Source organism: Jaculus jaculus, chromosome 6, assembly GCF_020740685.1.
Source record: "Jaculus jaculus isolate mJacJac1 chromosome 6, mJacJac1.mat.Y.cur, whole genome shotgun sequence".
Taxonomy (NCBI): Eukaryota; Metazoa; Chordata; class Mammalia; order Rodentia; family Dipodidae; genus Jaculus; species Jaculus jaculus.
In genome coordinates this window covers 42381726-42453814 of record NC_059107.1, presented here as the reverse complement: position 1 = coordinate 42453814, position 72089 = coordinate 42381726, and the positions used below count along the sequence as shown (strand labels likewise).

Genomic DNA, 72089 nt, shown 5'->3' with positions numbered 1-72089 from the left:
TATCCTGCTCCACAGTTGCCTGGATGCCTTTGGTGATCTGGTGCTCGATGGCCTTTTGAAAAACTAGGGACCCACAACATATAAACATTTTAAAACATTCAAAGAAACATATGAACTTTATTAAGTGATACACATAAATTATAGTAATTTTCCATACTTTAGATGAATTAGTTCTATTTTTCAGCTCTCAGCAAATGTACTATCCATAGAGAGTGTAATGGAGGCAGACATGAGTAATGTTTCATTCAGTGAATGTCTATCCCCTTCATCCAAGGGCTTATGAGCCACAGAGGCCTGGAAATTTCTAGATACTACAAGGCCCCCTGGTGTTCTATGTGGGCATAGCTTCTCAGTAATTGATTAATGGTATTCTTTTTTATGACTGTCTAAAGTACTATATGGAAAGAGACCAGGTCTGTATGAAAATCCTTTGCAAAGTAACACTATATAAGCCCACCTAAGCCCATACAAGCTGACACTAGAGCAGTGAAGTGATTTCTCATAATTAACACCAGTAGAGAGGGAAGAAGAGAGAGAGGGAGAAGAGGAGGAAAGCCATAACCAGAGAGGGTGAACAAGAGAGGAGAAGGAGATGGAAGAAGACAGTGATATAACAGTGTGTTTTATGTAAAATGTTGCTACTTTAATGGCTTAAAACACAAAAGTAAACATAACATCAGCTGCTATTTGACAGCCATGAATATGGGGCAAGGGCCTTTGTAACCATTAATGAAGATAATGCAGATGGCAAGGTGTATTAGGCATGTGGACCCTTATATAATATAATCACAAATTTCCTCATGATAGATATACAGGGATGTTGAACACATACAAAAGTGAGGAAGATGAATTGAACACTTAGTGGAAAGATTGATTGATATGACCACAGCTAAGGAAAGCTGCAACTCTGAGCTGAAATTTGGAAGAGACAAAATGTAGTGTCTTCTCCAGGAATATTTTGTTGTTGTTGTTGTTTGTTTTTTGAGGTAGGGTCTCACTTTGGCCCAGGCTGACATGAATTAACTATGTAGTCTCAGGGAAGCCTCGAGCTCATGGTTGTCCTTGTACTTCTGCCTCCAGAGTGCTGGGATTAAAAGCTTGTGCCACCACACCCACCTCCAGGACATTTTTGTTTTTTAAATCTGTCACAAAATTTGGGCCATTATACAACATTTTGACGTTGATTACCATCCTCAATCCCATGGATTCCTTGGGTGAGTGAATGACACTATAAAAGTCAATTGGGAAAGTTACCTAAATTGCTTGGTCTCTCTCCCTTGGTTAAAAATACCTATTAGATCTATGTTTGAGATCTAATCCTTTTAGAAAGCATCAATTATCTCTGAAATAATCACTAGGCATCCATTGAGAATGGATAAAGATTATATGAGCCATATATTCTAAAGGAAACTATTATGCTATATATATAGTTTGTTTGCTTGTTTTTTGTTTTGTTGAGGTAGGGTTTCACTCTAGTCCAGGTTGACCTGGAATTCACTCTGTATTGTCAGGGTGGTCTCAAACTCACAGCAATCCTCCTACCTCTGCCTCACAAGTGCTGGGATTAAAGGCATGTGCCACCACACCTGGCTTCATGTGTGTGTATATCTCTTTTACTACCATTTTTAGTTTTTCCTTATGGGTAATGATTCATATTTGTCTTTATGTCTGTTGCTGCATTATATCCCATTATAATAATTAGGCATTATTCCCCTTGAACATAAAAGATCACATTTATTTATATTTTTTCTTTTCAATTTTTTATTAATGACTTCCTTGACTATAAAAAATATCTCATGGTAATGCCCTCCCTCCCCCCCTTTCCCCTTTGAAACTCCATTCTCCATCATATCCTATCCCCATCTCAATCATTTTCTCTTTTATTTTGACGTCATGATCTTTTCCTCCTATTATGATGGTCTGTGTAGGTAGTGTCAGGCACTGTGAGGTCATGGATATCCAGGCCATTTTGTGTTTGGGGGGAGCATGTTAGGAAGGGAGTGGGTACTTAGTAGGATGGTATTATATATATGTAAGTAGAAGACTAGATTAATGGGAATGAAAAGGCCCAAGTGAGATCAGGGGAAGAGATTGAGTAAAAGAGAGGTGGAGGGAGGACTAATAAAAAATCCAACAGGATATAAATAAAGCATATGGAAACCTACTTTTTTGGACAATGGAACACTCAGGAGCTATAGATCATTGCTAGAAAATTTTCAATCCCAGGGATGGGATACCTTCCAGTGAGTTGTTGGCCAGGGAGGTCGTGGGTGCCCCAAAAACATTATAGGGCATTGCCAAGGCCCTTGGTTTCCCACCAGGAATAGATAGTAAGACCCTATCACTGAATACTCCCCATACTTGGGTTGCAAGGCCACTGAGAAATCCTGATGGAACTGAGCTGATAACCTCCTCCATGTAGACCAGCAGCCAGAAAGCTGGAAGAAGCCATTCTGCATGCAGTTCAATGGGAGAGAGAGAAATCAACAGTGGACACTGCAAGACCATTTGGCCAGCCAGGCTAAATGAGCCAATGGGTGCAATAGTGGCATGTCTGTCATGGAGGCCTGCTCCAAGGGAGGGAATACATCCCTGATACTGAAAATTTAAGACAGGGGTTGTCATGAGCCCTAGGGGTGTAACATCTGCTGCTGTCTGGCTAAATGTATATACTATGCTTATTAAACCACCCAGTAAGCACTTCTTTTAATGTTCATACCCTTATATTAATGCTATCTCACTTTTGGTAGAGAATCTTCTCTTTTCAGATGACAGTGACCTTGGGGTGACTCAGAAGGCATGATGGTGCTGGAAAGAAGTGACTGGACTGCTCAGCACTGCAATATCTCTATCACACCTTCCAAGACTCAGGGTCCATTGAGGAAGAGGTGGCAGAAAGAATGTAAGAGCCAAAGGAAGGGTAGAACTCCTTACAGCATGGTACCCCAGACGCAAAATGGCCTGGATATCCATGAACCTACAGTGCCTGACACTACTTATACAATATTATAGAGGACTTATGGAAATGATGACTGAAAATTCAACATTGGCTATAAAATCCTTCAACAGTAATAGCTCCTGGAGACAAAACTTAAATAAACTAAAATAAATTTATTTTACACATTAAGAAAACACATCAGGGCTGGAGGGATTGCTTAGTGGTTAAGGTGTTGGCCTACAAAGCCAAAGGACTCAGGTTAGATTCCTCAGGACCCATGGTAGCCAGATACACAAGGGAGCACTCACATCTGGAGTTCATTTTCAGTGGCCGGAGGCCCTGGCACACCCATTCTTTCTCTCTCTCTCCCTTTCTCTGTCAACTACATAAATAAAAATCAAAATAAAACACATCAAATACTCCCTTTGAACTCCATGAAATATTCCATCTCAGGTACTTTTATTGACTTTTTGTGTAGCTGCAGTGAATAAATGCTTGGATTCATTTTTCCCACTTGAAAGTTTACCAACTCCTCCTGAGAACATACCCATGTGGATTCAGGAAGGCTGGATGATACCTGCCTTTGACTGCATTTTTGAATAAAACACATGATTCCATACACACAAAAACCAAACACACACATGTCTATGTGCATAAATTAGTATATGGTTATAGAATATATATGTATTTTATGCTTGTTTACCCAAATCTTCCATCTTATTCAAAGCAAGTATTTATACTTGGAAAGATTTGAATTTCACCATCCCAGGATAGTACTAGCTTATTTTATCACAGTAATTTAGATGGTTTGAGAAGTGGGGTGCAGACTGGCAGAGCCCAACTTAAAAACTACCAAGACAATTCCTTTTGGATGGTAATTTTTACCTTAGATATTTTGTTCCCATCATAATTCATGTTTGCAGAATTGTTCATAGAATCTTCTCTTGGAAGATGGTGGTCTGACCTGGGGAAAATCAAAACTACTCAGAGGGCTGAGGATAGGGAACTATAGGTCATCAGTGACCTCCATGGTTCAGGGAACATTGAAAAGAGGGTAGAAATAATGTAAGAGACAGAGAATGGAAGTAAGTTCTTTGGGATACTATAGTCTGGATATAAATAACAATTGCATTCATTTTGGTTATAGTTGCCCCCACAATGCCTGTACAATGTTTGAGCCCTTCAACATTTTGATATGGATGATGGATGAAGACCCCCCCCTGCCAAAACCCTCATTAAAAAAGAGGAGGGATTAGATGGAAAGAAGAAAGGAATCACTGGAATGGGAGGAGGATATGGAGACAAAAGAAGTTAATAGGGGCTGGAGAGATGGATTAGTGGTTAAGCGCTTGTCTGTGAAGCCTAAGGACCCCAGTTTGAGGTTTTTTTCCCCAGGACCCACGTTAGACAGATGCACAAGGGGGCACATGCCTCTGGAGTTCGTTTGCAGTGGCTGGAGCCCCTGGCGCACCCAATCTCTGTCTCTCTCTCTCTGCCTTTCTCTCTTTCTGTTGCTCTCAAATAAATAAATTATAAAATTTAATTAAAGAGGTTAATGGGAGAACATTATAATCAAATTATATTTATATAGAAACGTTTTCAATAAAAGCCTTTAAAATATGATAGAATTTCTCAGTGAATAGATTTGGTATTCTCTTGCTTAATATGCTAATAATTCTACTTTTATTACATTTTGATGTCCTAAAATGCAGATGTTAGAATGTTCTCTTTTATTGATATTTGCTTTATGACCTAGAATATGCTTTATTAGAGAAACTTCCATGGGTGACTCAAAAGAGCTCACACTTGCTTTATGGAATAAGGTGTAAATATTTGTTAAATCTAATTGTTCTGTGGCATAGTTTGGCAGTGATAATTCTTCATTGACTCTTATTGCAATGACCTATGTAAGTATGAGAATGTAATATTGAAATCATCCAACATTATTCCACCAGTATATACCTGAGCTTTTATGTCGATTAGTGTTCATTTTATGAAATTAAATGTCCTAATGTCTGCAGTACTTAGATTTACAATTATTATATATTCTTTTTGAATTACATACAGCTCTCTCTCTCTCTCTCTCTTCTTCCTGAATTACATACAGCTCTCTCTCTTTGTGTGTGTGTGTGTGTGTGTGTGTGTGTGTGCATTATAGATATTTTTTAGACAGCTCCATGTTTCTTGGATGAACATCCAAACCAGGCACAGCTTAGGGCATGAAGGAATTTATTTCAGGTTACAGATATGTGGGAAGTTCCATTAGTGGTGGAAGAAGCTGCCTCCAGGTCTCCAGGCAGAGATGAACCACCAGCAGTCACAAACACAAAAGCAGCAATCACAGAACCAGCAGCAAAGTGTGGTGCTCCCACCAGAGCACAGACTGCTCTGCATATTTTTGGGTTGGAAATTAGATCTTTTCCCAGACACACATTAGGTATAGACCTTAGAATCCACCCCTAGTGACATCTCCCCAAGCCAGGTGGCTGGAGACTCAAGTTGCAAGCTTTAACAAAACACCTGAGTGTATGGGGGATGTACAATAAAACTATCACATGCATACATGTCCATATTTATATGAATCAATAATATGTAGATTAAAGAAACCATGAAAACATTTAGGTGAGACACATTAAGATTTATCAGAACTCAAGTTACAGGTAACATGCCAGGTAATGTATAGAAAACTAAAACGTAGGTAGAGGATAACAAGAGAACTCTAAAATGTTTCCTTCTATTATAAAAGTAGAAGCTGAATGCCCATATTTAGTATGATTTGACACACAGAAATTATTTTATGTAGCACTTTTCATAGAAAAGAAACTCACTGTGAGTCTCACATTTCATTTCTGTTGCCAGTTTGTCTGACACCACTGCACCCACCAGAAGATTTGCATATTACTCTCTAGGGAGGCTCTCCCTGCAGGTCAGAGATAAAAAGCATGGCTATAATATTGTCTTCACTGATCACATCTCCTTGATTTCACTCAGCTCCTTGGGCTACTCCTTGGACTCTAAAAGTCTTGAAGATCGAGGAAATCAGAAAGGAAAATGGGGAGAGTGGATGAGCTCCCAGCTCACTGCTGGCCATGAGTGAAATGTGAAAGTCTTGTTATCACATAGGCTATGTCATGTTTAGGTCTTTGTAAATAAGGTAGAATCGAGAAGAAGTTAAGACTGTGCTTTGGTGCAGAGTCTGAGGCAGACAATAGAAGACAAAGACAAATAAATTTTCATTTGTAGGACCTGTAGTGCTTTGAATATTATGAAAATGGATATTGTAATGTAGGAACAAACGCAGCACACACAAAACTAAGGGTGTCACTTGAGATAAATTAAACCATAAATGTCTTCAAAATTGGTCATCATATGTGTATGTAACCATATACTTCTCTATATCATATTAGGTAGCAGTGGGAAGGTTGTAATGTCCCAGAGTCCACTCTCCCTACTTTTCCCTCCTGGAGAGTCAGTCCCTATCTCCTGTAGGTTTAATGAGAAGTTCTGTCACAGTCAGTGATGGAAATGGCTATTTGTGTTGGTTGCTGAGGAGGCCAGACCAGTCTCCACAGTACCAATCCATTTGGTTTGTAGTCAATGTTCTGAGATTCAATATAGGTCTAGTGGCACTGTGTCTGGGACAAATGTCACACTCCACTAAGAGGGTAAAGGCTAAGAATATCTGTGTTTATCGGTGCATGAAAAATGCACATGTTCCTCCTGTAAGAAAACAACCCTGAATATTAACATTTCTCCTTGGGGAAGCCCAGCTGACACTTGCAGAGGCTGTATGTCTGTGTGACAAAGACTGGAAAACTTAGTCATAGTTTGCTCCTGGGGGCTCAACCATGAGTGCCTTTTCTGGACCTTACCTGCCACTCATTTCTGGTCTCATCAGCTAAAGCAGGTTTGACCTCAGATGGGTGCAGTGGGATGTCATGGAAGAGCTTCTTAGACACCAGACATGGCTGGAGGTGAAGTGAACTGAAAGTGCCTCTTAACCACACAGGCCTCGTCTACCCTCATCACCCAACTGAATTTACTCCATAGCACAGCCAGGTAGTTGTGTGTAACAGCACAAAACTGACAAAATGTCTTGGTTTAGCCTTACCTAATTACACATATCTAATAAAATTCTAATAAAATTCAAACACTTTCCTCTCCCTCACTATTCACTTCCAATTTTTCTTACCATACATTACTTTTCATGAGAAGGGGAGGCATGTTTTCTACCATTGCTTACAAGGATGGTTCAAGCAAAACTCTTCATTCTGGATTTTTGTTTAATAGGAAAATTTTCAGTGCATACTGCCGGAGACGCCAAGCATGCCATTTCAGGATCATGAGGAATTGAGCATTGAAGAGCTGCTTGACATAGTTCCAGCCCAGCTGTCTCTTCCTTGAAGTCCAATGTGGCCCCTCTATAGAAAAATCTTTGGCTCTCTATGCTACAGAAATATGTGGTTTTCTGTATAATGTTTGTCTTTCTCTGTCTTTCACTTGATATCCCAATCTCTAAGTTTACTTTTATAGTAAAAATTGATGTTGGTAAAGTGTTGGTCAATGTATCTGAAAGAGGCTCTGGCATAGAATTGGAAAAACAAGAAAATGGGTCAAAGAAAATTGTTTTCCTTAAAGGCCTTAAAGAAAGTCAGGTATGGAGTACAGTACACTTAGGAGGAAACAATGAACCTCCTGGAACAATGTAAACATTGTTATATGACTAATTTTTCTAAATGGTGGCAATTGCAATTGACTCTTTACCAGGAATCCTTACAGAAAAACAACGAAGTCAGAAATAGTTCAATTGGGGGGACCAAAGTCTAAGTATTGGAGGGACGTGAAAAGGAAAATTCAAAATAAATAATTATAGGATAAATGGATCTGCTGGATCAATGATTAATGATGGGAAGCCCCATTTGTGGTTGTTTTGCCTCTCACCTTTAATAGAGTAATTGAAAGTAGAAGTCTAGGAAATCACAAGTGCTTGACCGCACATACATGGGGAAAATGTGAAAACAGTTAATCATTACAGGGGCCTGATGACTTTACTTGAAGTGGATAATTATGGGATTGTTTGATGATAAGGAATAACAAAAAGTTTCTATGAATTCTGTGAAATTGTACCTTTCTTGAAGTTTGTTCTTGCATGACGTGATCAGAAAATAAAAGACTGAGACTAAGAGCTGTGGCAGCAGAGAAGCAGAGAAATATAGAAACATGGAAGCATAGAAACAGGGAAAAACAGAAAACAGAAAAAAAGACAAAAAAATAGAAAAAGAAAAAACAAGAAAAAAAATAGAAAGAAAAAAATTTAAAAAAATAGAAACAGAAAAGGAGGCAGAGAGAAAAAGATAGAGAGACTCAGCTGCCTTCAGCATTAGCCTGTCAGCTTGCACCAGAACTTGACTTCGAGTCGTTATTTTGCCGCTCCCTTTCACACCTCTTTTTGGGGACCCTCCTTCAAGCCAGGGCTGGACCCCGGCAGCATACCATCATAAAAAGCATTTTAGCACAAAATGATTTGAACATTCTCAGTCACTACCAGATAGAAATAGATAATTCTCTGAATTCCAAAAATGGATTTTAAAAATAGACTAATATATTCTATATGGAAGACTAATAAATCACAATATATGGTGTTTTAATGTGAATTTGCTTGGTTTATACAAGTCATTAGGACATGATTAGATGTGGAATAGAAAAGGCTTTCTACAAGGACTGAAAGTTCAAACATTGAAGAAAAAAATATGACAAAGAACCTGGAAGAAAGTTTCCAGACTTCAACTTTTTTTAAAATCTCACTTAATGGGGATTCCTAGCCTGATTTCATAGTGCACTAAAAACTCTTCACAAAAGATGGAGGCAGGGGTAGAGATACGCTCCAGTTAAGGCACTTTCTTGAAAAGCCTAAGAGCCCTAATTTGATTCCCCATTACCCACATAAAGCCAGAAACACAAGGTGAGCATGCGTTTGGAGTTTGATTGCAGTGTCTAGAGGCCCCAGCATATCCAGCCTCACTATCTGCTTCTTTCTCACATTCCCTCTCCAAAACATAAATAAAATAATTCTAAAAATGGCGGAGGTCGTTGAGTTACATCGATGGGCTGATATGGATCTATTCCAGTGACTGGACTGCAAGGCTCAGTGCCAGAACCACTGCGCTTTTCACAGCTTCCCATCTAGCGGCAACCTGGACCCGTTTAAATGATCATTGTTAGCAAGGAGGATTGGGTATTGAGACACTTTAAATATGCTAGCACAGATACATTGCACATAGATTCAGGAAATTTATTAAAATTAAGCTTGTATCCTGAGTCTCCAATATCCTGGTTGGAGGAGTTGTCACTAGGGTGGATCCTGGAGTCCAGCTCTAAGTTGGGTTTGGGGATGGATCTGAATTCCAGCCCAAAGGTGCATGGAGGGCAGTTTGAGTTTTGGGGGTTCTTGCTTTCTTGAGCTACTGGCTGTTGCCTCTATGCTGAGATTATGAAAGGTAGCTGGCTACTTCTGCCATCAATAGTACTGCTCTTATCTCTTTAAACCTGAAATAATTTACTTCCTACCATAAACTGTATCTGGTTAGATGTTTGTCTCAGCAATAAGAAGCTGACTACAACAGGCAATGTATTAAATAACTTTTTTGTATAATTTACAACCAGTTTGCCTAGTCATTAGGAAAACAGAAAACCTGCCTAGGAGAAAACATATGTATTCTGGTATAGTCTCCTAAAACATACATCTATTACTTTACTCTTGGTTCAGGCTTCTCTAGTCCACAATGTTTGATATGCTTTGACATGAATTTCTATAGTCGTCCAATGTCTTAGCATTTCATAAAAACCTATAAATTATAAAGAGGGAAGAAGAATAAACACATTTATCCATTATTTACATTTCTCATTTCATGTTCTTCATAGGCACACTTACTTCTGTAGTGACATGCATTCTATGAAAACACAATATTGTCGTCAATAAGGAAAAAGGATACAGAGATGATAGCTTTCATTCTCTTTTCCTTCAACCTACAGACATGGCTACTCACTCCCATGACTGACTCATGCTGTGGAAAGGCTAATGTTGTCACATAATTAATTTGGAAATCATGGGGAATTATTCTGACAGTGAGGTATACAAAAAGCCAGAGCACATTTGTTCAAAATCCAGTGATCATCATTCCATACAGAATATTTGTATCTTTCAACACTCTACATTGTCACAGTAATGCCAACTTTTGATTAAATTACCACATTAATCCACCTACAACATTCTTCTGCCTCCTGCAGCAAAACTGATTCCAGTCTGTGTTTAACTACAGAAATGCGGAGACATATTGTCATAAATAAGTGACATTCTTGAGCAGGAAGCATCTGGTCCTCTGAGCTGAATGGGTTTTTGTTTCAGTCAGTGTCACTGTGGGTGGAGTACTAGTCCACTGTTGACAGTAATAAGTGGCAGCATCTTCAGGCTCCATGCCACTGATGGTGAGAGAGAAAGAGGTCCCAGACCCACTGCCACTGAAGCGAGCTGGGACTCCAGAAGCCAGGTTTGATGTTCCATAAACCAGCAGCTTGGGAGAGGCTCCTGGCTTCTGTTGGTACCAGTGTATATAACTTACACTTGAGCTGGCTGTGCAGGACATGGCCACCCTCTCCCCTCGAGAAGCAGCCATGGATGCTGGAGTCTGGGTGAGCACAATTTCTCCAGTGGATGCTATAATCATGAAAGAAAAATGAAGAGAGCGAAGTTAAAAACAGTGACACAAACAATATGCAGAAGAAACATAAAAAATAGCTTCTCTTGGAGAAAATTTATGGAGAAAAGTCTTCTACCTACTTAATTTTGAGCCTGCTCCCTCATACCTGTGACACTGAGAAGCAGGAGACTGAATATTTGAGCCAAACAGTCCATTTTGTTTTCTGATGTCTGTCGCAATCTATGCACTTCTCTTGTAAGTACCTCTCTTATAAGGAAGTCAGAGCCATTTGTGGTTCTGAGGAAGGAGTATGCAAATAGGGTGGAAACTACTCAGTTTCTGGCTTATGAACACATGTGGCCAATTTATCTGTGTAAGTAAAGCAGACAAGAAGTAGAGTGCTCAGTGTTAACTTTTCTTCTGGGATGTCTGTTATTCCTGGCTCAGAGCATTTCACACATATTTTTGAGGATATGGGCTTAATTTTTATGTTTTCAAAACTAAAGTCTTCTGCTCAGTGTGTTAGGTGCACTTGTCCCATGATAACATCCTGCTACTCATGGCTATTTGTAATGTTCATCAGAAAATCATTACCACCTGATCTGCACCTTTCTCCCTGGCAGCTGATCAACTGAGACCTGGCTCATTTGTAACAGTCTCATGAAAACACACTAAGCCCACCATGTCCTGGGAAAGCCTTCTCACAACTGGGACCTGGAATTCTGGAAAGTTCTAGGGCATTTATAGATAATCTAAGTTCTGATTTCATCCCTGGGAGAAAGGTAAAAAGTTAAGCCTCCCTTCTAAAATGGAAGAAAACTTAGATATTGTTTGGAGGCAACTATCGTGTGTCCATCATTATAGCCAATGCTTGTTTCAAAAATCTACAGGCCTTTCAGGAAAATAAAAATCAACTCAAATTAAATAAAAACCACTCATCATATGAAAGATTTTTTTTTTTTTTGTTTCAGTGTTTTGTTTTAAGTCCTCCTAGTATCCAGGGTTGTGTGAACATAATTTTCAAATAAATTATTGTTGATGGTTAATTTTGGTTGTCTAATTTCATTGGACTTGGGATGATATATGAGACATTTCTGGATAGATCTGTAATGGTTTTTGATAGAAGTATTACCTGACAGAGTAAGACTTCTCCAAAACTGTGCACTGCCTTCCAGTGGTAGGGCAGATACAAAGAGATGTGAGGAGAAAACATGACGGCTTTCTGCCTCCCATCCTTAGCTCCTTGTTGATAAATGAACACAACCTGCTGCTGTTGAAATCCTTTGCAGACATCGAATCTCAAAGTCATTTTATTTCTGTAAGAAATGTTATGTCAAAGGAAGAAGTGATGGCTTATGCGAGGACCAAGTTGACCATTGGTTTTAAGAGTGATTCTTAGAGCTAGGCATGGTAGCTCACATATTTAATCTCAGTATTTAGGAGGTTGAGGTAGGAGAATCTCTACGATTTGAAAGTCAGCTTGTGATACAGAGTGGGCTTGGGTTAGAGTGAGAACTTACCTCAAAATTAAAATTAAATAATTAAATAAATAATTATGATCATTATTTGTATTAGTCAGTGATATATGTGTTTTTAGTGTTACCATGTTTATACTCACATATTAATGCTTTTATCACTTTAGGTTAGAGAATCTTCTCTTGTAACATGGCAGTGCCTACTTGGGGACTCAAAATACATCAAAATGTGAGAAGTGACAGTGTAACATTCAGCATTGGGACATCACTATAACACACTGTCAGGCTCAGGAACTATTGCCAAAGAGAGGAAAGAGAGAACATGAGAGCCCCCCCACCCCCGCAAAAAAAAGAGAGAAAAGTAGTTGTTTGGAATGCTGTCTTCCAGACACACAAGATCATTACATTAATGATCTCATAGAGGCTGTTGTTACCTGCAAGAGTCCTTCATAATATTGGTCTGCCAAAGTGTTGTGATTGATGATTGAGGAGAGCAAAAGAAAAACACATCAAAATAGAAAAATAGAAGAGAAGAATAAAAAGTAGAGGGGTCCAGTGAGTGGATAATGAGGAAGGTGGGAAACTAGGGTTATGCGAGCATATTTTGTAAATGTTTAATAAAGTTATACAACATATTGTGAGGGCTGGAGATATGGCTTAGTGGCTAAGCGCTTGCCTGTGAAGCCTAAGGACCCCAGTTCGAGGCTTGATTCCCCAGAACCCACGTTAGCCAGATGCACAAGGGGGCGCAAGCATCTGGAGTTCGTTTGCAGTGGTTGGAAGCCCTGGCGCGCCCACTCTCTCTCCCTCTTTCTCCCTCTCTCTCTCCCTGTCCCTCTTTCTCTCTCAAATAAATAAAAAGAAAAAAAAAGAAAAAAAAGTATTGTGATAACACTGTGCTCACAACAGTCCTGGGTAATCTCTCTGTCTCTATGTATATAATTAAACATATCTGCATATTTTGCTATGTAGAGGCATCATTATACATTCTTAACTTATGTAGACATATTTAGTAAGCAATTATTTTGACAAATAGATATATATTCAACATTTAATGAACAACTAATCACTTGTGTCCCTCTTATTCTTTTGAATTTGAAGATTATGATACTTGTGTGATCAAAAATGGCTTAGTATTGAAACTTTTTTTATTTAATTTTTTATTAGTTTTGTATTCAGCAAATACAGGCAGTTTGGTACCATTATTAGGCTTATCCATGTCCCACCCCCTCCCCATTGCATAATCAAAATATTTTGTTGTTGTTGTTGTTTCTAGCCATGGTTGAGGAAGATGGTAACAAATGACATGTTTCATAAACACCTAAAAAAATAAGCACATATATTTAGGTGTTTGAAATGGGTGGCATATGACTGTGATTCCTGAAATAAGAGAACAAGGACTCTAGTCTCAGGAAGAACCTCACTTTCTGCATGGAGGTATTTTCCCAACTGCACTGTGGGGAAGGGATATGAAAACAATTCTGACTTTTTCATGCATGAACACTGCAGAAATAAACACTGGAGTAGAATTTGTAGGACAAAGTATCTTTTTAAAAATATTTTATTTGGGCTGGAGAGATTGCTTAGCAGGTAAGGCGCTTGCCTATAAGGCCAAAGGATCCGGGTTTGATTGCTGAGGACCCATGTAAGCCAGATGTACAAGTTGGCATATGCTCCTGGAGTTCATTTGCAATGGCTGGAGGAGCTAGCATGCCCATTTTTTCTGTCTCTCTGTCATTCTCTCTGTATCCCTCTTTCTTTCTTGTAAATAAATAAAATATTAAAATATTTTATATATTTATTTGCAAATGAAGAGAGGCAAAGACTGAGAGAAAATGGGTATGGCAGGACTAAAACCACTAAAGGGAACTCCAGATGCATGTTCCACTTTATGCGTCCCTGATTTACATGGGTACTGAGAAATCAAACCCAGGTCATTAGGCTTTGCAGGCAAGTGCCTTGACTACTAAGCCATCTTTCCAGTCCTGGACAAACTTTCTTTTGAGTAGGAAGCTATTAGCGCAAATGCTCTAGAAATGTGAATGGGCGTCCATATCCTTGGAGCTGAGTGTACCTGGGAACCTTTAGCCCACACTTATCTTCAGATAGCTCAGCAGGCCCAAGACTTTTCAGCTCATTCATATCCTCTGGTGAGATGGGCACATCTAAGAGCTTGGTAAACAGGGACCCCATTGATAACATCTAAGAGTGTTTGGTTTGTTTCTCTGCCAATGAAAATTTTAAAGGTGGGAAAGTGCTTAAAGGAATAAGTTTTATTTCAGACAAGGATGGAAAGAAAGCAGAGAGAACAGACTCCCCTGGGAGGAGCAAACCAGAGCTGTAAAGCATGGAGTCTCAGTGGGAACATTTTACCAAATGGAGGAAGTCCAACCATCCAGAGTCCATGCTTAGTCAGTTTAAGTGAATACAAAGGCACTGCCTGCTACATAATGCATGTAGTACTGCACAGCAAACCCACTAAATCACACCAAGGCCAGGAAGGAGGAATTGCACATCACACACTTTGCCATATTAGATTAGAATATAGTTATCTATCAAGTGCCTTTTTTCCCCCTCTCTGTCTAGCCAAGGAAACTATATATTTTCTATAGTGCATCTACTCTAACTGGATGATTACCTGTGATAACTGCTCATGCTGATTGTGAGTTGATGATAGGTTACAACAGTCAGGGTTTCCTTGGAGAGAGGCCTATCTATGAGCCCATGGGAGAGCACACTGGCCTGATGGTTAGTTTCTGGGTCCTGGACTGTCTCTTTGTAATTTGACATTTGGAACTGTACCTGATAAACTTATAAAGGAGTGTTAGTACCTTCCTAGTAAAAGATTGAAGTTCATCTCAGTATATGAAATATTTAATATTTTGAGGTAAGGATGGTCCATAACCATAATCAGCTTATTAAGAAAGCATGCAGGGATGGAGAGATGGCTCAGCAGTTAAGGCACTTGCCTACAAAGCCTAAGGATCCATGTCCAACTCTCCACTGCCTACATAAGACTAATGCACAAGGTGATGCAAGCATGCAAAGTTGCACATGTGAACAAGGTGGCTTACATATCTGGAGTTCACTTGCAGTGGCTGGAGGCCCTGCATGCAAATATTCTCTCTATCCCTCCCTCCTCCCCCCTCATAAAAAAGGTAAAATGTAAATATGACGAGGTAGGCCTTGGCTATGTCAAACTATGGTACCACCAAGTTAGGACTAGGATCATTCATTTTTAATCTCCTTGAATACAAGAGGTAGAAAGTTACCTTAGGTTTGAGCTGACTGGTATCTGAAGAGCAGCTTGAGGTCCTCCAGAGGTTCCAGGTATAGTGGGACTTTTGGATCCTTGGTGGGCAGAGTCAGTTTAGATTCTGCGAGTGTCTGGAGCAGTCCACAGTGTAAGGCAGGTGTGATGTATCCATACATGTATGATGTGTGATGTATCCATACATGTATGATGTGTGATGTATCCAGTCCTGCCATTTGCACTGCTGGAAGAAGAGATAGAAAGCAGATACAGACTTTCCCAGAAAGGGTGAGCAAAATAACCCTCATAAGGCCCTGGGGTCTTGACCAGAACTAAGTCTTCTAGAAAATAAAGGTAGTGGTGATGAGTTTGTTCTTTCCAAGAAAGCCCAGTTTGTATCTCTGACAAAATGTTATGGAATTTGCCAATTGAGTGGTGACCACTAGTCTAACCACCTAAGAATTTCATAACTAGCCATTGGTGGGAAAGGGCCTGCCCTATAGAGTTTCAAAAGGAGATAAGTTCAGGTGATTATGCTTGTTTGTAAGCCTAGTCAAGGCTAGTGGTACAATTCAGCACAGGGGATTACGTTTCTTGGATGAGCTTGTTGAGGTGTCTCTACAAGAACTCATTAGCTTTTCTGCTTTTCCTAAGGACAGAGTCTGCCAGAGAGTGTAAATGGGATTGAATCCTCATTGCCTTAGCCAGTCCTTCCTGCCTGACCCCTACCTTAAAGGTGGGTCTATTGTCACCCTGAGGTTTCTTGGGTAGACCAAATTAAGGAATCATTTCAGTAAGTAATAGTTTAATTACCCCTGAAGCTTTCTCAGTGTTACAAGGGAAAGCCTATATCCATCCAATGAAAGTATCTACCAAGACTCACAGGAGTTTGGACTTAGGGATCCTGAGTAGATAAGTGAAATCTAATTGCTAGTCTTCCCCAGTATAGATGTCCTGTCTCTGGGCTCCTGGGAGCTTTAAATGTCTATTGGAGAGATTTTCTTTTAAAATAATTTGATCTGTTTAATCATGACTTTGATTTCTTGTCCTATAAAAATAAAAGTATTTGGCTGGAGAGATGGCTTAGCAGTTAAACGCTTGCATGTGAAGACTAAGGACCCCAGTTCGAGGCTCAATTCCCCAGGACCCATGTTACCCAGATGCACAAGGGGGTGCACACATCTGGAGTTCGTTTGCAGTGGCTGGAAGCCCTGGCACAACCATTCCTCTCTATCTGCCTTTCTCTACCCTTTATGTCTCCTTTTTAACTTACTGGCCTCTGCTACTAAGTATTTTCATTCTCACCCAGAAGCCCAAGGTGAAGGAGAAAATAGGGTGAATTCCTTATGGTTCCAGAGTTATAGTCCCTTTATTTAAAATCAGAATCATATACGTGACCTTAAACTGGAATAATTAAGCCTTCTCATGTGACACTTTAAATCTCTTGTATGCAATGAAATTGTTAAAAAATTAAGCAGGGGCTGGAGAGATGGCTTAGTGGTTAAGCGCTTGCCGGTGAGGCCTAAGGACCCTGGTTCGAGGCTCGATTCCCCAGGAGCCACTTTAGCCAGATGTACAAGAAGGCGCACGCGTCTGGAGTTTGTTTGCAGTGGCTAGAAGCCCTCGTGCGCCCACTCTCCTCTCTCTCTCTCTGCCTCTTTCTCTCTGTCTGTTGCTCTCAAATAAAAAAATAAACAAAATTAAAAAAAAAATTAAGCAGGTGTAAAAATAGTCTCTGCAAAGGTCCCACATAATGGGGAGATCATCTCCATATTAAAGGAGAGTGGCCTTTGTATAAAGGTGGTATATGGATGTGGAGTTTGTTTGCAGTGGCTGAAGGACCTGTCATGACCATTCTCTCTCTCTCTCCTTTTCTTTACTTATTACACACACACACACACACACACTCACTCACACACACACACACACACACACACACAGAATGTTATATAGAATGACACTTAAGGGCTACTCAGAAATGTTGCAATGCGGTGTCATGGAAATACCCTGGATATGCGGGTCAGAAAAATGGAGGGGAAAAGACTAGTCTCATGCACTGAGACAGAATGTGTGCTTGTATGTGAGATGGAATGCAAAGTGAGGATTTTGAGGGCCATTGTAAGAATACCCATGCTTTTAAAGAAGTGGAACAGTCATGATGGGAACTGAATTCCTTTTGACATTGAAGACCAGTTGAATTGTCAAGAATATAGTATAAAGATAGGGGCTTAATTTTCTTTTTTTCCATTTACAAATAAGATCTATTCTACCTATAAACTCATGCACAAAGACAAATGCACACCAAGAAAATTAGAATTTTCATTGCAAGCACAAGGGAAAGAAAAAACTGCTCTGATCTGAAAGTGGCACCAGGAGGAACTGAGCCCTATATAGATCACCAGCTTGGCACCAGCCAGGCCAGAGTTGCTCAACCCCTCACTGATTTGCATGTTTTCCCCAGAGCTCATTTCTGTCTCTCAAAATCCTTATGAATAGGTTTCTCTGTACATCCAGGAAGAAAGAGACTCTGCAAAGACTGGACTGAACATGGGTGTCCTGCCTCCACTCTTTTGCCTTCTGCTGCTCTGGGTCACAGGTGGGGAGTGGACTACATAGAATACCTCTGAGGTGATAGAAGGCCTTTCCCACTGATGGACTCTACATATGGTGTCCCCTCAATGGTGGAAGGTTACTGAGTTGAGATGACCAGGTCAGCCAAGACCTACTGGGGGAAAATGGAATGGGCTCTTGTTAACAATGGTTTTGTATTTTTCTTCCTTAGCTACCAGAGAGAGTGCTGTGCTGACACAGTCTCCAGCCTCCATATCTGCATCTCTAGGAGATACTATCTCTATCACTTGCAGAGCCAGCGAGAGCATTAGTGATTATTTGACCTGGTATCAGCAAAAATCAGGCCAGCCTCCCAAGATTCTCATCTATGATGCTGATAACCAATATTCTGGTGTCTCAGACCGTTTCACTGGAATACAAGATGGTACAGAATTTGTTTTCAAAATCAGCAAAGTAACCGCAGATGATGCTGCCAGCTATTACTGTCAGCAGGATTACAGTGTCCCTCCCACAGTGTTGCAACACTGTACATAAACCGTCCTCCAGGCTGCTGACATGCTTCACAGCTGCCACCTCTCCTGTGGTATGTTCACTCACCAGATTTACATAGGGAAGATCTCAAGGGAGATATATATATATATATATATATATATATATATATATATATATATGAAGAGAGAAGGATCAAGAATGAGAGAGGAGAGGGAGAATTGGTGCACCAGAGCTTCAGCAACTATGACTGTACTCAATGCTTGAGCCACCTAGAGAGCATGTGTGACCTTGTGCTTGCATTACCTTTGTGTATATGGCTCATGTGGGATTTGGAGAGTCAAATGTGGGTCCTTAGGCTTTGCAGGAAAGCGCCTTGCCTGCTAAGCCATCTCTTCAACCCTACTCACAATATTTACATAAGGAAGATCTCAAGGGACTTTAGTTTTTAAATATATTAACATTTATTTTTCTGAGAGGGAAGGAGGGAGGAAGTGAGGGAGGGAGGGAGGGAGAGACAGAGAGAGAGAGAGAGACAGAGAGAGAGAGAGAGAGAGAGAGAGGGAATAGGCATGCACATGTGCCACCTTGTGCATTTAGCATCTGGTTTATGTGGTGGGTCCTGGGGAATCTAATCTGGATCCTTTGGCTTTGCAGGCAAGCACTTTAACCACTAACCAATCTCCCAGCTCTTTAATTTTTTAAAGCACATATTCTTGATAACACTTCTCTTCCAAACTTTAATTCATTCCAAAAGCACAATCTCCATGTGAGATCTTCAAGGGACTATCTATAAAATGGTCTTTAATTTCTTCCTACGAGAGCTGTTTGGAACCATAGTTGTCCTTCGAGGACATGTGATAGGAGCCCAAATCTCCAAGAAAATATGTGAGATACTGCCTGTCATTATCACAACCACCCCCACCAGCATTAATAACAAAAACATAAAAAAATACTGCACTAACAATTTCATTGACTGAAGTGTGATTTCTCTCTCTGCAGCCAGTGCATGTCATACTTTGACCTAGACATGGCAATCTTATCCTCAAGCTTTGCATCACGTGGGTTATTGAGAGATGCCTAGAGGGTGAGAGGGGAGGGGAAATTCTCCAATCATGACACTGAATCCAGCAGGGTAGTATTATAAGACTGTGAATAAAATGATTTAAATGCATAAAAGTCATTTGAAAATCCATGAATGTAATTGTATGCCATATTGTTAGAGTATCTGAAGTTTGATCAGAACCTATCATATCACCATGGGATAAGATATTCAATTGTTTGTGCTAGCAAGTTTGAGTTTTGGATCATTTGTAATTTAGCATTTTTGAATAAGAGAGTGTGCTGGTTTGAGTTAATAGTCTCATGTGTTCTGAATACTTGATCCACAGGTGATGGCAATTTAGGAATTGGGTCTTTAACTGAGGTATGTTTTGGGATGGCATTAAGCATGCTATAGTCAGCTTCCTTATGCCAGAATTTGGTACACTCTCCTGCTGCTGTTGTCTACCAGACATTGGCCAGAAGGTGATGTCCACATTCTGCTCATGCTACATTTCACCATAACATCATGGGGCTTTCCCTTGAGTCTATAATCCAAAATAAACCTTCTTCCCACAAGCTTCTTTTGGTCAGGCCCTTTGTGCCATCAACAAAAAGGTAACTGAAAGAGGCATGTTCAGTTTGAAGTTCCTGAGAACATTGCAGTTGCCAGACATTCTATAACAAAATTCATCATTCTCATGGGGGGGGGATAAAATAAAACAGTTCATCATGCTATTTTTCCAGAAAAAAATCTTTATGATTGAGTTTCTATCTGAAATAGTTACATGTATCGGACTAAAAATGTCAGCGTTAAGAAATTCAAACATGAAAGGACCAGCCTAGGCCTCTAAACCATGTTTAATGACTCCTCATCTTGGTTCCCTGTGGCTTAGAAATTTGCAATCTTCCATCCTTGTGTTCTTCAAGGTATCTGATAGAGTTTTGAACCTAAGTTTCCCTTCCTTTGGTACACAAATGACACTATTAATAATTTGAGGGTATTTGGTGTTTTTCTTTCCCAAACCTAATTTTTAGCATATCTAATCACTTAGTTACAATATGTCACATAGTTGAAAGCTAAGTTTGATTTGTGAGTTAACCTGAGTCTTTTTAATAATGAGTTAACATTAACGGTGGGACTGTGTCTGTAACAAGCGCAGCAGCATTTTACTGCGCTTTCGAAGTCAACGAGGCTTACAACCGGCTTGCTGTGGAACACATTCGACAGCACCCACCCCGAGGAGCCTCAGGAAGGAACCTCAGGGACGCACTTCCTGAAAGCCCGGCTGCTCTCCCTGACTATTTGGTTGTGGACAATTATTTTTCTGGTGCCTTACTTACAGATGATTTTGTTTCTTTATTCTTGCACAAGAGCTGATCCCAGGACGGTGGGCTGCTGTATCATCCCGTATGTCTGGCAGTTGCTTGCAGTGGCCACCAGGCCTTTGTCAAGGCTTCCCATCCGATCAGCAGACTACAGTGGATTGACATATAAAATCGGTCACCGTTGTCCCTCATGGTTACAAAACTGCAGGTACTCGGTGGAGAGACTTCAGTTTCTAACAGATCTCAGGAAGCAGTGGTGAGGCAGAGGCTTTTAAAAAATGTGACTAGGGGATGACTGTATCTGAATAGTAATGACCTTTTAGAGACACAGTACTACAGAATCATGTTGATGACTTCAGATTTTGGGAGTAAAATTGTGTCTTGCTATTTGCAGTCTTAAACTTGAAGGTACCTGAACTCATATTTCTAATCTACTGTGTAACATAGTGGTGACTCAGAAATTTTTTTCTTGTTGGGGAAAAATACAAAATATTTCTATTGTGTTAAGTGTAAAAAGTTCAAATCATGATCATAACATTTAAAATTTATGTCAAAAACTACCTTGATGTTGCATTTTTTCCCTAGACAGGATGGCTTTCAGAAAGAAAACAATAATAAGTGTTGGTGGGAGTTAAAACTGGTACAAACAATATGGAAGTCACCGTGTTTTCTCAAAAAAAAAAAAAATCGCCCAAAGTAGAGCTACCATGTGACCCATCTGTATGACACCTGGGCATATATTCAAAGACCTCTGTCCATCTACAAAGAAATCTGTACATTCATGTTAATCACCACACTGTTCATAATAACTAGAAAATGGAATCAGTCTAGATGTCCATCACCTGAGTATTTTCAGCTATAATAGCACTGGCATTAGGAACTTTGCATGAGTAATGGATGGAACTGAAAAATTATACTGAATAAGGTATCAAGCACAGAGGCAACCACCACATGCTATCTCTTCTATAAGTACCACAGCTTTGCATTTTTAACCTTCTGGGTTTCAGCTGGGATGACAGAGTGGATTCAGAAAACTACAAAGGGGCAATGAGAGGAGAAGGAAAGAGGCCTTGGGAGCAGAGGTGGTAGAACACTTGTGACATGAAAGTTGGTGGTGGTGGGGGTGAAACAAGGTGGAAAGATTTGTTTTCCCCACAAATAAATTTATTTTCTGGGACAAAAGCAAATATGAGGTGGCAGATTTTTCTTTTAAAGATTTAAAAAATGACATTTTTTAAACAAAATTCTGATGGTGAAGGAGGGATTAAAGCATCAATAAGCAAATGCAGTCTTGTTAGAAATATAGCACTACATGGGCTGGAGAGATGGCTTAGTGGTTAAGATACTTGCCTGCAAAGCCAACGGACTCAGGTTTGATTTCCCAGGACCTTTGAAAGCCAGGTGCAAAATGGGACACACAAATCTGGAGTTCCTTTGCAGTGGCTGCAGGCCCTGGCATGCCTATTCTCTTTCTTCCTGACAATTTCTCTGTCTCTCTCTTTCTCTGTAAAATAAATAAATGTAAGTAAAAATTAAAAAAGGAATATAGCACTTCAAACTAAACTAGTAACATATAGGATAAAAGTACAAAAAGGGGGGCTAGAAAGATGGCTCTGTAGTTAAGGTGCTTGCTTGCCAAGCCTAACTATCTGGGCCAATTCCCCAGGACCTACATAAAGCCAGGTACACAGAGTGGCACGTGGGTCTGTAGTTTCTTGGCAATTACAAGAGGCCCTGGAAACCCATTCTCGGTGTCTCTCTTCTCTCCATGTATCTCCAGTTGCAAAAATAAATTTAAAAACGTATTTTAAAAATAGAGAAAAGAAAGGTGAATGAAGATAATTTTTCATTCACCTTGATAGTAAACATTGTTGGCCACCAAGAGTATAATATTAAGAAAGACAGTGATATCACCATTATTTATCAGATATTCAAAAACTAACAATTCATTATAGTAAATAAAAGTTAGGATTACATAAGAGAAATACAACCAAATGTAATAACACAAAACTGTTCCAGGAGTAAGACTAAAACCATGGCGCTTAGGAGGCTCTAGACATAATCCATTCCCTACTTTCCAGGTCTAAGTGCAGCTGAATCACTTGGCTCATGGCCCTTTCCAGCTTCAAAGCCCACAACTTCATTGCTCCACCTGTTTCCTCCATCACTACATCTCTTTCTCTAGTGTTGACACTGACACTGTGCTGCTTCTCTCTTTTACCTTGTAGGACATTTGTCCTTTCTTTGGGCCCAAACACATAATCCTGTATCATGCGGCCCTGTCAAGGTCGGCTTATGAGCCATCTCACGTCTCCCCTCCTTGCCACATACATATGGCTCCTAATGGCAAACATTACTTTGCATTTCACCAAAGGTACATGGAGAGTCTATGGAAAAGTTCTCTGAATGAAAATGGAGACACTTGTGTCCTGCCCAAGCAAATAAATAAAGGTGGGATTTTATCAAGAAATGGATTCATGGGCTGGAGAGATGGCTTAGCAGTTAAGCGCTTGCCTGTGAAGCCTAAGGACCCCAGTTCGAGACTCGGTTCCCCAGGTCCCACGTTAGCCTGATGCACAAGGGGGCGCACGCGTCTGGAGTTCGTTTGCAGAGGCTGGAAGCCCTGGTGCGCCCATTCTTTCTCTCTCCCTCTATCTGTCCTTCTCTCTGTGTCTGTCACTCTAAAATAAATAAATAAAAAATTTAAAAACAAAAGAAATGGATTCATGCTCATCGGCCTATAACAGGAACTGTAATCTAAGACTGTGAGAACCACACCCTGGAAGCAGGTCAAGCGGCCTTGTCTAGAAAATACTTCTGCAAGGATGGATGTTCCACAGCTGCCAACCCAGCTTGGTGTTGGAGCCACTCGTGCTATTTATACTTATAGCCAAGGTTATTGTTTCCAAAGGAATTGTGGAACTTCCCTTTGGAAACATCCCTTAGTCCCACCTCCTTCAGACTGAACCCAGTATGCTACGGCACACATATTCCCACTGCAATTCCATGACTGGGTTAACTTAGTAAATATGGAGGCTCTTGTTGTTATTCTTTAGGACACCTAGGAATTTAGAAGAATTCAAAACCAAGATATAATAAAACTCTATTTATTTACTATATAAAAATACAATGTCTACACTTATATGAAGCTTAATAGGTAAAATGTATGATAAACAATATGGAAAAACAAAGTAGCTTGCTCAAGATGGACATACACATCTTGTATCACTTTCTTTAGCACCTGTGTACAGAAATCAGAGGTGAAGGCTGATGGAGCCCCAGAAAGGTAGATTTATGCTGCTCTGGATGAAATACAGATGCCTCAGTTGCTGGAGACTGGGAGGGAACCCAAGTGGTGGGGCAGGCTCCCCCAGACTCTGAATGGAAAGGGCACCACTGTGTTGCCCTGAGGATTAAAGAACAGGCTGAGTCAGCATCCTCAGTGACACATGAGCATTCTTTGAATAGGAAGGGAATGTAGGTAGATTCTCCAGAGGCATGGGTGGCTCACCACTTTAGCCCAACAGAGGTGTGGCACAGTTTAATAATAGAAGGTATATTTTACATTTAAATGTAAATTGGACCCTAAAGGTATCACTTTGGAGGTTTATCTTATTTAACTATCAAAATGGCCCATCATGGAAGGTGACATTGTAGTAGAGCGATAGAGTACATTCAGGTGTGAAGACCAGCACATCGATAGTGCGTGCTGTATGTCTATCCTCAGCTCATTTAATTGCTCTGGGCCTTAGTACTGTCACCTGCAAAAAAAACAAGTAATATTGGTTATAGAAATAGAAACAAAGAGATTAATAAATACAAAGCACTTGACAACATACAGGGTATTTGTGGCATTCTGTATTTCTAACAATGATATGATATAAGAAATGACCCATATCTTACCCATGACCATATTGGTATGTACAATAAATCAAGTTTGGGCTAGACGAATGGATTAGTGGTTAGGCATTTGTCTGCAAAGCCAACGGATTCAGGTTCGATTCCCCAGGATCCACGTAAGCCAGATGCACAAGGTGGCACATTCTTTTGTAGTATTTTTGCAGTGGCTAGAGGCCCTAATATGCTCATTTACTCTCTCTAAAGTAAATTTAAAAAATAAAAAAAGTGTAAAAAATTCATGTTTGAACCTTGCCTGTTATCCCAGATCATATGAAAGCGGAGGCAAGAGGATCACAAGTTCACATCCTGCCTTGCCTATAGAGCAAAGTCAAGACTAACATAAACAATGGAGAAAGACTCTCACAAATAAAATGTTAAAAAAAGTTGCACAGTCATGCATTGCATAATGACATTTCAATCAACAACAGTGGATTCCTAAGGTTATGATTGGGTTGAACAATTTATTTTGTCTAGTGACATCCTATCTGGCCAAATGTAGTTCAACATGTTACATACTTCTCACACGGAAGTGGTCATTCTGGTGTAAACGAACACACTGCCCTGCCTGTCATGTAAAAGCACAGCACGCCCAGCCATGCGCAGTACACAGTGCTGGACACAATGATGTTACTGACTCACACGCAGAACTCTTCAATGACAATAAGCAACTATGTTACTGTGTATATATTTCTCACACTACAGTATCATTGTTAGTGTACATTCTCCTTATAAGAAAGTTTACTATAAAATAACAGCTTTGTCACCCTGGCCTCACACGCCTGCTTCCCAGGGAGTTACTTGCTCACATCAAAGGACACTTGGGTGTTAACCTAGACCATCTTGGCTAGTGTAATTTTGAAAGGTCTTGCAGTCTACCTAGCCTCTGTCTTACCCATCAAGAACTTGTTGAGACGCTCCATGGCAGCTCTTTTCTCAGCGTCATAGAATTCCACAGTGACTGGGAAGCCGGGATCTGGGGCTGGGGGCATGACCAGAGGTCTGTCTCTTCTACAGGGCAGCAGCAGAACGATCCTGCGTCTCTTAGGACTGGGAAGGTGAGATGAGGTCTCACCAGGCCTCTTAGACTTTTGTTGGCCCAGAGTATCATCTTGGCCCTGCACTTGTCTGGGTAACTTTTTGTTGATTTTCTTTATTTTCCTTCCCTTTCCTTTCCCACTAGCTGAAGAGCTAGTCTGCTGGCAGCTCTCACTGGGTTTCTTTGCACGGACTTGGCACTGGGATGAGGCTAGGTGGGGGAGCGTGTCAGCATCTCCTGTAACACCTGGAACAGCAGCATGTGGTGCAGAACTGGCAGCAGCACCTGGTCTAGGAAACTGGGCAGCACCTGTAATTTTTCTCCTAGGCAACAGTCCTGGGGTGGAACTGTAGGAGCTGGCAATGGCATTGCAATTGCTGCTGATGCTCTTGGAGGTTTGGGATTGTAATATTGATCTGTTGGCAGAGTTGTGAGGACAAAAATCTCTGTCCAGAGACACAGGCATAGTCTTTAGCATACCTGAGGTAAACATTCCTTTACTCATCGGGCGCTTAAGTGCACATAGGACTCTCACCATGCCACCAGAGACTGCTCCCTGACTGTCCTGCTTTGTGGTTCTAGGGAGGTTTTCTTTCTTCTTGGCATGCTCCACCCCAGGGTATCCCTGGGTGCTTGGGTCTTCCTTGTCCTAATCTGGGACATGAGTGCTATCTTCCTGAGCCTTTGACTGGCTCTTCTTCCCAGAAGAGAGGAAAGACCACACAGTCTGTACTGAGCTCTGTACAACCTAATTCAAAGAATCTTCTAAACAGGAGCCACAATTGGGACCATTAATATATTTATTATATTATATACATACTTTTGAAGTATTACATTATATATGGAGCAAATTTTAATCATCATTATTGGAAAAATTCCATTTATCTTTAGGGCTCAAGAGTAATCCTCTTTGTCTCAATGGTTTGTCTTTGGACTCACCAGGTTGGCACATTGTCCCCTTGTCAGTGACGTTCAACACTCTGGAACCAAAGAAGAATTAATCCTGCCCTTGTGGACAGAGGTCTTTGGATCCATGGTGACTGTGGCAGTCCTGCTAACTCCCAACAACCACTAGGAGCATTCTTTCTTGTCCCTGGAGTGTAATGCATGTTCACAACCAGGAAGCTGCATCATCATGTTCCATGCCTACATAATAGCAGAAATTCAACAGCCTTCTTGCAGCTTCTCCTGCTTCTCTCCTCACTTGAAGTCAGTGGTGTGTCTTCTGAAATTGTTGGCTGGGTCCGAAGTCACACCCATTGTCTCTCTCATAATATTGTCCCACAGCACACTTAGTGTTTTTCCAAGAGCATACTTCCTTGTTTTGTGACATATTTGTTATACACTGAATCCCCTATGGCAGGTTTGGATCCGCATCTTCCTAGAGTCCTGTCTTCTGTGAATGAGTGAAGGGGTTAGAGGAGAGCTGAAGAAGAAAGTTCCCACAGTGGGCAGTGTCAAAGAAGAGGAATTCTGTGTGTTATTGCTGTTTACGTGGCCTCTGACTTACCTATAAAGATCAATAACTTGTTGAGCCACTGAATGGCAACCGTCGTCCTCTCTGAATCATAGACTTTCATGGAGACTTGGAACCTAATGCTGGGCCTGAGGACAGGAACAGTTAATCATCTCTTCTGCAGGGCAAGAGCAGAGGGATCTTGTGTCTTCCAGGCTAAGGAAGACCAGATGAGGGCACTAGATACTTCAGGGTTTGTTGCTGGCCTTGGAGACCATGTTTGACATTTTATGATTGATTTTCTTTGCAGTAGTACTGGGCCCAGGAGCTAGTTTGATGCCCAGCCTAATAGGCTTCCTTTGCAGGCACCTGGAACTGAAATGAGGCTTGGTTGGGAACCTGGTAACACCTGCAGCTGCACCTTCCCAAATTTCTCTTCTGGACCAGCCCTAAGGGGGAACACTGTGAGCTAGCTATGTCATTTCATTTGTTGCTGGGCTCTTTGGAGTTCTAGGATCACATAATCCGACAAGTTGATGACCTACTGCAATAAAAATATGTGTTCAGAGCTCAAGGCCTAAGTATAATTGAATTCAGTACTCCATTGGCCATCATAATAAACACGGGGTGTGTACATGACCACCAGAGTCACATGACCCACTGCCACGTGGTGACTGGGAGGCTTTATGTCTCCTGGCCAGCCCTTCCCCACTCTCTCCCTTGGTGCTGGGTTCTTTCCCTTTCTTGCTTTACACATGACTGGACTTTTCATGAGTGTTGTGAGGGTTTCCTTTCCACATTGGCTTGAAAGATAACCAGTGAGTCAGGATTATCCACTCCAGAGACAAAAGGAGCTATACTTTACCATCATTAGCAGATTCCACATTTAGGAATCACTGAGCTTCAGGGCACCCAGGAGCAATTCAGGGGCACTAGTTTCTTATGCTGGCCTCTCTTGACAAGTGAGGCAAATACTCCCAGCTGCCTAGCCAGTACCACTGGATAGAGGTTTCAGTGTCGTCCACAAGATGCCTATGGAGCTGATGAGTGCAGGATGGATCCTTTAGCCTCCTGATCATCACCAAACATTCTGCTGGGCAGGTCAAAGTATGGGGCCTTGGACTGAATACAAGTAGCTTTTTTTGCCTTTTGGGGCTGACTGTTAGCGTTGTCTCTATGTTTGTGTGTATGAAAGGTAGCCAGCTTCTTTTAATATTGATGGAACTTCCCCTGGATCTATAAAACCTCCCATAAACTATGTCTGGCTGGATGTTTATCACAGTAACATGGAACTGACTACAACTACTTAAACACACTAACAACAAAATTTTGAAAACTACAAGAGTAACATCTAATTATATTAAAAAGCAAGCCCAACCGAATAGCTGCAAATTTCTCAACAGAAACTTTAGAAGCTCAAAGTGCTTGGAATGGTTTATCCTAGTGTATCTCCAGTTCTGAAAGATAATTTCCTATGCTGTCTACTAGCTCCAGCAAAAACATCTGTTATGAATGAGGAGAAAGAAGAACTTTCCATGATAGAAACCAGCAAAGGAAATATGTACCCATTAAGCCAGCTCTACAGAACATACTTGAATGAATCCTCTAACCTGAAGAGAAGGAAAAACACATACACAAGGCTACACAAAAGAGCATGACATGACTGAACAATACTTAATGCAAGAAAAAAAATATTGAGCACTACAAAATCAATAAGGATAACAAGAATTAATACACCACTCTCAGTAATAACTTGGAATATTATGGTCTCAATTTTCAGTGAAAGGCAGAAACTGGAAAAAGGGATTAAAACACAAATTTTTTCTATTTATTTCCTCCAAGAATCTCATCTCTCCATAACAGACAGTTACCATAGGGCAAAAGGATGGAAAAAAGGTATTTCAAGAAAATAATCCCAGAAAATAAAGCTGATTTCACTGTTTTAATATCTGATAGAATAAAATTTAAACCAACATTAGTCAGATGAGATAAAGAAGGTCATTTCATGCTGATTAAAGGAACCATTTATAAGGACCTTATTATTCTAAACACAGGTGCATATAATTTTATTAAAGAAAAAAGAACTAGAAGATAAGGCACAGATTAACTCATGACACAAGGTGTAGGTGCCTTCAATACCCCACTATCACCAATTGACAGACCACCTCAGTAAATAGATAGAGAAACATCTGTATCTTTCGCTTTCTTGAGAGAGGATTTTGTACCATATTGAGGCTAAACTCAATCGTCCTAACTTGGTCTCCCAAGTGACTCAGTACACTCAAAGAATTCTATAACCTAGAAAAAATTGGTAAATAAGCCTGACACATATTAAAATATAACTCTCAACCAATGATCTTGTCTCTTTTCAATGAGTGTTGTGTGAGGTGCATAGCATAAGTCCATCAGCAGTTATGAAGTTTTTGGTATGTCTTTAAATGCTAAAAGGTATTAAAGTTTTTAGTTAAACGGAACAATAAAATAAAAAATTTCTGTCAAAGTATATCAGCTGCAGTTGACTAGACATACAAAATTCCAAGCTCACTGGAAATGTAAAGTGGACATGAAGGCAGTTGTGTCTCCACAGGAAAATGGAATATGACTGTGTGCTGTAGATTGCATATGGAATGTCTCTGATAGAATCCCCTAAAGGTGGTGCTGTTTGAGAAGACTATGGAGGTTAACCCTCACTAAAAGATGTGGGTCACTGGCCCTGAGATTTTATATATTGGCCCCAATTTCTGATCATCCTCTGTTTTATGACTGTTTATTTACGTTTTGTGAGAGGAAGAGAGAACAAATTGGCACAGCAGATCCTCCAGCCACTGCAATCAAACTTCAGATGCATGTACCACCTAGTGCTCATGTGTGACCTTCTGCAAGGTTTTATATTTTATGGCTTACATGGGATCTGGGGAGTTGAAAATGGGTCCTTATGTGGCTGGAATTCAGAAAAATGCCAGTCCTCAGACAGTCTGTCTAGTGCTGGAAAGTGTCACATGAATTGCTGGGGAAATGGCCAACAACGCTCTGGACAACCAAAGTTTAAGCTGCTTTGGAAAATTGTTTATTTTTATACCAGCATGGAAGGATGGTGACACACCATTTGTCTGTCATGTTCCTTGTTCCCAGAAGAGACAACCCGCTTTTGTGTACAGAGACTGTCCTCCGGTGCTGAACCCCGGTTAGTAGCTCTCTGCTCAGTGTGCTCAGGCACCACACCCCACAGTCAGTTTTCCTCAACACCCATGTCGAGAGCAAGCTCTCCATATGACAAAGTCATCAGTACTTACCTTCAACTTTTTGTGGTATTTTATCCCTTCTCTACCTATTTCAGTGATTTAACCCAGTCACTAATGACTGCTTTCTCTTAGAAACCAAAAGTAGGTTATGAAGGAGCGTGGAAACATGTAGATCACAATCATATTCAGTAGAATTCAGCTCTTGGTAGAGAAACCACTTCAGTTTCCTAGGGTAATTTACTTAAGAAGGAAAATAAGGAATAAATGAAACACAAAATCCTAGGAAATATTTGGTATAAAATTGTGTCATGACCACAGGTAGAAATGGAGGCAGACTTTTAAAAGAATAGAGAGAACATCCATGATGGTGACTATATTAGAATAAAATGGTAGTAAATAATAGTCATAAGGATGACAGCTACTTATCTAAATATACACAAGAGACTAGAGATAGCTACACCCTCTTGCCAGCCTCTCCTCTGGTGTATATGATACTACTTTATGCATCTTTAAAATATTTTCATTTAAAAATTTCATATTTGAAATCTATATATCATCATAACTATCTACACACCTACTTGTCAGTTTCATATCATGTTATATCTCTGGCTATAGTGTCCATTAAAAACCCATCAATGTGTTCAGGGATTCAGAATGAAAGAAGAACCTCTGGCCTCAATAGTATCCTCAAGAAAGAAGTCAGAACCTTCTGAGAAGTCTCCAACTCTGTGGAGAAGTCTTCCCAGAAAGGCTCTTAGGTGGAAAGGTAGAAAGAAAAGCATACCAAAACCATGTGGAATCAATCACGACTCTTTTCCCAGGGCAAGAGCTTGATTCTGTCCCCATGCCCCAAGATCAATATGATCTGTGCAGGGAAATCTTTGCTGCTGTAGTACATTGGTGACACACAGGAACACTGGACCCTTAATGATTCATGAATCTGTGTCCTGCAGCTATGACCAGCTCTGCCCAGGCCCTGCCGATTTGCATAAGTCAAGAGCACAACCCAGAGACCGGATTCGTTAATGGACTGATCTAACATGTGCAGGAGTCAGTTCCAGTGAGGACACAACATGGACATGAAACTCCCCACTCAATTTCTGGGGATCCTGCTGCTCTGGCTCCAAGGTAAGGAAGGACAGCACTGGGTCATAATCAGGCCACTATGGTCAATGTTGTCTGGCTGTTCAGTTATGATATTATGAATGCACAGGGACTTACTTGTTTTCTCTTGAATATTCTCAATGTCAGGTGTCAGATGTGATGTTCAGCTGACCCAGTCTCCATCTGTGACTGCAGCCTTAGGAGGCAGAGTCACCGTCAGTTGCCAAGCCAGTGATAGCATAAGCCGTAGATTGCATTGGTATCAGCACAAGCCAGGCCAAGCTCCTAAGGTCCTGATTACATATCCCACATGCAACCTGGAGTCTCATTGAGGTTCAGTGGTAGTAGATCTGGAAGAGATTATTGTCTCTCCATCAACAGCCTGGAGTCTGAAGATATTGTAGCTTATTTATTTCAACAGAGTAGCATCTCCCATCCCACAGTGATAGAAGTCATATGATAAACCACCCAGTGAAGCCGAAGTGAGGAGCTGGGCTACTACAGCTTCTCATAGTATATCCTTGGGCTGAGAATGTTCCCTAGTTTCAGTGAGGTTCTTTTTTGAATTTTTAAAAATTTATTTGAAAAACAAAGAAAGAGAGAGAGAAAAACGGGAGAAAGAGAGAGAGATAATGGGCATACCAGGACCTCCAGCCACTGCAAACAAACTCCAGGCATATGTTCCTCCTTGTGCATTGGGCTTATGTGGGTCCTGGGGAAATTGAACCTGGATGTTGGGCTTTGCAGGCAAGCCTTAATGGCTAAGCCATATCTTCTGCGCTCAGCAAAGTTCTTAATGTAAGGTTTGATGAAAGATGCCAGGGAAAATTATCTTTTCTCATGCTGAGCCCCAGAAACATGGAAATGACAATGGTTCTCATGATTCAATGAGGAACACAGATCAGTATCAGTTGGACTTCTGGATAAAGCATCAATTTTGACTCATACAGCAAAGACACTACCCTGTGTACAATAGCAAAAGTGTGTTCAATAGAGAGAAAGAAGGTCTATGGAATAACCATTAAGTATTTTTAATTATTTAATCAAAACTATATCTGGGGTTATTATATGATGCTCCCATATCTGTACCCACTGTATAATTAAAAGAAAGTGTAATGTCATTGTAATCACTTTAAGCATATATAACTTGTTTCTGGTGAGACTTTCAAAGACTTGCATGTATGATGTGCAACAAAGCTGTAATACTAGAAATAGGGCATTCCTTTATTCTCCACTAGCCACCAGTGTATATTTGCATTAAAGAATATAAGCTGTCTCACTAAGAGTCATGCCGAGGTATTTCAGAAATCTAAGGGTGAAGGTCCTGATGGTCCTTATTTTGAAAGGGTGCTTATTAAAACAGTAAACATCCACATGAACACATAGTCTCATTTTTGTGAAAACTGAGTGTACAAATATGGATAATTAGCAAATAAGTCACAGAAATTCATTACAATTAGATAGAAAGTCAGGGAAATTATTATGTAAAAATTATATGAATTGGCCTGAAGAGATAGCTTGGCAGTTAAAGGCACTTGTTTGCAAATCCTGACAGCTTGGGTTCAACTTCCCAATACCCATGTAAAGCAAGATGCACAGAGTGGTGCATACATGTGGAGTTCGTTTGCAATGGCAGGAGGCTCTGGTGCACCCAAACTCACTTTCTCTGTTTCTTTTTCTATCTTTCTTTCTGTAATAAATAAATTAATAGTTTTTAAATTATGTGAGTAGAGAGTAATATTTTAGTTAATTTGTAGAAAACTATAAGTAGAACTGTTATTGCAAAGTATTTACATTATTAAAATTCATTTCATTATACTATTATACACATTTTATTACACTACAGTATGTTATATTATATTATTGCATATAATACAGTGACCGGAATGACACCTTAGATATAAAGGACAATCATACATATCAATCATGTAGTCAATTAATGTGACTCTTTTCACCTAGAAACATAAAAACAGTGAAAAGAAACAAGAATTCTTTTAATTGAAGGTTTCAGAGTCCACTCATAGTTGGTTGGCCTGATACAGTTGCATAGAACACTGTGGACAGTGGAGCATGTGTGGCATGAGCTGGCCTCATGATGGACAGGAAACAGAGGAAGGTAATACAGAAAGAAACAGAGGAAATACATGTATATAAAATATACCTACATAAACACAGGTATGTTGGCAATTATCAGGATGCTACAGAAGTGTAGTTTCGTCTTTCCAGACCCATGGACACCCAGATGAGGAGTTTGTTAGAACCAGATCCGCAAACATCACATGGCCATGTGTACATTATGTTAACAAACTTCCTTGTATATTCACCTGTTTATTAAAAGCTTTATAAAGCAAAACAGTGTTTTTTTTTTTTGCTGTTTGTATTGTTTTCTTTTGACACATCTTGTTAAACTTCTGACCAATGAGAGAATATGGTTGCTACATTGAAGCATTTGATTTCATTTTTATTTTGTAATGAGATAAGTGTGCTATTATGTCTAAAATAAACATTTCTAAAACATTAGATGATAACACATGACTGTTAAAGTTTTTTAAATGGAGATTTAAGAATTAGAAAATGTACATTGAGAAAGCAAGCAACGGGTGAGTGGGCTATACCTAGTCTCTACATCATGAACCAGAGGAATCATGAACAGACATGAGGATGCTCAGAATACTGGAGGCTTCAGGCCCAGAGGACAGGTGTCTGGTAGCTGGCTGCAGGCTGCTGTCTCTCCATGGCTAGAAAGGAGAAGCAGCTCCCTTCTGCAGAAGAGGCAGCTGAGTGCAGAACCTGAGGCCGCAGCTCCTTCCAGGGCTGCTTCAGCACTGCCAGTGTAGAATTCTGTATAGGGCTTTATTTTAACTTGATTCTGAGAAATTCAATGTCCTATGGTTAATCATTTCCACAAAAGCATGTGACATTTGTAAGAAAGAATAATAAACAATGCACACTGACAATTTTACCAAAGCCTACAGTTGTGACTAATAATGAATATTTCATTTTCTATGCTAGAGAATGCCAAAATGAAAATGTTCCTTTTCATCAAAACAGGAGACATGTAAGCACAGTGCAGCCACCAGGTTCTCCCAAGCCCTCACTTATTGATATGGAGAGAGGAAACTGGGGGTTATTTAATTGTTCCAATTGGTTTCTCCAGGGCTGGGTGGGCTCTCCTGATTGCTGCAGTTGTAGGTACTCTGCTGAGTGCAGAAAGAATTGCTGTAGAAATCCTGGGGTCTCTCTGTGCTGCCCTGTCCACTTTCTTTCTCTGACCCCATCCAACTGCATCAGTGAACTATTCTTCAAGTCAGTGGGGCTCCGAATTCCTTCTAGATTCTTTCGTCCTGTGTCTGGGCAAACACTCATCAGTATCTTTGACCGATGAACCAGTTCTGATATCTCTGATCTTTATTTATCATATGAAATATCATGATAATAACTGCTTAGCATCTTTTGTAATATACACAAGCAAGAGTGCAGGCAAATTCCATTCTGTTCATTTTGGCAATAAGTGAATTTCTGGAAGTTCACATCTGGGTTGTATCATCATTCTACTACTTGGAGTTCTGGATAGCAAGTCTTATCTTGGGCTTGTATTCAGTAATTCATTGTCCTTCCAAATGTCTTGCTTTTTACCCACCACAGAATATCTCTTGAACATGCACACAACTATGTCAGCTCATAAATCCTAATATGTGGGGATGAACTATGGGAATGAACTATAAGAATAAACTGTGGGAATACTTTTTATGAGCCTTACAGATACATATATATATGTATGTATATATATATATATATATATGTGTGTGTGTGTGTGTGTGTGTGTGTGTGTGTGTATATATATATATATATATATATATATATATATATATATATATATATATATATGGTTTTTGAGATTAGTGCTGTGAGATGCTAGATGCTTTACTTGTAACTTGCCCTAAAGTTAATCCTAAAAATATGCCATCCACCTTCTTAAAGCAATGTGACAGGTTTTTCTCATTGGCTCATCTTTGTCCTGAACAGCACAGATGACCAATATTGAGAAGCAATGTCTAGAGATGCTGCTGATCTTAGGCTCTACTCTTTTTCAAATTTACACAGTGACCTGGTTGGATTCTCATCTCAGAGAAAACATACATAAGCAATAAGTGTTGATCATACCATTGAAGACAACAAGGTCAGTCACTATGGGCCCTCAGATCTGTTGAAGACAACATGTGGGCCTCAAGTGACTATATTTATGATCACAGTGTATGTGTGTTCTGCATCAGCAAAGTCCAGTATGTTATGGCCCTAAATCCCTTCCTTTAACAAATATTTAAGGATAACTCAAAGTTTAAAGTTCCTTATCCTTTGCTCATACCATGTACTACTTGTTCAAGTATTAATGGATTTTGGATACTCAATAAAAATGTCAATGCATACCTGCATGCAGAAGAAGCCACAGCCACAGGGACATCAGAATAGCAGTGACAGCAGACTCAGCAGGTTTCCTAATGGCTGAAACTAAACTTCTCTTCAGCTTCTTTTTTTCCTCAGGGTGCTACTAGAGGCTGTTTGATTAGAAAAATTCCAAAAATCAGTTTATCTCTCATTCTCTGATCCTAGAAGCAGTTTGTCCACTACTGGATAGGAAAATTCCAGAAGTTAATCATAGAAAGTCTGAACTCTATCCCCTAAATGGGGCCACTGATGCACTCAGACTCTAAGCTGTAGCACATGGCCAGTGTTTCTGCCCAGAAGAAACTGAGGATTTGAAGTTCCTGTTGTGATTTCTTAGCCTTATAGGTAAAAGGTCAAGTATTCTTATTTATTTATTTATTTATTTATTTATTTATTTATTTATTTATTTATTTGAGAGCGACAGACACAGAGAGAAAGACAGATAGAGTGAGAGAGAATGGGTGCGCCAGGGCTTCCAGCCTCTGCAAACGAACTCCAGATGCGTGCGCCCCCTTGTGCATCTGGCTAACGTGGGACCTGGGGTACTGAGCCTCGAACCAGGGTCCTTAGGCTTCACAGGCAAGCGCTTAACCGCTAAGCCATCTCTCCAGCCCAAAGGTCAAGTATTCTTAGAAGGAAGCTCGAGGAACATTGTATTTATTACAGTTTCACAGAAAAACAAAAGGGGTCTCAAGCTGTGACTCTTGGCATCTCCCAGGATGAGAGAGATACAGAATAGAGTACTGAAGGAGAGACTGAAATTTAATACATCAGCAAATTAGATATCTAAGTTTTAGGAAATTACATTTGGAAGATGTTTGTTAGAGGGAAGAAATTTGTTTGCATGCCTAAATGGAAAATTTAAATTTAATAGAAGTTAAAGAAAAATTTCTATTTAAAAACACACATTAAGCATACCAAATCCATAACTTTAGTCCTATTCTCTGTTGCTATAATGAATAATGGGCCTGAGTATTTCATAAATCAAGGAGTTTGGCTTAACTCATATATTGGTAACTGAAAGTTCTAATTTGAACAGACCTGCCTAGCTTTCTTCAGGGGAAGACATTATATTCTGCATCATTATATGATGTATACGTGGACAGGATATCATGGTTATGCTGAAGTGACCAAGCATAGCATTTGACTTCACTTTATTTTTATTTATTTGAGAGAGAGAGAAAGAAAAAGAGAGAGAGAGAGAGAGAGAGAGAGGGAGAGGAAGAGGGAGAGAATGGGCACGACAAGGCCTCCAGCCACTGCAAATTAACTCCAGATGCATGTGCCCCCTTGTGCATCTGGCTTACGTGGGTCCTGGGGAATCAAGCTTCGAACCCGGGTCCTTAGGCTTCACAGGCAAGTGCTTAATGGCTAAGCCATCTCTCCAGCCAGTGACTTCACTTCTTAATGACACACTCTCCTGATAACTCACTCCAGGAGACTTTCATTAATCCAATTAATTAAGCTCCTCCTACTGCCCCACCTCTTAAGGGTTCCATCACCTCTGAATGAGACAGGGAAATTAACGTCCAGTAAATTAAATCCAACCTTAGTAACTCCCATCTTTACTTTTCTAAAATTAAATGTGAATTTAATTTTAGAAAAGTAAATTGTATTTAAATTGTATTTAAAACAGGATAATATTCATATAACCACACTACACATTTATTAATGGTATGAATAATTATTTACCTATCAAGTTTGTCTTGGGCATGATTTTTACTCCAGTAATTTCCCCTGAGTCTCACAAGTTCTGAATATTCACCACCTTCCTGGTTTGGCCTCAGAGCACATAAAATCTGGAGAAAAGCTCTTGACCTGAAACAGTGCCCCAAGTGAACTATGCTTATATCAGCCAACTTATTAATATGAAATCTAGGAAAACAAATATGTTAATAGTAGTAGTCTACTGAGTACTGACTGAGTTGTTCATTTTTTTAAATTTATTTATTTGAGAGTGACAGACACAGAGAGAAAGAGAGATAGAGGGAGAGAGAGAGAATGGGCGCGCCAGGGCTTCCAGCCTCTGCAAACGAACTCCAGATGCGTGTGCCCCTTGTGCATCTGGCTAACGTGGGACCTGGGGAACCGAGCCTCGAACCGGGGTCCTTAGGCTTCACAGGTAAGCGCTTAACCGCTAAGCCATCTCTCCAGCCCTGATTTGTTATTAATCATTTTTTGCAAATATAGATTATTGATTTTTGAATAAACAAAATCATTTTACCATAATTTATAGTTTTAGTTTAATTATTTATTTAGTAAGAATTCATTAAGATATTAAGGAGAGTTATAGCAAATTTTTGAATAAAAATAAAATTTGTATCCCTTTTGAGGCCAGGGGGAGGGAGTAAGACATGGATGAGCCTAACAAGTACCAACTTGACTGTATTCACTGAATAAAAACTAATAAATAAAAACTAAATAAATAAATAGACATCTTTATTTACAACTTACAAAAGATACACTAATTATAAAGACACACATCAGTTAAAATTAAAGGGATGGAAAAGGAAAAGCATGGTCACATGTAAAGTCACTGCAGTAGAGAAGTCAAAGTGGCCTGGTTCATTTGCCCAGGAGGAGGTGTTATAAGCACAACATTGGGGATCATCGTCACAAGAAGAACCAGTGACATTGAGTGGGAAGACCACTGTCACATGGTTCACAGCACTGCAAGAGAGAGAGATCTGAGCATGAGGAGATTTCTGGAAATGTCTGCTTCATCCTGAAGGGAAGGTGAAAAATGCTCCAAGCGTGTCATGGAGACATTTTCTTTGTGTGATCCATACATGCTTCTTACTGCTCAGAAGTAAAACACAGCCATAGGTAACTTGGCATCCTTTGTTTCCCCCCTAATCTACTTATGGAAAAAACAGAAAAAAAGTGTATCCCTTCATTTTGGAACAAGGGCCTTGCAGAATGTGTAGAGAGAAAGTTTTACCCATCCTGTATTGTTTTTCCAGGAAATAATTGTAAAAATCCTCTGGTATTGATTGTGATTCCATCAATCATTGGTTCCAGAGCCAGCACAGCCAAATCTCATTTCCATACCTAGTAATTTGTACTGAGAATCCTTCCATCCCTTCTGGGGTCCCTGGGGTTCTTGACTGATGCATGGCCAGCTTGTTCGTTGCACAGGCACTGATCTCAGAAGAAATGTCAGGTACTGATGGTGGCTCTGGAAATGCATACGCTCATCATGTTTTCCCACCCGCAGTGGAGAGTGTGTGAACAGCAGACCAGTGTACCTCCTTACTGTGCAGCCATCGTCCAGGAGAGCATAGATATGCCTCTCAGAGAATTTGTCCTTGGCTGGGTGTAACTTAAATTTTTTATGGAAGTGTCACCATAATACATTGTTACTCAGCTGAAATTTCATTGATATCAACTGTAAGTAAGCCAGTTTTGAGCTACTTCATGGGGGATTTGAAAGACTTCCATCATCATATATGGAACAGGGAGTTTTTGAAAGAGGCTACAGTAACCAATATGTGAGAGATGTTTAATGTTTTTATTGAAAAACATATAGGAGTTATAGGACACTTATTAACTGGCTTAATTATAGTTATGGATGCCAATTAATTAAGAACATTTCTCTTTCAGGCGGTGTCAAATGTCTGCCATTCCTGGCAGTAGAGAATGAATCCATGGTAACATTTTCTTAATGGGCTCACTGGAGACATGAGAGCCAGGTGTTAAGGATTCTGCTCCAGCTGATCTGATCCTGAGTCACATTTACTGGGGATGTAGTTTAAGATTCCCAACAGGTAGATAGTGTGTCAGGGTTCCACAAAACAAGGACCACAGGTATGCATAAAGAAATGGATACTGGAAGAAAGGCCAAAGCATAGTCAGAGAACACAGTGTTATTCTCTGAGATATGGGACTGTTTTCTCATTGGCTACATCTGAGCAACATCTACGTGTGACTAGAATACTGCAGATAGCTGCAATGAAGACTGATCATTGCTACTTACTTAAATGGAGCAAATACTTGCTCAAGGAGAAGATGGCTCTTTATATGTTCTGATATATATATATATATATATATATATATATATATATATATATATATATATGGAGAGAGAGAGAGAAAGAGAGAGAGAGAGAGCGAGCGAGCTTGGGTGTTAAAGACAGTTCTTTGCAAAGTCTGATGTCCTGGGTTCTATTCCCCAGATGTAGAGCCAAATGAGGCACATGCATCTAGGGTTCTTTTGTAGTGGCAGGAGGTCCTGACATTCTAATTCTCTATTCTCTCTCTCTCCTTGAAAATGAATAAATAATAATAATAATAATCTGTGAGCTGCAAATAACCAGATTCCTTCCATTGAGTTTATGGCTGGTTATTTGTCCTGGTAATTAAAAAGAACTTGTAGGAGATTGCATTTGTTCTATAAATTGCTTTTGTTAGAATATCAATTTTCCCTATATTAAATTTCCAATCCATAAACATGCAAGCATTTCATTTCTTTCTGTTGGATTTCTCAATTGTTTTCTCCAAGATTTTAAAATTTTCTTTGCAGAGATCTTTTATTTCCACAAGTAAATTGTGCTAATGTTATTTTCTGTGTGTGACTATTGTGAATGAATTACCTCCCTTGTTTATTTTTGAGTATGCTTGTTCTTGGTATTTAAAAATATTGAATATCTTGTCATGTATAGATTTTATTATGTTGTGGTATTATACTATATATATATATTTATTGATAACTTTCATAATTTCTATATATAATAAACCATGATAATTCTCTCCCCCACTTTTCCATTCACAAATCCATGCTCCACCAGATCCAGTTATTAGTCTCTCTTCTATTTAGATGTCATCATCTTTTCCTCCTATTATGACGGTCTTATTTAGGTAGTAACAAATATTGTGAAGTCATGAATATTCAGACCATTTTGTGTCTGGAGGATTGCATTGTATGCAGTCCTACCCTTCTTTTGGCTTCTACATTCTTTCTGCCACCTCTTCTGCAGTGGACCCTGAGGTTTAGAAGGTGTAATAGACATGTTTCAATGCTGAATATGCCTCTGTCACTTCTCAGCACTATGGTGCCTGTTGAGTCATCTGAGTAGTCACTGCCATCTGAAAAGAGAAGCTTCTCTAACCAAAATCAGAGTATCATTAACATATAGGTATGAACATTAGGAGAAGTGCTTACAGGGCAGTTTGGTGAACATAATATGTGCATTTAGCCTGACACCAGTAGGTGTTCTACCCCTAGGGCTCATGATCTCCCCCATGGAATAGGCCTGCAGTCCAATTAGTAAGCAGTTGCTTTCCCCTGTAACTGACATGCCACTATTGAAAAGGGCAAAGTTTTGTTTGTGAAATTTTACCCCACAAATTTCTGAAAGTGTACCCCAAAAGAGAAGCTACTCATGGTATTTGAAAGAACATTTGTTTCATTTAAAGTTATGAGAGTTTCAACTGTCCATTTTAATGGATACATTATGATACAATACATGGTATTTAATATGATTTCAATATTTATACATATATAATAATGAATAAATCATTGCAGGTAGAATATTTGTCAATGTACCATTTACATGTGGTTATATTTAAAGTAATTTGGAGTATGCAATCAAAAATCAAGATACTAACAAAAGAAAATTATCTGGATCACACTTACTGCCACATCTGATATAAAATTCCTTTACTTGGAGTTCTCAGGTATCCATGAGAAGTACTGGTTTGGGTATGATGATGCCCTGAGCTGCCTGGATAACCATAAAGCTGGATGGGGGTGTTCACCCCTGTCCATATGACTCACCACAGATGCTAATGGTTGACACATATTAGTTTCATTCAGCATTATAATTTTCAAGTAGCCTCCTTACTGATCACCTGTAATTTAAGCATAGAAGAAATATGTTTATAGTAGGATGCTTCCTGAATTATACTGAAGGTAGGAAGTCAACATCTGCTGGACCATATTGACCACTATTTCCCACTATCATAATTTTGGCAGCCTTAAGTATGAATCTTGGGTTACAGTGGGAACCTGAGGATTTTTGGAATTGCCAGGAGTATAGAATTTCTCAGGAGAGTTTCCAGCTCTGGATAGAATTTTCCACAGACTATGGACAGTCCATATGGAGGGTGGAATTGGAACTCCAGACACCTTGTCACTGGTTAGAGATGTCAGACTTGGAGTTACGGGATTTAATGTTTGCTCTGTTTGTTCTAGATCTTGCATTTGTTCAGAGGTTGTTGTTTTTTTATTTTTATTTTTTGCTATATATAGTTTTTGTTTTTTCAGGATCACAGTTAAGAGACCATTGGCTATGAAGATGTTTGCACAGTGTTGAGGTGAAAACACTGTGGAAACTTTTAAGGTTGGACTGAATACATTGCATTTCACATCACAGAAGGTTGTGAGTTAATGTGAAACAGGTGGTTTGAATAACATGTCACCACAAATTAATGTGTTTTGAATGCTTGGTTCCAAGCCATGGCAGTTTGGAAGATGGAGCCTTGCGGCAGGAGGTGTGTCATTGAAGGCAGGATTTTGATTTTTATAGACAGGTTTTCATTGACGGAACCCTTGCCACAGTTCATTTCATACTCCTGCTGCCTTTTCACACCTGCTGTGATAGAAATGGTTTCCAGGCTCTGGTCATGCCATGATCTACCCTGGCATCATGAAGCTTCTCTTCAAGACTGGAATCCAAACTAAAACAAAAAACAAAAAACAAACAAAAATAACTTGTTTTAACTGCTTTGCACAATTAATTTCTCTGAGCAATGATAAGGTACCAACCAATGCCATTTTCACCTAAGAGCCTCTTTTCTCCTCTCCACTGAGAGTTTCAATTTCACAGGCCCTGCCATTGAATGAATGCTATATAGTACTAGGCACAGACACTTAGATTTCTCACTGACACCATGACTGCAAGGATACTCTGTTATGTCTTGAAAATCAGATCAGATCATTCCCAACCCTGATTAAGTTCTCTTAAGTCAAGTACATGTGAGAGAATTGTGGTGATTGAATCAATGGTATGGAAGTTATAGTAGGGCTTCAGCCTCCAGGATCAACAAGTATTTAGGAAAATATGGCAACTTCAATTCCAGTTAGAGGGATCTCAGAAATTCCCCAATCTAGTGTGTTGGTGGGAAATATCCTGCCAGTAAGTGTCTTGACCTCAATTCATATCTAAGGAAATCTACTGTCCTTGTTAAGCAACCACTGAAGATTGAGGAAGTATCTATCCTTTATGAATCTTTAGTTTTACCAAAAAAATATTGTTGATTATACAAAATATTTACTCTTATGCCATTTATCTCTTAGTATCACTAACCATATAGAAATGGCAAATAGACCTAAGACAGTGGGTCAAGTCAGAAGATTCCAGCTGGCATCTAGTTTGTGATCCCCAAACTCACAGCACATAGTCACACAGACAAAATGTCAATACAACCCCTACACTTCCTTCCTCAATTTATTCTTTTGTTCATCAAAGTTAGAACCACATTCTATGGACACTTCTGCTCCTCACAGAGGCAAAGTGGGTGATAATGATCATATTCTTTACTCTTAGTATTCAGTGGATAGAGTGAAGGGAGCATACGTGGCTGCTGGTCAGTTTGCTGTCCATGGCACAGCATGAATATTCACAATAATGGAGAGAGAGATTACTTTACAATATCAGTTACATGGTACTTTCTATCAAAAAAATTATACAGAAAAATTTTATCCTTCAAAATATTTTATATTGATTTATTTGGAAAACAGAGAAAGTGAGTGAGAAATAGAGAATCAGAAAGAGAGAAGATGGGCAATCTATGGTCTCCCATCTCTGCAAACAAACACCAGATTCATGCAAAATCTTGTGCATCTGGCTTTTTATGAGTACTGGGAAAAGAACTTGGCTGGCATGTTTTGCAAGCAAATACCTGCATAATCTCCGCAGATGAAAAAATTAATTCTTAACAGATTTCAATGTTGCTACATATTTCAGGAATAAATTAGTAGAATTGCAAAAGATAAAATTGAATTGGATCTTTTTAAATATGTATGTAAATTTCACATAACAAGAGCTGGGTATTTATGGTTTTGTTCATGTCACAGTGTCTAATGTATACCAAATATTGTTTGAAGAATAGCTTTTTATCCAAAAAGCCATGCCAGTGTTCTAAAACTTATTTTTCAAATATAAGCATAATATTATAAAATTATTAGTTACTTGGATGTCAAGAAAAATTAAAAAAATAATAAAACAAACATCTAAGTGTGTTGATACATGGTTTAATATCAGCACTTGGCAAGCAGAGGTAAGAGAATCACTATTAGTACAAGGCCAGCATGAAATTACATAGTATATTCCAGTTCAGCTCAGGTTAGGAAAAGACTCTAACTCATTAACAAAATTAAATGAGAAAAGGACTAAGTGAAGTCATGGGAAGAGATTGAGTAAAGGAAAGATGGAGGTAGGGCTAATCAAAATCCAAGAGTATATAAATAAATCATATGGAAACCTACTTTTTGGACAATGAAAAATCAGGAGCCATAGGTAGTTACTAGAAAATTTTGAGTGCCAAAGATGAAATACCTTCCAGTGAGTTGTTGGCCAGGGAGGTCCCTGATCCCTCCAAAACATTATAAGCCATTGCCAAGGCCATAGGTTCCCCACCAGGAATAAATAGTATTGCTGAAGACTCTACATACTTGGGGTACAAGGTCACTGAGAAATCCTGCCGGAACTGAGCTGAAAACTTCCTCCATATAGGCCAGCTGACAGAAAGCTGGGAAAGGCCATGCTGCCTCCAGTTCAATGGGAGAAAGAGAAATCACCAGAGAAGATAGTCAAATGTGGCAACTGCAAGCCTTAGATTTGGCCAGCCAGGCCAAATAAGCCAATGGGTACAATAGTGGCACATCTGTTATGAAGGAAACCAACTGCCCTCTAATTTGACTTGAGGTCTGCTCCATGGGAGGGAATACATCTCTGATACTAAAAACCTACAACAGGGGTAGTCATGAGCCCTAGGGGTGTAATGTCTGCTACTGTCTGGCTAAATGTATATATATATATTATGCTTATCAAACAGCCCAGTAAACACTTTTCTTAATGTTCATACCCATACATTAATGCTACTCTTACTTTTGGTTAAAGAACCTTCTCTTTTCAGGTGGCAGTGACCTTGGGATGATTCAGAAGGAATCATGGTGCTGAGAAGAACTGACAGAGGAGTATTCAGCACTGAAATATCTCTGTCACACCTTCCAAGGCTCAGGGTCCATTGTGGAAGAGGTGGCAGAAAGAATGCAAGAGCCCAAAGGAAATGTAGGACTTCTTACAATGAACTCCTCCAGACACAAGATGCCCTGGATATCCATGATCTCACAGTGCCTGACACTACGTACACAAGACTATCATAATAGGAGGAAAAGATGATGACATTAAAACAAAAGAGAGACTGATTGAGAGGGGGAGGGCATATGATGGAAAGTGGAGTTTCAAAGGGGAAAGTGGGGTAGGGAGGGAATTACCATGGGATATTGTTTACAGTCATGGAAGTTGTCAATAAAAAATGAATTAATTTAAAATAAAAATATAATAAATAGAGCTGGAGAGATGACTTAGTGGTTAAGCACTTGCCTGTGAAGCCTAAGGACCCTGGTTCAAGGCTCTATTCTCCAGGACCCACGTTAGCCAGATGTACAAGGGGCTCACACATCTGGAGTTTATTTGCAGCGGCTGGAGGCCCTGGCGCGCCCATTCTCTCTCTGTGTCTATCTGCCATTTTCTCTCTTTGTCTGTTACTCTCAAATAAATAAATTAAAATAAACAAAAAATTAAATATTAAAAAATATATATAACAAATAAGTAGGTAAGTAAATATATAAAATAAACAAACCAAACAATAAGCAAGAAAATTTAAAAAAATCCCTGAAACATAGACTCTTAGTGCAGTATTTGCTGAAAATCTGAAATCAATGTCTTAGTTCAAGTCTGAGGCAGCACACATTGTCTTAGAAAACATTCCAATGAAATTCCTAGAATGTCTCAGACACAGGAACTTAACATTGAGATGTTAAAACAGGCAAAACAATTCACTGCTTTTGTAATGCATGCGGTCAAGTCTGAACTCACTCATGGATTGTGCAGGACTACCAACACACTAAAGTATTCATGCAGAATAAGAAAGTATCTACAGGGCTGGAGAGATGGCTTAGCGGTTAAGCGCTTGCCTGTGAAGCCTAAGGACCCCGGTTCGAGCCTCGGTTCCCCAGGTCCCACGTTAGCCAGATGCACAAGGGGGCGCACGCTTCTGGAGTTCGTTTGCAGTGGCTGGAAGCCCTGGCGTGCCCATTCTCTCTCTTTCCCTCTATGTGTCTTTCTCTCTGTGTCTGTCGCTCTCAAATAAATAAATAAAAACTGAACCAAAAACTTTAAAAAAAAAAAAGAAAGTATCTACAAGAAACACTCAGAACATAATTCAATATTAAAAAGGAAAGTAGATTTGAGGGAAAATTTCTAAGAATGAACCTAAAAAATTTCTGCTTTGTTCATTCTATCCCACTGATCAGAAATACTTGGGATATGTAGTATAGCTTATTGTTTGAAAAAATATATATATAATGAGGTACAATGCTCTCTCATATTCCACTTCTACTTGCATTAAAAAAAAATATGATGCCTGCATGTTTGGGGGAAAAGGAAACACTTGATGCTGATACTTTGGTAAATAATACTAATAGGTTTCAATGCTGTGTTACTGTCTACACAAGCTGGGAGAGTTCTGCTAGGTGCTATTACTTTATCCATGATTGACTGTGCACATACCACAGTACCCTTTAATCTCAGCTATTTCTCTGGGTGTCGGGGATCTGTGCACCATGTTACCTGACAGATCAGCACTCTTACACAGGAGTCCTCTTCCCACTCCTCTAGGCAACATGGACTGCACGGGTATTAATGAAAACACAGGTGGCATTTCACACCACTCTCATGGGAGCACACCCAGCACTTACCCTGGCTCTTTGTGCACTGTTGCTCCCACCAGGGGATTTGCATGTTTCTCCCTGGGGAGGACCTTCCCTTGCTATTCTGAGATAAAAGCTCAGTTCAACCTGTGACCTGAATGACCAGAACTCTTCTGTTCCACTTCTCACCATGGCTTGCCCTGCTCAGCTCCTGGGGCTGATCATGCTCTGGATCCCTGGTAAAGGCAGAGGGAGAGGAGGAAGCGGCATGAGGAGGGGCTGTGAACTCTGAGGATATTCTCTCACAGATGTGTATCTTATCCATGTGTCAATTATGTCTTTGTCTGACTGTGTGTGTGTGTGTGTGTGTGTGTGTGTGTGTGTGTGTGTGTGGTTTCCTCCAGGATATGTATGTGAGAATGCAGAGACATAAGAGAGCAAAGAAAATTCCAGAAGGAGCAAGAGCATATAGATTCAGGAATGCGTTGGCTCTGATGCACATTTTTCTTGTGTAGGGATTTTCCAAAGGCCCATTTGTATTTGAAAGTATGTTATATTGAGCATAGATAGAACAGGGCCAATATGCATAAATCAAGTAGAAGGAAGTAAAATCCAAAAGCATTTAATTTTTTTTTTCAGTTTGCTAGTTGATAACTTTATTGTTTTATTGCAATTTCAGGATCCATTGGTGATGTCGTGATGACCCAGACTCCACTGTCCCTGTCTGTCACACCAGGAGAGCCCGCCTCCATCTCCTGCAGGTCGAGTCAGAGTCTCCTATATAGTGATGGATACACATATCTACATTGGTACCTGCAAAGACCAGGCCAGTCTCCAAGGCTCCTGATATATACAGTTTCCAATCGCTTCTCTGGTGTCCCAGACCGATTCAGTGGCAGTGGGTCTGGGACAGATTTCACACTCAAAATCAGCAGAGTAGAGCCTGAGGACGTAGGAGTTTATTACTGCTCTCAAGATACACATGACCCTCCCACAGTGGTACAGCCTTGAATAAAAACTTATCTGTCTAGATACCACACTTGTTGCTCATCTGTTGGGCAGCACAGTAGATTCTCTCAGGTTGTGAAAGAGGCAGATCTTCAAGGCCTCAGGAGAGAAGATCACAGCTGCTGCATCTGCCCACAAAAATGCCCTGCCAATGCTACATTTTTTGGCATTACATAAGCCACCTCAGAGTGAAGAGTGCCCCAGTGCTCTCAGAAGTGCAAGATATGAAGCAATAGCTGATGGTCACTCATCCTAATCACCCTGCCCTGTGCACACACATGAAGGAAAGCTGATGGTCACTCATCCTAATCACCCTGCCTTGTGCACATGCAAAGATGAAACTCAACCATAGATGCAGCCACATCATTGAGGCTAAGGGTAAATCATAGAAATAAAAATTCATGTACACTTGTAAATTTATTTTTATTATTTTTCCTTTTCCTATGTTATTGATCAGATTGACCAGTTGGTGTTTTAGTTGCTGCAGGAAAACAAACAAAGATGTCATTAGGATTTTCTTTGCCCCTCTACCTGTATCTTGTCATGTCTCCTTTCTTTGAGCACATCAGCCTCTCTGTGTGGGTCAGGCACAGCAATGGGCTCTGCTCTCCTCAGGGAAGCATCGGGGAAATCACACATATTCTTATTTGCACATTTCTGGATAAACTACAAAAACTGCATTCCAAAAGAAAATTCTCAGCCTCAGTGGGTTTACAGGGAAGGTAATTATCTTTTTTAGTTTCAGATTTAGAGTTTAAAACTTAGAAACAAGTTTTTAAAATTCAAAGTGCATGGAAATGTGAGTCTTTCACAATATCTTGAATGAATAATAGATAAATCATCAGTGGATCCTCCTCCCTGAAGTAAAATAATATCCAGAAGATTTTATGCTGAGGGGAATAAATGGCATCACATACACAGAAGGCAGCAGTTAGTAGGACACTAAACTGTGGTTCATGCTGGGTTTAAATCTAAAGAAGTTGTGGTCAAGCCAGGAACCAGATAGAAACTGAGATGGTTGTCTTATGAACAATCCCAGAGTTGAAGGGACTGCTGCCTGGATTTCAGGTTTTACCCTGTGCACCTGCAAGCACATGAGGAAGTGGTACAACTTGCAGAACTATGTTTGTAGTGACAGTGGTGGACACTAATGACCCAGACCTTCACGTTCACTGCCAGTCACTTAGACTTACTCCTCAGTCTGCAAGAGCACTTCATTAGGTAGGCCTATTCTAGAAATATTTAGTGGATTATACTCCATTTTTATTATACCTCTTGGGACATATTTAAATATAGAAGAATCAACCATTATTTTACTACTGATTAGCACATCCAATATAGTAACCTATTGCACAGAATGATGGCAAAGGAGCAATGTGTAATATCATAAGATTGGATCAACTCTAGGCTTCATCACTTATGGTTATGTAAGTAGAATATGATGGTTATAACATGACAGCATTGCATTATAATGCAATGTGCAGAGTATAGTTTTGTCAGTTATTGCACCATTGTTTCAGAAAGTATATATTTCATAATTCTTTATCCAATCACCAATTAACTCACATATGGATAGATTTGGTATTTTGGTTATTTAAAATAATGTTGATATGAGCATAAGTGTACTAATATCCACATTGTTTCTAGACACACTTTCCCCTGTTCAGCCATACCTCTATGTCTTATAATCAAGACAGTGGCTGGATATCAAACCCAATACCAAAGTTGGATAGTAAGTGCAGATTTGCCACATCTGATACATGTGTTTTTGTGAAAATACAGTAATAGAATTCAATTAAAAACAATTGCTCTTACAACTATAATTTCCTTTGGGTAATGAAGGAACAAGAACAATACTGTGAGAACATTGAAAAATTAGGTTATATAGGAAATATGTTGAGTAACCATAAGTATTAGTTTTAGAACAGTGAAAGAGTAAAAAATATACAGGTGAGAATAATTAGTTTATTGTTAGAGCAGTCAGAATTTAAAGATTATTAAAGTTATACTGAATTAATTATAATTACAAAATAAAAAGAGAACAAGTTGGAAAATAAGTAAGAATGACAACAAAATCATATGACCTGCCTTGGTATTACAGAAATTCTACAGAAACACAATAGAATGTGTATAGAAACAAAAAATATATATATACACATGAGCTACTGGGAGGAAGTGACCATCGTCTGTCCCAGCAACTCTTGGTCTAAGCTACTCAGCAGCAACCTGATGTGATGCTCACACAAGTGCAACAGTAGTACACAGCCATGTGTGTAACCATCTGCCCTTGATTTGGCTAACTGATCTGCTCAGTGGAATGGAACCCATAGCTGGAGCTAGGATACAAGTCAGAACCACATCCAAAAAACAAGGCTGCTCTCAATTGTCAAGCTTCCACCAATCATGGGCTACCAGATGGCATATGCCTATTAAATTCTCTCTAAAATAGTAATGGTTATCCCATTTACCTGATGCTCAATTCCCTCTGCATTGGTGAATTTGCTTCTTTTTCAGATGGATGCAGATCCTTAGGAGAGAATCAGCCCATTGCACCTCACAAGGCCCCCAGATAAAACCATAGAGTAATTGGGGAAATGAGCAAGAGTGCTGCTTCCTTGTTGAACCTAGGACCAGCACAAGAGTGAAGGAGAGAGAAACAGAGAATACTCAACCTCTTCCAAAACAGATATCCAAAGACACAGAGGCTCCCAAGACCTCATCACTGAAGTAGACATAAAACGAACCCAACATGGCTCAGGGGAAGAATGATTGTTAGAGCCACATGTTGGGACATTATGCACAGAGACATTGCCTCTTACCCATGACTGATGGCTACTCCCACACTGCACGACCCACATTCCCCAATGAGGAGGGTTCCTGTGGAGGGGAGAGGACAGAGAGAAGCTTAACAGTGGAACCAACATGGCTGTATACATTCTGTGTACATAACTAAAAAAATATATATACATATATATTATAATATAAATACTAGAACTCAGTATCCTAAGACAATATCTTAGGCAATGTAGGAAAGCATGTGATTACTAATCAGTAAGGAATAAAGTAAAAGGAAATAAAAGGTAAATTACACATTCATGGAATAACTCTTTGTTGCTGTGCTGGTTCTGCTGCCTTCCATCCTTGAGTTGTCTTACAGAGGAGTGGGGAACTTGCTGCTCCATCTTCAGTTCCAGACATTTTGAACAGTTCAGCAGGTATGCAGTGCAAAGTAGAATCTAAACTGGTTACTTGTGGAGATTTATTTCTGCTTAGGATTCAACCTTTGTTCAGTTTCCTAGACCTAAGCATGACCTACTGCCTCAGAGTTACTTCCACAAAAATAGCTACTGTCATCCATAGTGTGCTGAGTGGATAGACTTTCCTCTTATGCTTTTCAATGTCTGAGGCTCTAATGTGACCACAACTCTGATTGTTCTAACCTTGGCAGCTCTATTGTTTGGTCTCACCAGTGTGGATTGCCTCTGCCTATGGTGATAGCTTGAATATATTTTATCTACTACATTTTTGTTCATATCAGGTACTGTTTATTGTCCATATAGGTATATAGTAATCCTGGTTGTGGGCTGTTTATTGATGAACAGGGAGTCTTGGAGTATGATAGTATGATTTTTCAAAGTTTTCTAGCTTTTCTGTCAGAACAATTTGACTGCAGAGTATGGAAGGACTTTTCATGATGAGATTTTTTTTTTAAACCAACCCCTGTTCATCCAATTACAGGGTACCAATGACAGTCCCTGGAAAAAATTCAAACCAAGTCTAATTTATAGAAACAGTATGATATTGGGGTATCATTGCAGGAAAATCATTCATGCAAACATTGACTTCTTGCTGAAAAGCATAGTTTCCTTAGGCCCTTACTGACCCTCAAGCTTTTATGAAATTTGTCACTGTGTCTGGGCAGCAACTAGCTGAAGTAGATGTAGCAATCCTTGAATCTGATTCTCTGGCCCACTGTATCCTGGTCCTTTGACTATTGCTGTTATAGGTGAGTGATCAGAAATCTATGTGACAGGCTTCATAGGTTCAGGGCATGAGACTAAAACCCTGTTATTTGGCAGAGTAGTAACTGTCCACCAGATCAGCCATCATGGGGTTGGTTGACAATGAAGTCAGACCTCATTAGTAGTGGGGCATAATTGTGTTTCCTTTCTTCCTTTTCATTCTTGTAGCAATATTGTGTCCATAGAATTCAGCCTCCTGCTCAGTGTACTGATGGAAGAAATTCCCCATCACTTCTCACCAGCAGAATATAAGGAAATGTCAAAATCTGGCAATGTGTTACATCTATTTGACAAAGATGGTGCAGCAGTGATAGTAAATACAAAAAAGATCATCTGCCATTTTTTGAATTGCAACTGTTTTCTACAACATTGAAAGTGTTCAGAACAAGAATCCAAAGAAGACAACCAACCAAACAAACACAACTACATAATAAAATAAATAAATAAATCCACTCAAAAATGGGGCAAAGAAATGAACAGAAAGTTTTTAAAATTATATACATACTTACATACATACATACATACATACATATATGATTTATTTATTGACAACTTCTATACTTACAGAAAACAAACCATGGTATTTCCCTCCCCTCCCCCACTGTCCCTTTCATAGCCCTGCACTCTATCATACCCTGTCCTTCTCTCCTTAGACTTTCCTTTAATTTGATGTCATCATCTTTTCCTCCTATCATGGGGGTGTTGTGTAGATATTGCTAGGCACTTCAAGGTCTTGGATAATGAGGCCAATTTCTGTCTGGACAGTGTATATAAGAGAGTGGTACCCTTCCTTTGGCTTGTACATTCTTTCTGCCACCTCTTCTGCAATGCTGCATTGAACCCTGAGCCTTGGAGGATGTGAGAGGTTTCAGTGCTGGACACTCCTCTATCCCTTCTTCTCAGCACTATATTGCCTTTTGGGTCATCCCAGTGGTCACCACTTTCTGAAAAGAGAAGCTTCTCTAATCAGAAGTGAGAGTCGCATTAATATATGAGTATGAACATTAAGTGTAGTGCTTTAGGGCAATTTGGTGAGAGTAATATATGCATTTATCCACACAAGAGAAGACTTTATACCACTAGGGCTCATGACCACCCCTGCCATAAGCTTTTGATTAGGTTTTCAGTACCAGACATGTTTTCCCTCCCATAGAATGGTCCTTCAGTCCAATTAGAGAGCAGTTGCTTTCCCCCAGAGCAGACATGACATTATTGCACTTGTTCAGTCAATTTGCCTGTCTGGCCAAACTTGAGGTGTCCAGTGTCCACTGTTTTCACTGCTGCTGACTTCTGTCTCCCATAAGGCTGCATACAGTACAGCTTTTTTCCAGCTTTTAGTTAGTTGGTTACAAGGAGAAGGTTTTCAGCTCAGCACCAGCTTGATTTCTCAGTGACTTTGCTCCACAGGAATGTGAAGTCTTCAGCAATAAGGTCTTAGCATCTCTTTTCTCATAGGGAAACAAGGGCCTTGACAATAGCCTATAATGTTTTGGAGGCAACGGGTATATCCCTGTCCAACAACTCACTGGAAGGTATCCCATCTCTGTCACTGAAAATTTTCTAGTAACAATGTATGTCTTCTGGATGCACCATTATTCAAGAAAGTAGATTTTCATATATCTTATTCAGAATATCTTGGATTTTGATTGAATCCCCCCCCTTCTTTTTATACAATCTCTTCCCCTGCCCTTGCTTAGGGCTTTTCCCTCCCAGTAATCTGTTCTTCTTACATATATGAAATACCATCCCCTTAAGACCTTCCCTCTTCTCCCTCCCTTATAGCCTTTTCTAGCTTATGGGCCTCTGGTACTGATTTTTGGTTTCAGATCACACACAAGTCTATACATTTGTAGTTAGGATCCACATATGAGAGAGAACATGCAGTGTTTGTCTTTCTGGGCCTTGGTTACCTCACTTAGTATAATTCTTTTAGATCCATACAATTGTCTGCAAATTTCATAGTTTCATTTTTCTTTACCACTGAACAGATCTCCATTGTGTAAATGTACCACATCTTTATCATTCATTAATCTCTGGATGGACATCTAGGTGGTTCCATTTCCTGGCTATTATGAATAGAGCAGCAATAAACATGGTTGTGCAAGTATCTCTAAGGTAATGAGAAGAGTCATTAGGATATACGCCTAATAGTGCTATAGCTGGATAATATGGCAAGTCTATTTTTAGCTGTCACAAGAACTTACACACTGATTTCCACAATAGTTGTATCAGATTATATCCCCACAGTGTAGAAGGGTTCCCCTTTTACTGCATCCTCAAAAACATTTATTGTCATTTGTTTTCTTAGTGGTAGCCATTTTGACAAGAGAGAGATGGAATCTCAAGGTAGTTTTAATTTGCATTTCCCTGATGGATAAAGATATAAAACACAATTTTAGATGTTTGTATGCCATATATATTTCTTTTTGATGAGTCTTTTTTTGATTGGTTGTTTGATTTCTTATTGTTTTGTTTTTTTGAGTTCTTTGTATATTCAGTATAATCATCTGTCAGATATATAGCTGGCAAAGATTTTAACCCATTCTGTAGTTTGTCTCTTTGCTCTATTCACATGCCCTTTGCTGTACAAAAGGTTTGTAATTTCATGAGATCCCAGTTGATGATTAGTACTTTTATTTCTGAGCAATTAGGGTTATATTGAGAAAGTAATTACCCATGCCAATATGCTGAAGGGTTTCCCCTACCTTTTCCTCAAGCAATTTCAAAATTTCAGGTCTGATATTAAGGTCCCTGATCCATTTGGACTTGATTCTTATGCATGGAAAAAGACAAGGATCTATTTTCATCTTTCTATGTATAGATATCCAATTTTTTCCAGCACCACTTGTTAAAGAAGCTGTTTTATCTCCAATGAATATTTTTGGCATTTTTGTCAAAAATCAGATGGTTTCAGCTGGATGGAATAAAATCTGGGTCCTCTATTCTTTTCTATTGATCTACATGTTTGTCTTTGTTACTATGGTTTTGTAATATCACTTAAAATTGGGTATGGTGATACCACCAGCCTTATTTTGGTTGCTCAAAATCATTTTTGCTATTTTAAGGGTTTTTGTGCTTCTAAATTAGTTTTAGGTTTTTTTTCTATTCCTGTGAAGAATGCCATTGGAATTTTAATGGGAATTGCATTAAATGTGTAGATCGCTTTTGGAAGATTGACATTTTCACAATATTGATTCTTCCAATCCAAGAAGATGGGATGTCTTTCCATTTCCTTGTGTCTTCTGCAATTTCTCACTTGAGTGTTTTAAAGTTCTCATTGTAGAGATCCTTCACTTCCTTGGTTAAGTTTATTCCAAGGTACTTTATTTATTTATTTTGTTGAGGCAATTGTGAATGGGAGAGATTCCCTGATTTCATCCATTTTTGTTAGTATATAAGAATGCTACTGTTTTCTGTGTATTTTGTATCCTGCTACATTGGTAAAAGTGTTTTTTAGTTCTAAAAGTTTGCTGGTAGAGTTTTTATTGTCTTTTATGCATAGAATCATATCATTTGCAAATAGTGATAATTTAATCTCTTCCTTTCCAATTATCCCTTTTATGAATGTCTCTTGCCTTATTGCTATACCTAAGACTTCCAGTATTGTATCAAATAAAAGTGCAGACAATGGAAACCATTGTTTTGTTCTTGAATTTAGTGGGAAAGCTTCAAGTTTTTCACCATTTTGTATTATGTTGGCTGTAGATTTGTCATAAATAGCTTTTATTATGTTCAGTTATGTTTCTTCCATTTCCAGTTTCTGTCATACTTTCCCTATGAAAGGATATTGGATTTTGTCAAATGCCTTTTCTGCATCTATTGAGATGATCATCTGATTTTTGTCATACTCTTACAATGTAAGGGTATTGGATTTTGTCACATGACTTTTCTGCAACTATTGAAATGATCATGTGATTTTTTTTTCCCTTCAGACCATTTATATGATGCATTACATTTATTGATTTGTGTATGTTAAACCATACCTGCGTCCCTCTGATAAAGCCAACTTGGTATGGGGGAATAATCTTTTTTATATATTCTTTTATTCTGTATTTTATATATTCTTGTATCCAATATTTTGTACAAAATTTTTGCATCTATGTTCATGAGGAAGATTGGTCTGTAATTATCTTTTTTGTTCTTTCTTTGGTTTTGGTATGAGGGTGATTCTGGCTTCATAGAAGGAGTTTGGTAGAATTCCCTCCTTTTCTACTTTATGGAAAAGTTTGAGAAGTAGTGGTGTTAGTTCTTCCATGAAGGTCTGGTAAAATTCACCAGTGAATCCATGGGGAATAGTGGGGGATGGGAGAGCTCAGACTTCTGGAGTTGCTCGCAATTTCAGTAACTCTTTAGCTGATCTCAACTGTCTCTTCTTGAGATTTCTTAACCTTTCAAGAAGGTTGATGAAGTTGAAAACTCTGTTGCTTGGTCTCTGCTGCTGCTGCCACCTGGTGTAAGTGCAGGGCAGCTGCGTTGAGCCTGGATCACTGCCAAGAGTGCCTCAGTGGGCCTCTGGCCATTTTCCTCCTTTCTGGTGGATATTGGCCTCTCCAGCTTCTCTGCTGTGTCTAAGAACCACCTATACTCCTTAGCTTTTCAGAAGTAGAGTGCATTTTGGTGGGGGTTTGCTTAAATCCTTCCCTAGGCTGGTTTGGCATGGCTCCTGTCCGGCCATCTTACCCAGAAGTCTCAAAAACCTGAATAGAAAGCTTTTAATTGAAGAAATACAAATGGACAATAGTAAATATCTAGAAAGATGTTTATTCCCTTTTACCATATTTAAAATGCAAATTTAAATTATTTGAAATTCCATTTTATTTTGGTCAAGAGGCTGTAAACAAAAGAGTAAGTATGAGCTAGAGTCATGGCTTAGCAGTTGAGGCAGGTTCTACTACTGGTTAAGATTATTGATTCTTTTGATCCACATTGCACTGTGAATCACACTAAATGATAATATGATAGATGTCATTATAGCAGAGGCCTCAGCTCTGTTCCACCTTGTTGTGTGTGTCCTGTAACCACAGGATGAGAGTCCTCAGCAGAAGTGTCTTGGCATCTAGTCCTGGAAACCAGAAACTTTTTAATTATTAAAATATTTTAAAGGGGGCTGGAGAGATGGCTTAGTGGTTAAGCACTTGCCTGTGAAGCCTAAGGACCCCGGTTCGAGGCTCGGTTCCCCAGGTCCCACGTTAGCCAGATGTACAAGGGGGCGCACGCGTCTGGAGTTGGTTTGCAGAGGCTGGAAGCCCTGGCGCGCCCATTCTCTCTCTCTCCCTCTATCTGTCTTTCTCTCTGTGCCTGTCGCTCTCAAATAAATAAATTAACTAATTAAAAAAATATTTTAAAGCCTTGAGTTGAAGGAAATGTACCCTACTTTTCTAACAAAAATAATATGCATACCTTTGCATTTATGATCTTTTAACTTAATTTTAATCCAAAAGCAAGTTAAAGCCTCTGTGTACTGATCAGTGCATTGAAGCAGATGAAAAATTTGATGTCAAGTGATGTTTTTACAATGGCATTACAAAGTGGTAGGTATATAAATAAACCTTGTGGGGCTGGAGAGATGGCTTAGCGGTTAAGCGCTTGCCTGTGAAGCCTAAGGACCCCGGTTCGAGGCTCGGTTTCCCAGGTCCCACGTAGCCAGATGCACAAGGGGGCGCACGCATCTGGAGTTCGTTTGCAGAGGCTAGAAGCCCTGGCTTGCCCATTCTCTCTCTCTCCCTCTATCTGTCTTTCTCTCTGTCTGTCACTCTCAAAATAAAAAAAATAAAAAAAAATGAACAACAACAAAAAAATAAACCTTGTGAAAGTTGTTTATAATATTGATAACTAATGAATAGGAACAACTCACTTACCATAATTTTGGTTATATGAGACAAAGTTACCAGGAAATGTTACTGATTAAACTTGAGGTGCATAATATACTACATAGAAGCAGTTGTATAGTCACACGACAGAATTATAACTTTAAAAACCAAGAGAGGGGCCGGAGAGCTCCTTCAGCTAGTAAGACAATTGTTTTCAAAGCCTAACCACCTAGTTTTAATTTCCAAGTGAGATGGGTTACAGTTAGGGTGATTGGACCTCTGCAAGTAATAAAAAGACAGGAGTCTGCACTTGATGGAAGTTAATGACGACATGAATTCTTATCTCTTGATAGTTACCTACACCAGGTTTTCTACAAACGTTCAGGACCCCTTTTGGGAGGGAGGTCTTTCATAGGAATTAAACATTATGGTTGATCAAAGCTCATCCCCCAGAGTTGGTATCAGAGTTGGTTAGCCTCTTCCTGCTACACCTCCAGCCCTAACTAACAGTCAGTTTGGTTCTCCTGAACTGGAAGTTAACCCACTGCTGTAACATGATAAATACCTTTGCAAGGGGAGGGCAGGCTCTCTGACCACTTGGGAACTTCCTGCTGTGGGTGAGATTTTCCCTAGACTGGGCCCAGCTGATTCAGCCCAGGCCCAGCCAGAAGCACCCCATAGCCCTTGCTCTACCCTTAATCTTTATTCCCTCCATCTCCTGACATGCCAGGAGCACCCTGAACTTTCTTTTTCTCTCTTTTCATTCCAGGGTTTTTCCAGGCCCTCCAAGTAGGATCTCTTACCATATGGATGCCTTTCTTTGGCTCTGAACTTTCCTCAATAAATATAATAAGTTAATATTATCCTTCTCAATATTTTTTATTCAATTATTTTTTTTCAGTTTCAAGGACTTCCCTGGACCCCGAGCAACCCATTAAACAAGTACCCATGAAAACCAAATGAGAACACTGGCACATGTGGCTGGAGTTCATTTTCAGCAGTTAGAGGCCTTGTTCCCACTGTCTTTCTACCCCTCTCTCTTTATCGCTGTCTTCACAAAAGCTATGTATACAAATAAAAATTAAAAATCATAGGGAAATGGGCAATGTAATATCTAGACTTCTGATAGTCCATTACATTTTAAACAATATTTTTGTACCTTTAATAATACAGAAGGCAAAAATGGGAGAAAAAGATGCATTCTAGCTAAACTGCATTAACCTAAGAATAAAATTCATCATATTTCATCAAAACAATTAGATCCACACATAAGACACAAAGGACATATTGTTCATAATTCCTAAGCCAAGCAGAACACACCCATGGTGTTGTTCTGTGTGCTGGTTCAGGACTCTGCCTGACCTGTAAGCCCTCAGTAGAGTTGGGGGTCAGTCTTTGTGCAAGCGTCAAGTTGAGGTACTGACAATGTTGGACACTGGACACAGCTCTAGATCTTTCTATCCTGCCCAAATTTATTATCTCAGTTCACCTAGTGAAAACTGTGGTCATAGCACATCATGAACTGAAATAGTGTGGAGTCATCACTAGGGTGAGAAGCCTCATGAATAAGGACCCATGAGACAGAGTGACCACAGGTGTTTCACTAGGTGTGGAGCATGCTCAGCTTTTCAAGTTCATTCTTGATGAAACAGTAATACTACTGTTGTTTGAGAAGTTTTTCAAGACTGTTACACATGTACCTCATTACAAAGTATATTAAGGCGATGTTCTAAGAAGCAGGTATGTGCTCCACTTGCAGCGATTCCGCATCCTTGTGTGGATGATGAGATGTATGGATCAAACATTATTACAGCTGTCATTTGAGTGGGTTTGTCAAGATTGTTATACATGTATCTAGTGACAAATTATTCATTTAAAGTAAGATGTTATAAGAAGCAGGTGTGTGCTCCACTTGCTGATCTAGCATATCCCCTTTCTCATCCTTCCATTGGTGACAGATGTGGATGGCAGGCTCTGAGAGCTGCAGGTTTTCTTGGACATCTGGGACTGCATCTACCACAGAGTCCATAACTACTCGAATCTGAGAAAGGAAGTCTGCACCAGAACCATACTCAAAGTGCTATGATTTTACAACCAGTTCTCAAGGGTGAGGGTAATTGGTAGGGCAAAGCTGGATGCACAGATCTATCCCTGGATTTTTGATTGCCTTTAATTATAGAAGTGACTCAGATTTACTTGAGAAAATGACTGATGTGTTGCTTCTTCTTCTTTTGCTTTTTAGGCAAATGAGAAAGAGAGAGAGAGATTGAGATTGGGCACATCAGGCCTTCAGCTGCTGCAAATGAACTCCTGATGCATATGTCACCTTGTGCATCTGGCTTATGTGAGTTCTGGGGAACTGAACCTGAGTCCTTTGGCTTTGGAGGCAAGCAACTTAACCATTAAGCCATCTCTCCAGCCCTTACAGGTTACTTCTAACCTGAAGTTGACTTCCATAGTTGAGTTTCCTTCTCATTGCTGGGATAATGCAGCTAATCCAAAGCAGTTGAGAGGAGGAATGATTTTTTCTTACACTCGAGGGGAAGCTTTGTGGTGGCAGGGAAATGCTGACATGAGCAGAGGCAGGATGTCACCTCTGTCACAGCAGGTGGAAAACAGGACAGTGATAGTACTGAAACTGGCCAGCTAGGGACTAACAAAACTCAAGCCCCACCCTGAGCAATAGACCTGCTCCAACAAGAATACATGTCCAAATTGTTACCTGCTGGGGACCAAACATTCAGAATACATAGTTTATAGAGGACATCTGATTTTAACTAACATAGTAATCAGCTTCAGGATCTCATTATTTTCAATTCATTTCAATCAAGTATTTCTGGAAAATATCTGACAATAAACTGTTTTGAGTATTTATAAACTTATATTAGCAAGCAATTCTGCCTTCCCTATTTAAGCTACTAGAAATCAGAAGAACCTAAGAGTTTGCATATACTCCATCTTAAAATTTCTTTTGCATGGGCACTAACTAGAAATTTAGTTTCTGCAAACAAAGTAGTCGTAAAGCAGATTGTGGAGGCACATGTGGGAAGACACCATGACAACTCTGGTTTCATATCTACAAGCTCCTGAAATATAGCTTTAAGATATGTCTCTCAGTCATCTCATTCTCAATTTGAGTGTGGGAATATAGACTACTTGATAGATTTCAGTGATTAAATCAGTTTAATAACTGTATGCACAAAGTAGAGTGGGCATCTGCATTGATGAGGTTATCTTTAAATCTTGGCAGTCACTGGTTTTCCACTGCCATGGAATATGGTAAAACAGACAGTTACTGGAGCATCCCTAGGATAATAACCTGAATTGTGTTGTTGCTCCTTAAGGTACTTGTTGGATCACAGATTTCCTGATGTCTTTGTCTTATTGCTTTCAATAAATCCATTTTGGTGTCAATTCCTGTGTCTGTAAGAGGCAAAGACCTGATTAATCAATATAAACTGATGTCAGAAAATCAAGTGCATGGGGAAGACAGATATGGAGAAAACTGAATTGCAGAAATTTCAACTCATTTTTCTGAGTCTCCTTCATTACTACCTTGAGTGCTCCCTTTATTCCCACTGGTGCTAGTAAAATACCTCAAACAGTTTTTTGCCTCAGCATTGTTGTGATATTTTGAGATAGAACAAGGGTGCTTTTGGGGGCAGTGGACTAAGGATGGACAAAGGTCACATGAGCTGCTTGTACAGAGAATGTCTACAAGACTGCTGAGGTCATTTATGCTCAGCTGAGCCCTATGTCATGGGACAGAATTGCCTTGGTTGTCCTTGACCAGAAGTTCACAAATCACGGTTCCTGCAGCAGCAGCAACACCTCCAACTTCAAAGAAATGCACAGTGTGAGGTCACTCTGTGTTTTCCAAGCATTGACAGGAAGTGCGGTTTGAGATCTTCTGCTGAGGAAAAGAAGAGGTCTGATCCTGGGATGAAAACAGACCCCTCTAATTTTACAGGGTGGAGATAAGGTGGGGCAATGAATGTTTGAGGAACAATTGCCAAATGAACGTTGTAAGACTTACACTCATTTTTTATGCATTCATCGTCTCATTACATGTGTGAAATTTCTTCTCACATCTCTCTGCAGTAAAAAGCCAGATTTTTCATACTATCTGCTCATCCCAAGGACTTAGTATGTTCTTAATGGAAAAGTAATAAAACTGAGGACTTCCGAGTGTCTGCCTCAGAGCTGCTTCCTCCTTCCTAACTTGGTAGACAAGTAATATAACTGAACTCTTCCCAATGTCTGCCTCAGAGCTGCTTCCTCCTTCCTAACTGGGATATTTCTTCCAAAGGGCTGACAGGCTCCTCTGTACAGGCAGACAACTCGCCCCTTGAACTTGCACCTCCACCGTCCGTCTACCACTGGACAGCCTACCATGACCTAATGGGCATAAAGGCCCTTCTGTCCCCAGCTTTGCTCTAGTTTGGTTCTGACCCTCACTTCACCACATATGTCCATTTAACATTTGCTTTCCCTCAGCTTGCAGATGACTATCTCTCCCTCTGTCTATTCTTTCTCTCTTGTCCATTCTTATCTCAGCCTACATCTGTGTTCCCATAGGTTTGATTTGACTTCCAATAGCACTGTCCCAGATTTGGGGAAGATTAATAAAGTATTTTAATTCATAACGTTTCTAGTCTACAGCCCTCCTTCTTTGACTGCCCCTCAAAACATCTGAAACCCATGAATTATTTCTCCTCTCAGTTGGTTCAGCATCTTTTGTGTTCCTGTCACACTGGAGATGACACTCATATCTATCCAAGGAGGGCACCCTGTGGAAGAGCCTCAGCTGATCTTTCTGGATGTCTTCCTTGTCCCCCTTTCATTACAGGCCACTGCACCTGCCACACATCAGGAGCTGGGAGGTCCTTGAATTTCAACAGGACTTATCTTGCAGGAAGAGTTTCCCATGAGTTAGTTAAAATAAGCTGTTCACTTTAACTATGCCATGGTTGAGAACTATTTTTGAAAATTATGTGTTTATGGGTGCAGATACTTACTCTTACTAAACAAAACAAAAAAATCACACAGAGCAGTGAATAGATGACTATTCCATTTGCATCAACTTAACCCACCTGGGCAGCAATTTTATCTTCAATCTCAATGAATAAAGCTGACTTAGGCTTTGAGGGACATTTAGTTATGGACATAATTCACTCATACATGGGGAGGGAGGGTCAGTGATATGTCACCAAGAGTGAATATCAAGCTTTAGAAAGATGACAGAGCACAGTCTGGAATCGGCATTGGAGGGACTGATGATTTAGGATGACAGTGAGAACAACATCCAGTCACCAGTCTGGTCTGGAGTTGGCATAATAGGATCATCAAAATATAAGTTTGTCTTTTTCTGGGTTGCAAGAAGCGCTGAGAGGTCACTGTGTAAAGCACAAGGTCTCTTCAGATCTTCAGAGTCATGGCCTGAGAAACAACTGGCAGGGAAGCACTTACTCCCTGAGTGGCATATGACTCTCCTAGTGAAGACTGGGTGGCCAGGAGTAGTTGCATTGTCTTATCCCCTGGGCCCACTGAGAAGTTGGAATAGGCTTGGAAGAAGCTGAGTTCAACGAATCAGTTCCTGCTTACCCAGAACTCTTGACTTACACAGTAGAGGTGCATCCCATTGCTTCCCCAGACGGAGGACACGGTCACACAGACATGCACTCAGAGATTCTTCTTCCCCAAGAGGATGCTGACATCTTCTTTCCTCCACTGAGGACTGAGAAGGGAAGGAAGGCTTCTGATAAAGAGGAAGGTGCAGATGCCAGACAATTCTTGTGCTATTGTGTTGGCCTTCATATATTTTGAGTTTTGTAGACTTCTAATTTTGAATTTTTGAAAAAGAGATAATGGTGGTTTGAATTAGGAGTCCTCCATGAACTCATGTGTTCTGAATGTTTGATGCAGAGCAATGTGCAAATTGGTCCTTATTGGAGGACGTGTGTTTATGCAGGTGGGCTTATGGATGTTATAGCTAGCTATCTCTTCCCAGTGTTTGACACACTCTCCTGCTGCTGTTGTCTACTTGATGTTGGCCAGGAGGTGATGTCCAGACTCTGCACATGCCATGGTTTCCCCTGTCAAAATGGAGCTCATCCTTGAGGGTATAAGCTAAAATAAATCCTTTCCTTCCACGAGCTGCTTTTGGTCAGGTGCTTTGTGCCACCAACCCGGAGGTAACTGCAAGAGTGTTTTATTTTTTTCAATCTATACCTGAACATGAAGTTCCTGAGAACCTTGCAGTTACCAGAAATTCTACAGCAAAATCTATCATTCTGTCATGATATTTTTCCAAAAATAATATTCATAGCTAAGATTCTTCCTGAAATAAATGTACAGGTATGACTATAAAATGTAGACAATAATAATCCAAGTGTGAGAGGACTAACCTAAGCCTCTTGAATCACATTTAATGTCTGCCCACATTCTTGCTTCCCAGTGACTTAGATACTGTTGCAGTCAGGTTCGCACTGCAACACCCAGCCAAGAGACATGATGTAAGATGTAAGATGTAAGATGATGTGATGCTGGCTTCCTGCTCTGGTTAGGCATTTCCTACCATGATGGACTCTTACTCTCTGTTGCTGTAAGCTACAGTAAACTTCTATACTTCCATACAGTGCTTCTGGCTATATTTTGTCCCAGCAATGTGATTGTAATTTACACAGTACTTAAAAACTATATTACAGTGCTGGAGAGATTGCTTAGTGGTTAAGGTGCATGCCTAAGGACCCAGGTTCAATTCTCCAGGTCCCATGTAAGCCAGATGCATGTGGTGGTGCATGCATCTGGAGTTCATTTTCAGTGGCTATAGGCCCCAGCATGCCCATTCTCACTCCTTTCTCTCTTCCTGTCTCTGTCTCTAAAAATAATAATAGTAATAATAATAATAATAATAATAATAATAATAATAATGACCTATATTACAATGTAGGGAAGCCACTCCACTCAGGCTGAGTTATATTCATTGTGCTTTCTGAATTCCTGCTGTATCTTGATGGCTGTCACTATGTCTAGACTTAGGAAACTGTGTTCTCTGATTTTTTCAGATTCATTTTTTTCTGTCTTGAGTTTGAATTTCTCCTCCATCTATGTTCATTTTTAAAAGACTTGTTTGTTTTAAATAATTTATCTTTATTTATTTATGAAAGAAAGAGAGATTGAGAGAGAGAGAGAGAGATAATCAGCATACTAGGGCTTCCAGCCACTACAAACAAACTCCAGACTCATTCACCACCATGTGCATCTGGCTTATATGAATTCTGGGGAGTCTAACCTATACCCTTAGGCTTCATAGCAAGCACCTTAACCACTAGCTATGTCTCCAGCCCCAAAGGTTTCTTTTTTATTTTGTTGTTGTTGTTTGTTTTATTTCATTTGTTTTTGTTTTGCTTGTTAAGGTACAGTCTCACTCTAGCCCAGGCTGACCTGGAATTCAGTCTGTATTCTTATGGTGGCCTCGAATTCATGGCAATCTTCCTGCCTCTCCCTCCCGAGTACAAAGATGTATTTTTATTGACATTTTAAATGTATTTTATATTCTACTTTCCATTATTATCTTCTATTCACTATTGAAGGTTTGATTACTCTACCAATTGACCTAGTCTTTAAGCACTGATTTTCCACCTTCTACATTTTTCTTTCTAATGCTGAATCAAATATCATTGAATGTTTTATTTGACTCACTGGACTTTTCACTCTTAAATTTTAAATTTGATTTTTTTTTCAGGATTTCTCCTCTCTAAAATATTATCTTTATTTTTTTCAGAGAAACATTTCTACCTCTCAAGTGGGGCTAATTTAAGCTAGTTTTGATGTGTCATTCTCCTTCTCTAGACAGAACTGAGCTAAAACCATAGTTGATATTCTTAGCTCTCCAAGCATAAACTCTAGCACCATCCTTAGAATAGAATTCTTAATGTAAAATTCATCCCAACCGAATTACAGAAACACTATGAAAATATACTACTCCTAGTGGAAAATCACTATGTCTTGTCCTTAGATGGCTGTTCAGTAGTAAATGATAAAAGATTATATGTGCATTAAGATATTAATGACTGAGGGTAGAAATCAAAGGAAAATAAGCTGAATAAATATACAGATTATTACTAGAACTACAAGAAAATAAGGATACATTAGTAACTATAAGAAGCAATAGTAACGAAAGAAGGGATTAAAGGGGCTCTAACTAAAATTAGAATACAAAAGGAAGGTTTGAATAGATGTAATCATACAACACATAAAATGACAAGATTTCCAGAATGTGAATCAGGGAGACCACCTAGTTTCATGACAACCTGTGTTCTTTGCTGGAGGCTTTCTCAAGAAAGCAAAGAGAGGGCCTGGAGAGATGGCTCAGTGATTAAAGGTGCTTGCTTACAAAACCTACTGCACAGGTTCAATTCCCAGTAACCAGACAGAGCCAGATAACACAAAGGGTTGCATGTATCTAGAGTTCATTAAGAGAGGCAGGATGCCTAGCATGTCCATTTCCTCTCTCTCATTCTCATTCTTTCACTCTCTCTCTCCAACCCTCTTGCTTTTTACTAAAAAATAAAATAATCATAAAAAAGAAAGATAAGAGAGATAAAAGGACAAGCATCCTACAAAACTAAATTCAGATATTGCAAAATCTCTGTCTATGTGGTCATTTGCCTGAGAGCAGGTGTGAACTGTCTGTATGCAGTCACTTTCATGAGCACACATGAATACTGTATCTTTAAAATTATTCACCTGGGTGCAGTTTCAGGCTGTTTATATATGAGCATTCATTTGAGAGTGGGGCAGACCTCCTTTGTGACATACTTTTACTGAATACGAATGCAGAGCCTATTCCAATGCCATCCAGCCTTCTCTGCTCTGTGTTGATGTCTTCTAATGAGAACAGGTCCTTTGTGATAACCCTGTGTTGTTTTCCTGGGGAATAGACAATATGACACATGAGATCAACAGTGGGGATTATAACTAGGGGTGTATCTCTGTTTCTAAGCATTGGGAAATACTCTTGGCAAGTGTCCACAGGTATGTCTTAAACCTGTGCATGTTAAAGTCCTTGCCATTGTGCCTTCCTCTTCATAAATCTTATTACTGTTCATGGCTTAAAGCATAGATGGCTACTTTGTGGATCCCTGTGCAGTTCTGACTCAGGTTTCCTCTCTAGATAAAGGCATTCTGAGGGCCAGGAGGCAGAGGTAAGTCCCTGAAACTTGCTGTGGTTTCATAGAGTAGAATAAGCAAGATATAACCTTGACTAAGCAGGAAGCTTTAACAAATGTCTTATTCAAACCAGGTATGGTGGTTCAAGCCTTTAATACCAGATCTCTGGAGGCTGAGGTAGTTATTCAAGAGGTTGGGGGTTCTTTGAGAATGTAGAAGCCTTGTCTAAGCTTTCATAAGGGCGATAATTCAGGAGCTTAGGTGTAGAAGGTCACGGTCACACAAACCTTGCACTGAGACAGTGGCCTCCAGATTCTTTGTTTTTAAGTTTCGAAGATTAAAATACAAAAGACCAAAGGAAAAGATTTACATAGATTTTATTATAGATGGTGCTTAGAGTTTAGGAGAAGGAGCTGTTCCAGACAGATTAAGTACACAGTGCTTGCCTAAGAAAAAGGCAAGTGGTGTTACCAGATAATGGTTAAGTCCAACATGAGACCTTGATTGACACCTTTTACGGTGCTGGCTAATCCAAATCAGAAACCAGGTGTCTAAGTGAGACCATCAGAATTTACAGAAAAGGCAACCTTCCTAGGAACCTCAATCTTCCAGAGAGGGTGGCACCTCCTCTGCAGCTGTGTGATTATCTTTTAAGAAAGGAGAACTCCTCCTGAAGAGAAGAGACAGGAGCAGGCCAGACACTTCAAACACTTCCCACCTGTAATAAAGGACAGTGGTTCAGATTCTTCCTCAAAGACAGACTCAAAGACATTCTTTACTTTTATTTTCTGTGTGGCCCTGTTACTGCTAAATAGCCTTGGTAGTATGATACCTGTGAGTTCAAGGCTAGCCTGGACCAATGACTTTAAGCACAGCCTATAGTAGAGTGAGACCCTTCCTAAAATACTTGGCTAAGTGAAACTGTTTTAGTCAAAAGTTGAGAAGATAAGAGTTTCTTGGCCCTTGCATGGTATGTATACCCCAGTGTTGCAGTCCTGTTCGCATTGCTGGTAGAAATCACCCAACCAAGAGTAGCTTCTGGGAAAAAGAGATTTATTTTGGCTTAGAGGCTCGAGGGGAAGCTTCACGATGGCAGGGGAAAATGCTGGCACGAGCAGAGGTGGACATCACCCCCTGGCCAACGTAAGGTGGAACACAGCAACAGAAGGGTGTGCCAAACACTGGCAAGGGGAAACTGGCTTTAATACCCATAAGCCTGCCCCCAACAATACACTCCCTCCAGGAGGCATTAATTCCCAAATATCCATCAGCTGGGAACCTAGCATTCAGAATACTTAAGTTTATGGGGGACATCTGAATCAAACCACCACATTCCGCCCCTGGCCCCCATAAACTGATATACATACATGATGTAAAATACAATGCTTTTATCTCATTTTAAAAGTCCCCATAGTTTTTATCAATCCCAAAGATGTTTATAGATCCCCATAGTCCAAGATCTTTTAACTGAGCCATAATACCAAAAAAAAAAAAAAAACCTTAAAAAACCCAGAATGGCACAGAATAAATATTCACACTGCAAAAGATGGCATTGGGCATAGCAAAGAAACATTCAACTAATACCAGATTTAAAACAACCAGGGCAAACATCAAACCCTGTAGCTTCAAGTCCAGCAACTCTAGCCAGTGACAAATCTTCAAGTCAGATAATTCTAACCAGCAACAAGTCTCTGGCATTTCAATTCTGCCCCTCCAGCTAGGCTACTCACAGTCCTGGAAAACTTCACTGGGGCGGGCAGCTCCTTGGCAGCCATCTCATGGTCCCGGCATCTCCACTGGGTCTCCACTGCAAGCCATGGTTCATCCTCATGGCCCCATGGGGTCTCAATGCAGGCAACCAGAAAACCCACTTCACATTACCCATGGCCATTTCCAAAACACAAGACCGTGTTGCAAACTCAATGACCCTCTTTCCAGCATTTCTTATACTCCACAATACCAGCTAGGGTGCCAATTTGTTAATCCAGGGGGGAATAAAGCAGACTTTGAAGAACAGGACACTCCTTGAGCACTCAGGCCCCTTCAAAAGAGTCGACATTCTTTTTGTTGCCCCAGCGCAGGTCAGCTAGCCCAGTCTCAAAGGTTGTAATCTCTCAGTTGCAGCTGAATGGGCAATAGTTCACCCAAAGGTTTTTCTTTCTGTGCCATATCCCTCTGCACACACCAGTTCATTTCTATGCAAAGCAACCCTGCACAACTTCTCAGGACATGGGCACAAGAGCAAGCTTCTCACACAAACTGCTAGCCCAGTCCAGGCAAAAGCTCTTTCTCACCCTCATAAGCCAAACCTCACAGTCCATAGTTCTTACTGCCTTCAGGTCTTTCAGCTCTGACCAGGATAGACCATCAAGCTGTACTTACAGCACTGCAAGGCATCTCTTAGGCCAAGGTTTCAACTCCTCCCACATTCCTCTTGAAAATCAGCTCCAAAAGGCCGAAGCCACATAGTCAGGTGTCTAGCAGCAACCCCACTCCTTGTACCACTTTACTGTTGCAGTCCTGTTCGCATTGCTGGTAGAAATCACCCAATGAAGAGTAGCTTCTGGGAAAAAGAGATTTATTTTGGCTTAGAGGCTCGAGGGGAAGCTTCACGATGGCAGGGGAAAATGCTGGCATGAGCAGAGGTGGACATCATCCCCTGGCCAACGTAAGGTGGACCATAGCAACAGGAGAGTGTGCCAAACACTGGCAAGGGGAAACTGGCTTTAATACCCATAAGCCCACCCCAACAATACACTCCCTCCAGGAAGCATTAATTCCCAAATATCCATCAGCTGGGAACCTAGCATTCAGAACACTTAAGTTTATGGGGGACCCTTGAATCAAACACCACACCCAGGATTCCTATATTTTTCAAGGCAAAATTTAGCAATGATGCATCTAGTGGTGATGTTGCTTTTGAGTCTCTGATTTTCTTGGCTTCTGCCATTCCTCTGTCAGTGTCGCTATCATGAAGTATTCCTCCCTTGAATGATCTCTCCCTTGTCTCTCTAAGTTTCATAGTATTTGGTACTAAGAATAAAGTGAGCATTTTCTCAATCATTCTCTTATGTTTTAGTTTCTTTTCTGTCTTTGTTTTTGAGACTAATGTTTACCACTGGCCTCTTCCTCCCAGGGTAGTTGCTCTCCAAGTCCCAGCTTTACAGAAAAGAGACTTCAGTTAGAATTTGAATGCTATCTGTCAGCTTGCCTTTCATTTTCCATTTCTCAAGATCTTAATGTTCTCTAAGAAGTTTGATGGTGCTTGGAATTAGAAGATACTAGCTTTGCCTGGGAGGAAAGAAAAGTGCCATAGAGGAATGGTTATGGGTGTTGGGCTTTGAAGGATGTGTAAATTTTCATACAAAAAAAAATCATGAATCTGAATCCAAAATAAACTTTTATACTGTTACAAGTGGTCTATTTTGTGCCTGTGTGATGCTCTTTACATTACAAAACCTCTGTAATATAACTTGTGGTATGGGAAAGTGATAACTCTGGTTATATTTGCTGAGAATAATTTTAGCTATTTGGAGTCTTTTGATTTCCATATAAATTTTAAGATTATTTTTCTTATTACAGTGAATTTTAAATAATATGAAGTCAGGTACAGATAAAATTATGAGAAAGTTTCAGGTCCCAGGTCCAGAGGCTATAATTTATTTTCAAATTGTTAAAAAACAATACTACCATTGAGGATGGGCTAGTTGCTCTGCATTGGGACAGTAGGAAAAAAAGTTTTGAGGGTAGGAACCAACCCAAAGGTGTAGGATAGTAGGAATGTGTCATTTAAGGAAAATTACTGTTGGGATCTATGAACCAAACCTCGGCCATGTTAACAGAGACTGCCATATAGCAAGTTAAGTTTTTACTTCCTCACCTAATACTCAACTACCACAAACAAAGACTGCCATATAGCAAGTTAAGTTTCTACTTCCTCACCTAATATTCAACTACCAGAAACAATGGGATCGTACATCTGGCCAAACACTCCCCCATCCTCCTGGCAGCTGATGAAGAAACAAAGGCATAGTGGTTTAACCAGTAACTCTGTGATCTTTGCCCTAACTATGTCCCCTTCCCCCTACAACTCCTTGTCCTGACCACATACCCTTCCCCCTACAACCCTACATAAACCTACATGTAATAATAAACTCTCGAGGCTGTGACAAACATCTAGCATGGTCTCCTTCTTGTGTCTGTTTGCCTTTCACCCAGGTTAGCTTCTCCTTGAGTCCTTGTTCAACTCCCCACTGGCTGGGGCAAATTACAAAACAAACAAACAAGCAAACAGAAAAGGCTATGTTCCTCTAGGTCAGGCTTCATCCTTACTTGGTAGAATATGTTGGAGATGTATCTATGTTGGAAATCCATGCTCATGTGATACTTGTTTTGGAAGAATTAAAAATGCAGGATATAAGGGGTCATGTGTTATACCATGCTTCCGAAGAGCCACTGAGGCTATGCAGTATGAAGCAGAGTCAAAATCCCTGAAAGGAGGCCCAGGGAGGCCATTCTGTGAATCTGTGGAAAGGACCTTCAGGTGGCAGAGCAGACTACAGGATTTGCGTGAGACCAGGACTAGGGTTCACTTCCCAAGGAAGGCTAGAGGCTCAGGGTAAATTTTGCCTGGAAAGCATGCAGTACAGCAACAACAAACAGACTAAAGTTTTCAGACAGAATAAGAAATAAGCAGAACCCGATTATATATGAAAAGAAAAAAATAGGTTTGAGAGAAAATTCCTGAGAAAGAGCATGAATAAAATTCCTTCTTTGAAAAAAAAAAACAAAAAAAATTCTTCTTTGTTCATACTATTTCATTGTCCACTAAGCATATGTGGAATATGTACTAATCAGTCTCTCCACTCCTGAATATGTTTTTGATAGATAACATGAAAAAGAAAAAGAAAAAGAAAACAAATCAATATTTAATGTTCCAAAAAGTATCACTGTTTAAAGTTTTGTCATAGAATTAAAATATATAATAAATTAACTCAAGAATAATTTCCTCTCTGAAAATATAAAATTTACATAAAAACATAAATAAGTCACAAGCTAGGATTTTAGACTCTCTGTTCAAATTATTATAGCAAATGAAGAAAAAATATTTATCCATAGGCCATAATGGAGGCTCACCCTTCAACACTGTCCATCTAGACAAC

The 72089-nt window shown here is 39.7% G+C and overlaps 1 gene segment (V, D, J or C); it reads left to right on the top strand.

The window, feature by feature from the left end:
* Positions 1 to 47103: 47103 nt before the first annotated feature.
* On the top strand, positions 47104 to 56420 carry LOC101608289. The segment is given in 5 exon segments: positions 47104 to 47152; positions 47593 to 47912; positions 51482 to 51534; positions 52112 to 52256; positions 56340 to 56420. Coding segments are annotated over 5 exon segments (648 nt in total).
* The last annotated feature ends 15669 nt before the right edge of the window (positions 56421 to 72089 follow it).